General features: G+C 42.0%; 1 protein-coding gene and 1 non-coding gene across 3 annotated transcripts; one reads left to right on the top strand and one right to left on the bottom strand.

Moving 5' to 3' along the window:
* Window positions 1–34,935: 34,935 nt before the first annotated feature.
* On the bottom strand, window positions 34,936–61,124 carry VGLL1 (vestigial like family member 1). 2 transcript variants are annotated; one of them, XM_004457501.5, is made up of 5 exons: window positions 60,978–61,124; window positions 58,218–58,452; window positions 47,470–47,889; window positions 45,621–45,680; window positions 34,936–38,905 (listed from the first exon to the last, which is right to left on the bottom strand). In XM_004457501.5, the coding sequence occupies exons 2-5, from the start codon at window positions 58,429–58,431 to the stop codon at window positions 38,862–38,864; spliced, it is 738 nt and encodes a 245-aa protein (XP_004457558.1). In that variant the 5' UTR covers window positions 58,432–58,452; window positions 60,978–61,124; the 3' UTR covers window positions 34,936–38,861. The 2 variants fall into 2 exon arrangements, with proteins under 2 accessions (XP_004457558.1, XP_023444241.1); XM_023588473.3 differs by having other exon boundaries at window positions 47,722–47,889.
* Window positions 35,490–35,592, top strand: LOC111763901 (U6 spliceosomal RNA). The gene has a single exon (XR_002796636.1). It is a non-coding gene; the product is annotated as a U6 spliceosomal RNA (small nuclear RNA).
* Window positions 61,125–72,089: the final 10,965 nt, after the last annotated feature.

The raw sequence follows: 72,089 nt of genomic DNA, 5'->3' as shown, positions 1-72,089 counted from the left end.
TTGGCCTGCAATTTGGGTCAGAAGAGGGAAAACACAGTTGAGAATCCTAATTCAGGAAGGAAAATCTTTTTCATGCTAATCAACTACTAATTATAAAATAGGAGATAGCTGGCATTGTGAGGAACTAAAAAGAAGGGGTGGGGGCTATGCTACTTTGTAATTTAGTCATCCTTGATTGGTAAGTGGGTGTTATAAGAATTGGCACCAAACACTAGCAAATCACTCTGCAACATGGGTTTCTTTCGCTTTGGCACTTGGTTTGGATAAAGAAAGAAAAATCCAAAAATTAAAACTAGAAAGAGTGATTTTAAAAGGCCAAAATGTAGAGGAGAGACAGGGGATGTCAGGTTCCTTAGCAAATTGGGGTGGAAGAAAGGGAATAAATTCTCAATGAAAGCCCTGAGGGGAAGGAAACAGGTGGAGGTTGGTCAACCTTGCCTACATATTAAAGTGACCTGGAGAGTTTTAAAAAATCTTGATATTGGGCAACATGGATGAACCATGAAGATATCGTGTTGAGTAAAATAAGTCAGACACAAAAGGACAAATATTGTGTGATTTCACTGACATGAAATAATTAGAATAAGCAAATTCATAGAGTCAGAATCTAGAAAACATGTTACCAAGGGCCAGGGTGGGGGTAGAGAATAGGGAGTTAAGGCTTAAATTGTACAGAGTTTATATTTGGGATGATGGAAAAGTTTTGGTAATGGATGGTGGTGATGGTAGCACAACATTGTGAATATAATGAACAGCACTGAATTGCATTTTTGAATGGGGTTAAAAGGGAAAATTTTAGGTTGCATATATGCTACCAGAATAAAATTTTTTAAAAGTCAATGGGAATGTACAACACCAACAGTGAGCTCTAATGCAAACCATTGATGTTAGTACTACAATTATTAAAATGTGCTTTTATCAATTGTAACAAATGTATCACACCAATGCAAGGTGTTAATAATAGGGTGTTATTATAGGGGAACCCTGCACATTATGCATGATTTTTCTGTAAACCCACAATGTCTCTAATAAAAAAATATTAAATAGGAGGGGACTGAGGAAGGGAGGGAGGAAGGAAGGCAGCATTTGGAAGTTACTTGTAGTATTTTAACAGCATCATGTTAAAACCAATATTTGGAAAATGGATGGGGGCAGTGGATGTAACTCAAGTGCTTGAGGACCTGCTTCCCATGTTGGGAGTTCAATCCCCAGTACCTCCTAAAAAAAAAGGATGGTAGTGATGGTGGCGCAATATTGGGAACGTAATTAACAGCACTGAACCATATATTTGAATGTGGTTAAAGGGGAAATTTAAGTTGTGTATATGTTACCAGAATACAATTTTTTAAAAATATAGGGAACTGAATATTAAAAACTGACTATAATCAATAGCACAATGGTAATAATATTCTTTCATCAATCATAACAAATGTACCACATTAATGCAAGGTGCTAATAATAGGGGAAAGTATATGGGGACTCTGTATTTTCTGCATGATTTTTTATTAGAGAACCTACAACTTCTCTAATAAAAAAAGAAAATCTAAGGAATAAAGAATAGTATTTCATGACTATAATTTCATGTGAAAATTATATGAAAATCAAATTTCAGTGTCCATAAATAAAATTGTATTAAAACACAGTCACACAAAAAATACCTTGATGTCTGGGCTGCACCCCAGATGAATTAGATTAGAATCTCTGGGGGTGAGATCCAGGAATCAGTATTTTTATTTAATTTTTTCTGTCTATGTCTCTCTCTCTCTCTCTCTCTCTCTCTCTCTCTCTCTCTCTCTCTCTCTCTCTCTCTCTCTCTCTCTCTCTATCTTTCTATCTATCTCTCTATCTCTCTATCTATCCATCTATCTATCATGTACCAACTTACTTACTTTCTTACTTCTGGGAAGCAGTATTTTTTTATACTCCCTAGGTCATTCCAATGTTGCAGCCAAGATTGACAACCACAAGTTAAGTAGCAATGGTCTACTTAACTTGTGGTTGAAATTATTTCAGACTAGCTGAAATAATAAAGGACTCTAATGTGTGTATTTTCATATTTTTCTTCAAATGGTGCTTTCTTTTATAGCTGGCATGCAATATGGGCAATTGGTGTTAGTGTTGGTGTGCCATCTTGTAGTATTGAGATGTAAGTCAAAAGAATACCTAATCAAGAAGCCAAGTCTGAGGCCTGATGTTGGGCAAGTAATATGCCGGCAAGGCTGATGCCTTTCTCAGAGAGATGGGTTCCTCAGAGTTGATGGGTTTGGCGCTTTGTGTGGTTGGCCAGCCAGTTGTTACTAGGTGCTCAAGGTGGAGCTAGTATGAGAGCTAGGTAGGCAGATGGAGATTGGTTAGAGCAGACAGGGAATATAGAGGATTCAAAGTTGAGACAGAGCAGGGAGGCATAAATCATGGAAGCCCAGAGGTGGGATAGAGCACTGGAACAAGCTCAGGGAGGGCAGATGCATCAACCTGTCCCACACTTGGGTCCTTTATTCAGGTGCAGGCAGTGGCTCTTCTCCCCTTTGGCAGGAGTTTTGGAGTCTTAGAGGAAGTATTCATAACACATCTGCTTCATGGCAGGACCTAGTTTGTTTCATGTTCACTGTGTTCTCGAGAGCCACTTTCTCTGGTTAAAGACAAAGTTTTGTGATGTCAAAGATTCCCCTGGCTAGGGGAGCTGTATGCTGGTGTGCTGGGGCCACTCCTCAGTGGTTGAAGTCCTTGTGTACCCTGACCCAGTCACCTTTAAGATCTGGTTGTTAAGATGACACATAACAAAATATTGAATTGCAACTCTTTTGGGGACATTCATTCATTCACCCAACAACTCTTCATAGAGTGCATGATAAATTCCAGGGGCCAGGAGAGATGAATGAATCCAAGGGAGGTGGGAGGCCCTCAGTCTGCTAGGGAGGGCAAATAATTCCAATAGGGCTAAAGGAGCACACAGGACAAGAGTGACATGTTAAGGGAAGGGTTCCTAGAGGTGCAGACTCTTAAAGGGTGAGCAGGAGCTCCCATGGTAAAGGGAGCTGGAAAGGACATTCCAGGCAGATGAGACAGTAAGGGAGCAAAAACATTTTTTTTTTGTTGGAGACCAGGTACCTATCAGTGTGGCTGGAGTATTAAGAGTGAGTCAGGGAAGGGTGAAAGATGCAGACAGAGAGGTTGGCAGGGGTCATATGTTCAGGATGTAAAATTGGCTGGTGATTGGTTAACTGTGAGGGCTGAGGAAGAAGAAGGAATCAAGGATGACTCTCAAAGAAATTTGAACCATCATATATTGCTGGTGGGATGGTAAAATGGTGCAGCCACTTTAGAAAACAATTTGGTGTTTCTTCAAAATGTTAAATGTAGAGTCACCGTATGACCCAGACATTCTATTCTTAGGTATATATCCATGAGAATTGAAAACATATGTCCACACAAAAACTTGTACTTTAATGTTCACTGCCGCATTATTCATAATAGCCAAAAAAGTGGAAACAACTTAAATGCCCATCAACTGATGCATGGATTTAAAAAAAGTGGAATATTCCTAGAATGGAATATTATTTGACCATAAAAAGGAATGGAGTACCCATACATGTGGATGTACCTTGAGAACATTCTGCTAAGTTAAAGAAGCCAGTCACAATAGAATCACATTGTATGATATGACATACATATCATATGTATCATATTGTATGATATGACATTTTATAAAATGTCCATGATAGGCAAATCTATAGAGACAGAAAGTGGATTAAAGTAGTTGCCAAGAGCTAGGGGTAAGGGGGAATAGGGAGTGACTGCTAATGGGTACAAGGGACTTTTTGGTGGTAAAACTAGATTGTGGGACTGGTTGCACAACTCTGTTGTTTTACTTAAAAAGCATTGAATCATAAAAGAGTTATCATTGTGGTATGAGAATTATATCTCAAAAGAAAAAAAAAGAATGACTTCTGAGTTCTTACTTTGGCTGGCCAGGTTAATGGTGGTGTTATAAAATGATGCGGACAGCACAGGTGGAAGAACATATATGGAAAGGACTGATGTCCATAAGACCATTCGATGATGAGTCTGGAGCTCAGAAAAGGTCTTGGCATGAGATAAAAATTTGGGAGTAATCAATTTGGTCATTGATAGTATGAGATTGGATGCGATCGCTTTTGTACGAGGGCTTCAGACTAAGGAAAGTTTCCCGAGTAACTCTAACATGTAGGGGGTGATAGAGAAAGAGGAGCCCACGAAGAAGCCAAATGAGGAGCAGTCAGAGAGATTTGAAGAGAAGAAACAAAGCGAGAGGAAGAGATTGCCTTGGGATTCCAGAGAGTCCAAGTAGAGGGATGATCCTATTCAAATACCATTATATCATTAAATCTCTTCCCACATTCCCAAGTACCACAGCCCATACTGACACTGGTGTGACAATATGGATAAGTTGAATTATCTTCAAAGATAAATCCTCTCCAATGGACTCTTTTACAAGTTCTGGTCCCTCTGCCTGCCACCAGAGCTGGGCTAATGTCACTTCTCTTTGGTGAAATTAGTTTCTCCACTCTTGGTAGCCTCGCTATTTCTATAGTTAGTCATTTTTTTTTTTACATTTTTTTAATTGATTTTGTAATAATATTACATTAAAAATATATATGTGAGGTCCCATTCAACCCCACCCCCCCACCCCACCTCTCCCCCCCCCCCCCCCAGCAACACTCATTCCCATCATCATGACACATCCATTGCATTTGGTAAGTACATCTTTGGTCATCTCTGCACCTCATAGTCAATGGTCCACATCATGGCCCATACTCTCCTCCATTCCATCCAGTGGGCCCTGTGAGGATTTACAATGTCCGGTGATTGCCTCTGAAGCACCATCCAGGGCAGCTCCATGTCCCAAAGACGCCTCCACCTCTCATCTCTTCCTGCCTTTCCCCATACCCATCAGCCACCATGTCCACTTTTCCCAATCCAATGCCACCTCTTCTATGTGGACATTGGATTGGTTGTGTCCATTGCACCTCTATGTCAAGAGGAGGCTCAGATTCCACATGGATGTTGGATGCAATCCTCCCACTTTCAGTTGTAATCACTCTAGGCTCCATGGTGTGGTGTTAGTCATTTTTTTTGGATTTCAATTATATTTAATGCAACATCACATTCAAGCAAATCATAACTTGAACACAAAGGCCAGGAGAAAACAATCCTTAATAAAATGTTACTAATTCATCCCCTCTTTATGAAAACTAATAATGGATTATTACTGTGGTGTTAGAAAGGTTTTTTTTCCCCAAATTCTACTCAATTTATTCATTTTAAAAAAATATATTACATTCAAAAAAATGAGGTCCCCATTCACCCCCACCGCCTCCACCCCACCGCTCCTCCCACAGTAACACTCTCCCCCATCATCACGACACATCCATTGCATCTGGTGAGTACATTTCTGGGCATCGCTGCACCCCATGGCCTGTGGAGGAAGAGTTGTCGTCCCTGGTGGACTGAAAACATGAGCAGTCAGAGTGGACTCTCAGAATCAATGAACAGTGAGCCTAAAGGATTTTTCCTGTTAATCAAGGTAGAGTAGCCAATCAGGTGTTGCTTCCATAGCACTTAGCACCTTCCATGAATTTCCGACACACCTCCTCTCCCTGCTTGAGCAAAACATGTTCTGCGTCACATCTGGACAATATTATTAAAAGCTGACTTTTATTGTGTACTATATGACTGGCATGAGTCTTGACTCATTTAGTCTTCAAAATAACCTTACAAGTTAAGACCATTATTCTTCCCATTGAAAAGGTGTGGAAAATGAGGCACACACAGAGAAGTTAAGTAATTTGCCTGAAGCTATATAGTTAAGGGAGTAATAGAGCCAGGGACTGAACCCAGGCAGCCCGACTCTGTGAGCATTTGGCCCAACATTACCTCCCAGGAAACAGCACAAAGGATGGCGGTGGAGCAGTAAAAGGAAGAGATTCGAAGTCAGATGGTCAAGTCCAAGCTCTGTCACCTAACAGCTAGCTGTGTTACATTTGGTAACTTTTTTTTTTTTAATATTTATTTATTATTATTATTTTTTTTTAATTACATTAAAAAAATATATGAGGTACATTTGGTAACTTTTGCAACCTCTCTTTGCCTCAGTTTCCTAATCTACATGATGGGGATATTAATATCTGCATTGTCTACCTCACAGGTTTGTTGAAATGATCAAATGAGTGTACTACTAAGTGGACAACTAAAACTATAAAGCTTTGTGCAAATGAGAACAAGTGGCGTTTTTATATTTCCAGAATCTCGCTTGGCAGTTGACTCAGGGTAGGAACTCAGTACAGATGACTGAGTGAACACAGGGAGCCTGTTCCATTCTGTCTTGTGGTACTTTATAACAAATCTCTATTTGGGAATGTGTCCCCCATCAGGCTGAGCTTGCCAAGATCAACAACCAGGACTTATCTGTCTCCACAGCACCTAGCTCAGTCAATACCTGGCACCGAGCCGGCACTCAGTAAATGGTACTAGTTAGGAGTGGTAATAGTGGTGGTGGCAATAGTAGGAGAAGCCCCAGCCCCAGCACTTGGAATGAGTCACTTTCTCATTGATGACAGCAATGGCAGGTGGCCAGCAGAGAGCAGCAGAGACCCCAAAGCAAGACCTACCTTCTTGCAAGATGCTGCTCCCCAGGCCAGGTCTCCTTTCTTCTCTAATCTTGCCCAGCAATTCACCCATCTCTAAAGGAATAGAAATCGTCTTTAAAGGAATAGAAATTGTATCTAAAGGGGTGGAAATCATGCCCGGTTTGACTAAAATGTGCTTTCCCAATACCTAAGCAGTTTGCAAATTTTGGCCTGAAACTGGGGCAACGGGAACAGTTTTAGTCACCAAGGCCATTCCCAGTGTTAATTAAGCCACAGCATCCATGAGGTCTGAAACTCTCCGGGGAAAGGCTGGGTAAGTCCTGCTTACCACTTCCTTCACGCAGAGCTAAGTGCATTTGACAAAATGTCTTATCGAATTTGGAAAGAGTTCCTGGCTTTTAGAAGATTGAGAACGGGTGACTTCTGCTTAAAAAAGTAACATATTTTTAAAAACCCACAAAAACAAACAAACAAAAAAAACTGCTTGCAAAGGTCCTTAGTTACCTATTATTTTTATGTTCTATAGCTAACAGAGAGACAAATGAAAGCCCCTAAACTCCGGGTTTGGAATTATTAAAGTGGTTGAATAATCACAATGACTTTAGCTAGCAATGGGAAAAGGGCCCAGAATACTAGTGAAGTGGCCTGTCTACTTCTACTAACTGATGGGCCAACCTTATTATTTTTTCCATTTGACACCAAGAGGCTCTGGGACTAATGGATTTTTAAGAGACGGCAAAAGCTTTCTATTTATTTACTTCCTTCTTAGGCTTTTACAGGCTTCCATTTTAATATCCCTTAATTGCTCCACAGTGGTCAAGTGCAGAGGTTAAGAGTATGGAGCTTTGGAGTCAGACAAAACCAGCCTTGAAGCCCTGCCCCCACAACTTACAAGCTGCATGATCTGAGCCCCTTCCTTAATGTCTCCAAGCTTCAGTTTCCTTATCTGTAAAAGGCAGCACTAATTCTTGCCTCATAGGGTTATTGTTAAGATTCATGGAGTTGATGCATCTAAAGCACTTAGGACAGAGCCTGGAACATAGTGAATGCTCAGGAAATCATAGCCATGGTCAGAATTCTAAACACAAACCAACACACACAAAATCATGAATTTACCTTGAGGATAGTCAATGACAATGATAAGATGTTCCAAACAAGCCCTGAGGAAGAAAGAAGACTCAGAGAGATGAGGTTATTGCCCAAAAGTTAGAGACTGCTGGAGATGGGCCTTAATCCCTGGTTTCCTAAATGCTAAAGGCCCTGCTCCTAAATGCTAGAAGATCAAACTTCCCCCTGTCAACTTTGTCCAGGAGAGGCCAAACTGCTCTTCCCTCCAGCCTCAGGTCTTTTTCAGAGGCCTGGTGTCAGGGAATGTCCTGTGCCCCCTTGAAGATCTATCCCAGAGCCCACCACCCCTGGCTCTCCGAAAGCCAAGTTATTTGTCTAAGGTAACACAGCTGGTTGAACATGGAGACCTAGAGAAAGAGTGGTGAATCCATTATTTCTTAGCCTTTAACTTCTGCTTCTGGAACATGCCTTCAGTCATTCACAAACATGGCACTGGAGATGCAGTAGTGATCAAGGCAGACGTGGTCCCTGCCTTCACAAGGCTCACAGTCCTCTGAGGAAAATAGGCAGGGAAATAGTCAATGGGATGAACATGGTGTGACCAGTATTGTGCTAGGAGAACCCCAAGGAGTTGTGGGAGCCCAGAGGCATCTGATCTGGCCTTGGGTGGAGGTGGGGGTTGTGGTCATGTGTCAACTTAGCTAGGTCATGGTGTTCAGTTTTTGGTCAAGCAAACAATGGCCTGATTGCTACTGTGAGGGTTTTTCGTAGATGGAATTATATCATTTGCCAGTTGATCGCATCCACAACTGACTGCATCTACAATCAACAAGGGAGATTTCCCTCAACAATGGTGAATTTCTTCATCTATCAGTTGGAGATCTTAAAACCAGAAATGAGAATTTCAGAAGTCAGAAAGAAGAAGGTCTGTGTTTACTTCAGCTAGCTTGCTTCTCCTGGGGAATTACATGCCACCTTCACTGCAGTTACCAACTTGTGGCCTCCTTATGGAATTAGGACTTGCCAATCCTTGTGGTTGCCTGAGCCAATTCCTATGATAAAACTCTTAATATTTACATACCACACACACCTATGTCTTGTTAGTCTTGTTTCTCTGGAGAACCATGACTAATACAGATGTCCAGGAAGGACCTGCAAAGTTCATTTGTTTTCTTTGTTAATATCAGTAATTTAATTATTGAACAAAAATCTACTGAATGAGATCCCTGGGCCAGGCATGATAAAATACAGAAATGGCCCAGATATGGGCATTGCCCTTCTGAAAGGTGGTTTCTTTAGGAGCTGGATGGCAATGATACTCTTCATTTTATTCAGAATTAGAAACTCCATTGGTCTTTGGGTAACAATTGGTTGTATTTCTGCCTGATTAAAACAGGAGTTGGTCATTTATTATTTTTGTGTTGCAAAGTATATTGGCTGATGGGCAGGAAAGCGTGCTTGAATTTCTGGAACCTTGTGACACAATGTGTATATGTACATTTACAGGATTAGTTGGTGGTGTCTTGAAGACTGACCATCCTTCAACAATTTGAAGGTGAAATCAAACTTAATGTTAGTCATATGAGTGGACATGTTAATACTCAGGTTTGTTCCACCTTCCATGATGTGGAGCATACTTAAGAAATCCCAAATTGTTTTGTCAGAGAGGTGAAACATTCCTAGTTGTGCTTCTGGGGAAATAATGGGAAAATGTTCACTGTGCTCATTATTTATTCCAGGATGTCCCACAATTACATGTCTTGAATATACAATTTCCTCTACTCTTTCTGTGGTGTGGGAAGGCATTGCTGCTTATTTCTGATATGTCTTTTATTTGTTCTCATGTTCATCTTTGGCAATTTCTGTCCATGTGCTTCCTAAAAACTCCATCCTGGAATTTCTAACCCTGCATTTCCTCCTGAGTCTTTGAGTCTATGATAGCAATCTGGGCTTATACACTTTAAAGATGAGAAAGCAGTAATGGGGAAGCAGATTTGGCCCAATGGATAGGGTGTCCGCCTACCACATCAGAGGCCCAAGGTTCAAACCCAGGGCCTCCTGACCCGTGTGGAGCTGGCCCATGTGCAGTGCTGATGTGCACAAGGAGTGCTCTGCCATGCAGGGGTGTCCCCCCCACGTGTAAGGAGCACACCCCGTAAGGAGAGCCACCCAGCACGAGAAAAGTGCAGCCTGCCCAGGAATGGCGCTGCACACACAGAGAGCTGAAGCAGCAAGGTGATGCAACAACAACAAAAAATGAGACACAGATCCTGGGTGCCACTGACAAAAATACAAGTGGACACAGAAGATCACAAAGTGACGACACAGAGAACAGACAACTGGGAGGGAGTGGGGAATGGGAGAGAAATGAAAAAAAAAAAAAAGAGAAAGCAGTAATGATTCTGATTTTCCAATGAAATGCATCAGTGCTCCCTGCAAGTCTTTGTGGGTCATTTGGAAAAAGCCAACAACAATTACCTCAAACTGTGACAATGATTCTGAATTTCCACTCTGGGTGGAATTTGGCCATCTTGCTTTGTAGATTATCTAGAAACTGTGCTCAGAGGAAATGCTCTGAGCCTTCTGGTAATTTAGCCCTTTGATAATGATTTTAATGGGTCCTCAGGATTAGCTCCTTTACCTAGGAAGAACTCTGCAAAGATTATCCTCATTGGAAGGCTTTAATGAACACCTTGCCCAGATCGACTGCAGGAAACCACAGCTTTCAGCTCTGGGCCAAGGGCCTTATCCCAATTTGTACTTCTCCCAGCTGGTCTTGAATTTTCCTTGTCAGTCTTTGGGCAAGTTGAAGAATATCCTTCCTGACAGGAGGACATCAGTAATTCAGTCCCCAGTGACTGAGGTCACCTGTCTATTTTGGCTCTCTGCAGCTGCAGTAGAGTGGAAAGAATGTTGACTTTGGAGTCAGTCCAAACAGGGCTACAGTGGAGACTCCACTAATTCCTTGCTGCATGAACTTTGGCAAGTGACTTAGCCCCTCTGAACCTCCATTTTCTCTTCAGTCAAATGAGAATAATAAGAGTGCCTCCCAGATACAGTTACTGAGAGCATTAATGAGATAATGCATGTAAAGCAATATAGGGTCATCAGCTGTCTTGATTTGCCTGGGATTGAGGGGCTGCCTGGAACACGGGATGTTCAGTGCTAAAACCAGGGCAGTCTTAGGCAAACCAGGATGGTTAGTCACCCCAGGTTATTATGAATACAATGTTTCCCTTTCTCATTATTATTATCATATAATAGATACAATTTCCAGGTTTGGAAACTACCCCTCCTCACTGTACATCTGATCTATATCCCTTGCCTGATCCAAGCAACAAATGTCCCATACGGAAAGTCAAGGATTATTTTTATTCTTCTATTTGTAATTGGCATAGTTATTCAGGGCCAAGAAGTTTCCTGTGACCACTGCTTGAAATGTATACCATAGATTTTGATATGTAGGGTTTTCATTACCTCTATTTTCAGGAAATCTATGATTTCTGATTTCTTCCTCTTTAACCCAAGAGTTGTTTAATATAACGTTTTTTAAACTTCCAAGGGGAAGGAGCCTTGGAGTTTTGAAAAATTGTGTTTCATTTTTAAATTTTAGTTTTATTGAAGTTAGACCTTGACGTCTAATACCATAGCTTAATTCTGCCAGTTTGATTTTGAACTGTTTAGAAACAGAATGCTGCTGTGGTCTTTTTTGAAACTCCCAAACATTTCCCTTTTCAAAAAGGAGACAATATACTCTCAAGGTATCAAGTTATTCTAACCTACACTTGGAGATATTTCTATCACAATTTCCAAGATTCTAGAAGTTACTGAAGTGAAGCCAGTTAGAGTGCACATATCACCATTTCAATTAGATTTTGTGACACAAAATCACAGCGAAAGGGTTAGGAAATTTTGAGAATGTACCCTGATTATCTTTCTGAATGTCTTTTTGTCATTAGCAACCTGGAACCAAACTAACAGAAAATGAGAACGGAACATATTTTTTCCAGATGTTATTTCAACGTGTTTCACTTTCTAACTTCACAAAGAACATCTTCAGAGTATTTCAAATAAAATTCTCTGCCATTACCTTCACAACATGAGCAAACCATTACCAGAAAACTAGGTTTTTGTACCATCTAGTGGTGCGTTCAAATATAGGCACGTAAGTTTTTTTAAGTTAATGGCTCTTTAAGAGAATCTTTGAGGGCTCAGGTCATTGTTGATTGTTTCATATATAGATTATAGACGCAAGGGAACTTTCAGCTCCCTCACTCTTTGCTATTATTGTGAGTTCTTTGGCTTGATTCCTCACCTTGTCATGAATATGATGGATTCAGTCCTGCTCTCTGAAGCCGGCACTGATTATAAGGGCAAGGGCAAGCAATATACTTACATTGTTAGAGCTATGAAAGAAATATCCCCTCCCTCTCTCTCTATGCCCCCCTCCTCCTTCCCATTCCCCCTCTCCTTTCTTGGACACTGTTTAAAAGTTCCCAATACTCACTAATAGGATTTATCAAGGGACCAATCATAGACATTCTTGTATGGGGCAGTGTTTTTACCAAAAGCAACAAATGCCATGAAAATAAACTGTGCTCTCCTTTTCCCCGCCCACTATCTTAGGAACAAAAGAATGATTCTGAAATAGCTATGCTCCTACCTTGAGTTAACTAAATCGCAGAGCTGAGTTCATGTTTGCCACCATTGTTTCTCACAAGGGCTGGGAGAAATTTTGAGCCACTCAAATGTGGGGTGCTGTGTTCCATAAAAATAAAAAGTTAAAATCCTTTTTTTTTTTTTAAAGCTGGAAGGGTATATCAAAAGAATTCAAGGTCCACCCGAGAAAAGTTGCAGAGAACTTCTAGCGGGCTATTGGAGAGAGCACTTCCCTTCGAAGGGGAAGAGGTGGTTTGGAATGATGGCCCTGCCAAGTTTTGAGCTGGGTCACATTGGGGGAAATTCCTGAACCTCTCACAGTTTCAGTTTCCTTATCTGCAAAATGGGAATATAACCCCTATATGTTGTGAAAATAAAATGAGATAACTTATGTACTGTAACTAGCACATAGTATTAATAGGTACTCATTAAATTTTAGTTCTGCATTTTGGCAATACGTATATATCTCCCTGAGCTCAGTTTCTTCATCTGTCATTTGCACAGGTTTACTGTGAGGTTTAAAACGAGACAATGTGTGTGAAAGTAACTTCATAATAGACGTTCAACAATTTTCAAAATTTGTTTTTATTTTGACAGAAGTTGTAACTAATCAAGAAAGGAAATAATCACTGAATACAGGTAATTAGTATTTCCCAAAGAGATTCTTAACATTTTCCTGGTAGGCAATGAATTGTCCTGGATCATTTAAATAATTTAGCTTTCTGATGGCAGGGGTCTGGTCTCGGTAAATTTTGAGGCTGCACGTGCCCCCCACCACAGTGTATGATTCTCTCCCAGTCTTATGAAAGGAACAGTATGGAAAATAGAAGTGGCCTGGGTTCTCCGAGAAACTTCAAAAGAACAGAGTACATTTTGCTTCACAATTATCACAACCACTCAGCGATAACTACTGTTTGTATTTATGAATAGTTTATACATAAATATACACTAAAATTATTTTCTTATAAAAACAATAAAACTTTGTAAACAAATTAAAACACACAGAAGGTTATAAAGTGAAAAGTAAAATTTCCGTGATCAATATCATCACACACATACACATTCATACCCTCTCCAATCCCACTCCCTAAAAAAACCACTGTTTACAGATTGTTTGGGATCATTTCCATCACTATCTATGTATTTCCTATGCATTAATAAATATGCATATATTGTACACACATACTGTGCGTATATATATATGCAAAACACACACATGAATACATACATACCTACTTCCATGTGTACATATATATATATATATTTATATATATAAACTCTGTGGTTCTGGAAGCCTTAGTCCAATAAAATATCATGTGATATAATGTGAATGATAGCCCCTGGATTTGTACAACATTGTGCAAAGCAACAGCCATGCACACACACATTGCCTTTGGGGAGAAACCTGTGTATCACCTGGGTCGGTGATTTTCAAAACCGGTGTGGTAGTCAGAATAACAGCCCCTCCCCCAAAGTTGTCCATGTCCTGGTTCTCGAAATCTGTGACTATGTTATGTTGCATGGCAAAGGAGAATTAAAGTTGCAAATAGAATTAAGGTTGCTAATCATCTGACCTTAAAACAGGGAGATTATCCTGGCTTTTCCGGATGGACACAATGTAATCACAAAGGTCCTTAAAAGTGGAAGAAGAGAGTTAGAGAGAGATGTTCTGGCTTTGAAAATGGAGGCAGGGGGCCACAAATCAAGGAGTGTGGGCAGCCTCATTCTTCGGCAAGAAAGGGCAAGGAAGTGGATCCTCCCCAAGAGCCTCCAGAAGGAACACAGCCATACCTACACCTTTATTTTAGTCCAGTTGGACAGATGTCAGACTTCTAACTTCCAAGAGTAAAAAATAAAAAATTGGTGTTGTTTTAAGTTCCTAAATTTATGGTAATTTGTTTCAGCAGCAATAGGAGATTACACACGTGAGACTAATAGTGGAGGGGGCTATTCTTTACCTCCAGAGACTCTGATTCAGTAAGTCTATGGCAGAGCCCAAGAGTATTTATTTTCAACAAGCTCTGCAAGTGATACTGAGGCATCCAGTGGGGCTTTGGGGAACCGTTCACACAGACCACACAGGTCTACAGAAGTAGCCATCTCCTGTTATGTAGACAGTCACCTGGCCACCTAGAGGATAGTCTAGGTGGGTGATTGAAGATGTGGCTGGGGATGATCTGAGGAACCAATCTGGCACCAATCTTTATGCTACCTACCTCCCACGTGACTGTCAAGCCCTCTTCAATCTGATCCCAATACACTTTTCCAGCTCTGTTTTCAACAGCTCATCAACCCTAATGCTCCATGCCAGCCAGACTGGTCTCATCACCATCTATTCAGTAGATCCTGAAATTTATTTTTGTGTCTTTGTTCTTAAAATTCTGCTCTATTGTATATGCTTGTTTCAGTTGGGTCCTCCATGAAGCAATTGCTAAGAAGGAGTTAGGTGTAAGAGAGCTTTTTGGGGGGAGTGGGTGGGTAATACCTATGAAGGATAAGGGGGAGAAAGCAGGATTACTTAGGGAGACTCTGACCATGAGGCAGATCTGGCAAAGTCTCAGCCAACTCCACAGGAGGTTGAGAACAAATTTTTTTAGTTAGAGGAGTCCCTTGGGGAAAAATGGCCAGACCTAACTATCCCTGTAATGCTCAGTCATTGGTTGGACCACAAGAGCATAGCTGAAACAGATTCTAAGGTACAGTAGGTGAAAGCTCTCAGCTAACTGCACTCCTTGCAGAAAAATCGAATTTTTTTTCTAGAATTTCTGGCAGCACACCTCAATGGCTGCCACAGTTCTCCCTTCTTTTCTTCACTTATCCAGACCCTGCCCTCTTCTTTGACACACATCCTGAGAACCGTTGATAGGTCCTTACATAACTACAATATTCATTTCAAAATATTTATCAGCACTGGAAATGACCTTAGAGATCATCTCATTTTACATTTAGAGAAATTGAGTCATGGGGAGGGGGTGAGAGTGACTTGCTCAAGATGGCACAGCTAGCTAGTGGCAGAGCCAGGAATGGAACCCAGGTGTCCTACCTCTCAGTCCCAGTTTGCAGTGGCATTAAGAAAGTCTTCCCATTTTGAAAGATTAGCAGGTCATAGTTTTTGCTAAAGAGTAACTGTGACCACAGTAAATAAAGTCTCACTAACGTGCTTGTAACTAAGCAGAATCATTAAAATGAAGAATAAAATAACCAAACTTATATTTGAGATCATTAAGACTTAATTTGATTCCATCTTAATTAAATTTATAAGGAAATAGTGACAAGCTATAATCATTATGAAACTACTATAGCCCAGTTCATTTCTATAAGAATCACTAATCATAAAAATTCACAGTACTAGAACTATGTTAAAATCTTGGACAATGGAGGAGAAGGCAAGATGGCAGCAGAGTAGGGAGCTCCAAGTGTCAGCTTATCCTACAGTGTAGTTAGTAATCACCCAGAGCTATCTACAGAACCTGTTTGGAGGGCCCAGGAGACCAGAAGAGCATCCCGCAGCATCCTTGAAAGAATGGAAGGAGCAGATTGCCCATCTGTAGTGAAGATTTCTGAGTAGAGCACTCCACATTGCAGAGGCTGGTGATCATCCTACTCTGGCAGCAGAAGCCACCTCAGGAGCTATTCTGTGGCTGGACTTGGAAGTGCCATTTTCCAAAAACAGGGGAAGAAGAGACAGTTGGGCACTGACTTCAGCTACTGATCAGTAAACTTGGATGGCTAAAATATAATTTTAAGAGCAGCTAAAGTTTGAGTCTGTTCAAGTCAGAAAGTGACCAGTAGTCCCTCGCATGAGGGGAAGTGAGGCAGACTGAAAATCATATCACAGTAAGGGTAGGGACTGGCTTCTTTTCACCCAGATTGGATTGCAGGTCTTGCCTAGGCTCTAGCCCCTTTTTTGACAGGGAGGAAGCTGGATAAACCCATACCAGCCTCTCAAGGCAACTGCAGGTGCTTTTGGCTGGTACAGACTGGATAGTCAGACATTTGGGTCTCCTTCCCTACCCCCCCCCCCATAAGACAGGAGGGCAGTGGTGTATTGTTGGCTTCTGTGGGCAACTGCAGGTGCTTTTGGCCGGCACGAACTGGTTCACTGAGCACCTTCTATTCTATTCCCATCTCCCTCCATGGGATAGAAGTGTACTAGTGTTTCTTCAGTCTTTGTGGGCAAGTGTAGGTGCTTTCAGCCCACAAAGATTGAATATTCAGACAACTGTAGCTCCATCCCCACCCCCCAGTAGGATAGGAGGAGAGCTGTGTCCCCTCAGACTCTCTGAGCAACTGCAGATGTTTTCAGCCCACAGAGACTGGATACTCAGTAACCTGAACCAGCTTCTCTGCACCCGCATAGGATAGGAGGGGAGCTCTGTTCCCTCAGCCTCTCTGGGCAACCGTAGGTACTTTTGGCCTGCACAGACTGGTTTGTTGAGCACCTGGATCTCCTTCCCATGCCACTCCCTAGGATAGGAGGGGGCTAGTGTTTCTGCAGCCTCTCTGGGCAAATGCAGGTGCTTTTGGTGGGCACAAACTGGACTGTTGAGCACCTGCGGCTTCATCCCCATCTCCAATAGAACAAGAGAGGGGTGGTGTCTCCCTGGCCTCTCTGGGCAACTGCAGGTGCTTTTGGACCACACAGACTGAATAGTCAGACACCAATAATTCCATCCCTGCCCCACAACAGGATAGGAGGGGAGTTGTGCTTCTTCAGACTCTCTGGGCAACTGCAGGTGATTTGGGCTCACAAGGATTGCTCTGTTGGATGCCTGTGGTTCCATCCTCACCCCTTAAAACCTTCTGCCCATACAGAGTAGATTGTTGGGCACTCTGGAAGGTCCATCACCACCCCTGTGAGGGAAGGAGGGGGACTGGTGTTACGTCAGTCTACCTGGGCAACTGCTGTCATTTTAGACCCACATGGCATAGATTGCCACCCATACCTGCAGCTCTATCCATGCCCCAGGCAGGGGAAGAAGGGGCATGAAGTTCTTTCAGTCTCTTCAGGCAACTACATACAGTCTAAGCCTACATGACTTTGATTACTACACATAGCTGTGGATCTGTCCCTACCCCTGGCAAAGAAGAAAGGTGCAAGAAGCTTCATTGGTCCCTGGGGCAATGCAGGCAGCTTCAGCCTCCATAGCTTACAGTATCAACTACATCCTTGGCTCCTACTACACAACCTGCAAGGGAGAAAGGGGAAGAAGGCCCTAAACTAAAGTGAGAAACTGCATCCAGAATAAATATATCTAGTAAGTTAGATGCCAAGACACCAACAAAAAATTATAATCCATACCAAAAAACAGAAATACATGGCCTAGTCAAAGGAACAAGATAAGCCTCCAATGACATAAAGGCATTGAAACAACTAATCATAGATATTCAAACAAATCTTAATAAATTCAATGCAATGGCTAAAGAGATGAAGGATATTAAGAAGACCCTTGGTGAGCACAAAGAAGAATATAGAAAAATAGCAGATCTTATGAGAATGAAAAGCCCAATGAAATAAAAAATATACTGGAGGCATATAATTGCAGATTTGAGGAGTCATAAGAAAGGATCAGTGAGATTGAAGACATGTCCACTGAAAGTGACATGCAAAAGACAAGATAAAGAAAAGAATGGAAAAAATTGAATAGGGTGTCAGGGAACTAAATGACAGCAAGAGATGTGCAAAGATATGTGTGTCATGGGTGTCTCAGAAGGAGAAGAGAAGGGAAAAGGGCCAGAAGGAATATTTGAAGAAATAATGGTTAAAAATTACCCAATCTTATTGAAGGGCATAGATATCCATGTCCAAAAAGCACAATGTACTCCCAGCTGAATAACCAAATAGACTACACCCAGACACATACTAATCAAAATGTCAAATGCCAAAGACAAAGAGAGAATTCTGAGAGCAGCAAGAAAAAAACAGTGCATCACATACAAGAGATACCAAATAAAATTAAGTATTGATTTCTCATCAGAAATTATGGAGACAAGAAGACAGTGGTATGATATATTTAAGATACAGCAAGAGAAAAACTTCCAGCCAAGAATCTTATATCTGGCAAGATTGTCTTTCAAAAATAAAGGTGAGTTTAGACTATTCACAAATAAACAGAAACCAAGAGAGTCTGTAACTAAGAGACCAACTTTGCAGGAAATATTAAAGTAGTGCTACTACCTGAAAAGATGAGAGAGAGGCTTGGAAGAGAGTTGAGAAATGAAGATTATATCAGTAAAAGTAACTAAAGTGTAAAAAGAGTGGTGAAAATAAAATACATCTGATAAAACCTAAAGGTCAAAATGGGTGAATTAAGACCTGTCTTTACACTCTCATCACAGGGAGGTCTGCTGTGTTTCAAACGGAGGGACAGGAGCCACTTGAGAGCATTGGCAGTGCCTAATAGGGGAGGACAGATCAGTGTGTCAAGCCCTCAGTGAATATGCAAGTAACTATGAATCCTGTCCTTCAAGGAGTGAAGCCTGGTGGTCCCCATGGGCCCAAAGGGTAAGGAGGGGGAGGAATAGAATAGATAAAGCAGGGTGAATTTGGGGGGTGATGGAAGTGTTCTGCATGATCTTGCAATGATGGATACAGGTCATGTTAAATTTTATCAGATCTTATCAAAGTATATGGTCCAAAATGTAAACCATAACAAGAACCATTGAAGATGGTTAGTAGCTATGTTTCAATATTTATGCATCAATTGTAACAAATGTACCATCAACATATAAAATGTTATTGATGGGGGAAAGAGGAAAAAGGGTAGGATGCTGGGTATATGGGAATTCCTTGTATTCTGTACATGAATCTATTGTGATCTAAAACTTCTTTGAAGGAAAAATGAAAAAAAAAAGTAAGACACTGGGGGAATAAATGGAAGAAAATGTCACTGTACATACAGGACAACAAATTTACAGCGATGAAAGGCAAAATGTAAAAAGCAAAGTTATTTTTCCTTCAAATATTTTTTCATTTTTTTCCATTTAAAAAAATTTATTGAAGTATATCACTCATAGATAACATACATAAAAATAAGTGCATAATAATAGTTATGAACTTAAAAAACAAACATATTTAACATACAGGACTCTCATACTTTGCCCTACCACCAATACCTTGCATTGTTGTAAAACATTTTTAACTAATGATTAAAGAGCACTGCCAAAATATTACTGCCAACCAAAGTTTTCTCCCCCCAACCCACCCTATTATTATTTTTCATCTTTATATCATTTATATACGAACATAAGTTGTGAACTTACAAAGCAAACATGCATAACATCATACAGGGGTCCTATACATCAACCCTCCACCAACACCTTGCATTGTTGTAAGATGTTTGTTACAAATTATGAAAGAATATTGTCAAAATCTTGCTACTAATTACAGTCCTTATCTTACATCTGGTGTATTTTCCCCAACCCACCCTATTATTATTTTTTAAGTATATTTTTATAACAGAAGTTGTAAACTTATAAAGCAATCATGCACATGTGCAGAGTTCCCACACAACACCCATCTATCAACACACCACAGAATATTATATCATTACTCTTAACCACAGTCCATAGGTCTTTCCAGTTGTATTTTTCCCATGTTTCTCCATATTACCATCACTCATAGTAATGTAAATTTACTCTAGCTAACAAAGAACACTCTTGCATCTGTACCATCAACCACAATTCTCATCCACCTCTGGGTTTACTATGCTACTCAATTCCTAGATTATTCTCTAGCATTCTGTCAATTGACATTTACATACCTAGACTACCATTTTCAGCCACATACCCATTTATAAACTAGCTGTTACTATGTGTTACCATCCACTCTATACATTTCCATACTTCTACAGTAATGCTAATCTAAATTTCTACATAGAGTAAACATCAGTAGTCCATCTCAGACCTCCTCTTATGTCCTTTAAGAATCTATCACCTACCGCCAGATCATGAAGATATTTTCCTACAATTTATTCCAGAAACTTTATGGTTCTTGCTTTTATTTTTAGGTTTTTGATCCATTTTGGGTTAATTTTTGGATAAGGTGTGGGATAGGGGTCCTCTTTCCTTCCTTCGGCTATGGATATGCAGTTCTTTCAGCACCATTTGTTGAATGGACTGTTCTGCCTGAGCTGTGTGAGTTTGACAGACTAGACAAAAATCACTTGACCATATATGTGAGGGTCTGTTTCTGAACCATAAATTTGATTGCATTGGTCTATGTGTCTGTCTTTACGCCAGTACCATGCTGTTTTTACCACTGTCGCCAGGTAATATGATTTAAAGTCTGGAGATGAGAGTTTGCTTTTCTTTTTTAAGATGTTTCTGGCTATTCAGGACCCCTTACCCTTCATAAATTTGATAACCATGTTTTCAATTTTAAAAAATTCTGGTGGAATTTTTATCAGGATTGCATTGAATCTATATATCAATTTGAGTAGAATTGACATCTTTATGATATTTAGTCTTCCAATGAGTGAGCATGGAATGTTCTTCACGTTATTTAGGCCTTTTTTTTGGTCTTCTTTTAACATTTGATTTGCAGTTTTCTGAATATAAGTTTATTCCTAACTATTTGGGCTTTATCTGTCATCTTTTATTTTCATCATTCTTTTGACACTTTTAGTTACTTTTATTGATATAACCTTCATTTCTAGACTCTCTTCCAGGCCTCTCTCTCCTGTCTTTTCTTTTCAGACTCTAGCACACCCTTTAGTATTTCCTGAAAATCTTGTCTCTTAGTTAGAAATTCACTCACTTTCTGTTTATCTCTGAATATTCTAAACTTGCCCTCAATTTTGAAAGACAGTCTTGCTGGATATAAGATTCTTGGCTGGAAGTTTATCTCTTGTAGTTTCTTAAATATATCATACTGTTGCCTTCTTCCCTCCATGGTTTCTGATGAGAAATCAGCACTTAATCTTATTGGGCATCTTTTAGATGTTTTGCTTTGTTTTTCTCTTTCTGTTCTCAGAATTCTCTCTTTGTCTTTGGCATTTAACATTCTGATTAGTATGTGTCTCAGAGTTGGTCTATTCAGATTTTTTCAGATAGGAGTATGTTGTGCTTTTTGGATATGGATATCTATGCCCTTCAATAGGGTTGGGGAATTTTCTACCATTATTTCTTCAATTATTCCTTCTGGCCCTTTTCTCTTCTCTTCTCCTTCTGGGACATACATTACATGTATGTTTGCACATCTTTTGTTGTCATTTAGTTCTCTGAGACCTTGTTCAATTTTTTCTATTCTTTTCTTTATCTGTTCTTCTGTATGTTCACTTTCAGAGGCCATTTCTTCAAGCTCACCAATCTTTTCTTCTGACTCCTCAAATCTGCAATTGTATGATTCCAATGTTTTTTTAAATTTCATTGATTGCAACTTTCATTCCCATATGATCTGCTATTTTTATATGTATGCTTTCAAATTCTTCTTTGTGCTCATCCAATGTCTTCTTAATATCCTTAATTTCTTTAGCCATCTCATTGAATTTATTAAAGAGATTTGTTTGAACATCTATGATTAGTTGTCTCAACTCCTTTATGTCATTTGAAGGCTTATCTTGTTCCTTTAACTGGGCCATATCTTCCTGTTTCTTTGTGTGGATTGTAATTTTTTTTGTTGGTGTCTTGGCATCTGGCTTACTAGAGTATTTATTCTGGGTGAAGTTTCTCACTTTAGTTTAGGGTCTTCTTCCCCTTTCTCCCTTGCTGGTTGTGCAGTTGGAGCCAAGGATGTAGTTGGTGTTATAACGTTTGCCCTCATTGCCCCAGGGACTGATGAAGCGTCTCCCAACTTTTTCCTTTGCCAGGTGTAGGGACAAAGTCACAACTATGTGGAATAATCCAAGTCCTAGCCTTTAGTTGCCCAGAGAGACTGATGAAGCTTCACGCCCCTTTCTCCCCTGCCTGGGGCATGGATGGAGCTGCAGGTGTGGGCAGCAATCTACGCAATGCGTGTCGAAGATGACCACAGTTGCCTTGAAGACTTCTGTTTATTCATTCTGTGCCAGCCAAAGGTACCTGCAGTTTCTGGATAGATTGGTGCAGGGCATGCCTGCTTTCTCCCTGCCAGCAGTGTGGCTGAAGCCTAGACTAGGGCTGCAGGCTGATCTGGGCGAAAGAATCCATCTCTACCCTCAACATGATTTTCAGTCAGCCTGGCTTCCCCTCCTGCTGGGGGTGGAATTAGAATGGCAGCTACTGGCTTCTTTCTGACTTGGACAGGTTCTAACTTCAGCTGTTCTTAGGGTTATACTTTAATCCACTGAATTTACTCATCAGTAGCTGAAGTTGGCGCCCAACCACATCTTCCTCCCCTATTTTTGGGAAGTGGAGTTTTCAATTCCAGCTATGGAACAGCTCCCGAGGCAGCTTATGCCTCCAGTGGAGGATGGGCACCAGCGTCCAGGACGTGGAGAGCTCTACATATGAGTCTTCTCTGCAGATGGGCTGTCTCCTTCTTCCATTCCTTCAAGAATGTGGCAGGATGCTCTTCTTGTCTCCTGGATCCCTCAAACAGGTGCTTCAGCTAGCTCCAGATAGGTCTGGGTGTTTACTAACTGCCCTGTAGCAGGAGCTGATTCTAGGAGCCCCTTACTCCACCACCATCTTGCTGGTTGTTCCTTTTCATTGGTTTTTAATATTCCAATTTTTAAAAACATTATTTTATTTTTGCTTTTTATTAATTTTTTCTGTATTTTACTTCTTATGTATAAAACTATCATTACTATTTCATTTTCTTATTAATTGTATGTGGGTATTTTATTGGCTTCATTTTTGAAGAGGTTTTAGATCACAGAAGGGTTACAAATATGGTAGGGGAGGATCACTGGTGTGGAGTGTCAGTGAGGGTGGATTCATGGGAGGAAGTTTGCCTGAGGCACACCTATAAGGCATATAAATGTGTTCAAATGTTCGTGGGGTATTGTCACAGTTGGTGGAGATTCACACATTAACCAAAAAAACTTTAAATTCCCATCTGGGGGAGCTCTGCCACATTCTCTAAGGGAACAAGAATGCCCCAAGTACAGGGACAATGACTTTTGAAGGAGGATAGCCCATTGAAGGATCCTTGATATTGATGACTATGCTTATGAGCCTTTGCTCTGGAAATTGAAACAGCCTAGTGATATAGGATGCCTAAGAGTTACCTACAGGGAACCTCCTTGTTGCTCAAATGTGGCCTCTCTCTAAGCTGAACTCAGCCTATAAAAGCAATAACTTCCCCCCAGTGTGGGACAAGACTCCCAGGGATGAGTCTCCCTGGCACCAAGGGATTGCTACCAAGTACCAACAAGCAATGTATCTTGAAAAAAAAAGACCTTGACCAAAAGGGGGAAAAGCTAAAGACAAATGAGTTTATATGGCTAAGAGACTTCGAAGTGAGTTGGGAGGCCTTCCCAGAGGTAGCACTTTTGCACATCTAAACAGGATCTCATTGAGAGCCAAAGAAGATGAAGCTCAAATAATGAAGCTCCTCAGGGATATGGAGACATCTGGACACTACAGTCAGGGCAGATAGCTCAGGAATTTGGCCCCTTGCCAGTGGGCCTTAATCTGGTATTTATGCTCCCCAGTGTGACTGAGTTAGACTCAGCAGTGGTTTCCCTATGCATGATTCTTCTGTCCTTCTATTTGAACTTATAATTATTATTAGAGTTGGTAGCTATACAACCAAGAGACTTAAATCTTTGGGTTGTCCATGTTCCAGCTGAGCCCTGAATCTCAACAGAGTTGCAATACCTACTCTCCAGTTCAATGGACTCACCCAGGACAATTAATGGGGAGGAGATGATGGACAAACAACATACCAAGGAACTAAGAGTGCCTACAACTGCATGCAAGAGAGTTTCATCCATTGGATGTATGGGATAGAAGCCCCCCCTTGATTAATGGTGGAGTGGGCATCACCATTCTGGAGTCCTCAAGAAAGGAGAAAAGAACTATGGACAAAAAAAGAAAAAAAATCTTACTAGTATTCTACTATAGACTTATTGCAATTCCAGCCATGGAAGAAATACCATTGTTGTGGAGGCAGTGACCCCTGGATGTTCTGAGGTTAGGGAGTGGGAAGAACAGGAATAAGAAAGGGGCATTTTCAGGACTTGGGAACCATCCTGAATAACATTACAATGACAGATACAGGCCATTATATATCCGACCATAACCTACAAAGTCAAAAGGGAGAGAGTGTAAGCTACAATGTAAATTATAGTCCATGCTTAGTGGCAATGCTCCAAAATGTGTTTATTTTTTTATTTTTATTTTTTTTGGTTGTTATGTTTTTGTTTTTTTTTTTAATTTTTTTATTTTTTATTGACTTTGTAATAATATTACATTAAAAATATATATGTGAGGTCCCATTCAACCCCACCCCCCCCACCCCCCCTCTCCCCCCCCCCCCCCAACAACACTCGTTCCCATCATCATGACACATCCATTGGATTTGGTAAGTACATCTTTGGGCACCTCTGCACCTCATATACATTGGTTCACATCATGGCCCATACTCTCCTCTATTCCATCATGTAGGCCCTGTGAGGATTTACAATGTCCGGTGATTACCTCTGAAGCACCATCCAGGGCAGCTCCATGTCCCGAAGATGCCTCCACCTCTCATCTCTTCCTGCCTTTCCCCATACCCTTTGTCCATTATGTCCACTTTTCCCAATCCAATGCCACCTCTTCTATGTGGACACTGGATTGGTTGTGTCCATTGCACCTTTATGTCAAGAGGCGGCTCAGATTCCACCTGGATGCTGGATGCAATCCTCCCATTTTCAGTTGTAATCACTCTAGGCTCCATGGTGTGGTGGTTGTCCTTCTTCACCTCCATCTTAGCTGAGTGTGGTAAGTCCAATAAATCAGATTGTAGGTGCTGGAGTCTACCAGGGCAGATGGCCCCTCTTTGGAAATGGTGTTTATGTGTGATGAATCTGGACTCAGATGGGATCTCCCTTCATAAGACTTTCATGCTAATGTGCTGGAGGTGCAGTTAATGTTGGGGTTTAAGATATATTTAGGGGATTTGAATCTCTGGACTGACAATGACAAAATGTGTTTATTAATTGCAGTAAATGTACTACACTGATGAAAGATGTTGCTAATGTCAGAAAACGTGGGAGTTGTGGGGAGTGGGGAATCCTACATAATTGAAGTATCTTTTAAAACATTAAAAAGTGAAAAAAAAGAACTGTCTTTACAGTAATAACATTGAATGTTAATGGATTAAACTCCCCAATCAAAAGACACAGACTGGCAAAATGGATAAGAAAATATGAGCCATTTACATGCTGTGTACAAATGACTCACCTTACACCCAAAGTTATCAGTAAGTTGAAAGTGAAATGCTGGAGAAAGATATTCCATGCAGGCACTAAGGAAAAAAAAAAGCTGGTGTAGCTATACTTATATTGGATGAAATAAACTTTAAAAGCAAAATTGTTGTTAGAGACAAGGAAGGACATTATATATTAATAAAAGGTGCAATTCACCAGAAAGAAATAAAAGTTGTAAATGTGTATGCACCTAACCAGGATGCCCCAAATTACATGAGGCAAACACTGGCAAAACTAAAGGGAGAAATAGATGTCTTCACAATAATAGTTGGAAGCTTCAATACCTCATTCTCAGCTTTGGATAAAACATCCGGGCAGAGGATCAATAAAGAAACAGAGAGCTTGAATAATATGATAAATGGGCTAAACCTAATAGAAATATACAGAAATTGCACCCAAAAACAGCAAGATATACATGCAAGATATACATTCTTCTCAACTGCTCATGAATCTTTCTCCAGGATAGGCCATATGTTAGGTCACAAAGCATATCTCAATAAATACAATGAGATTGAAATTACACAAAGCACTTTCTCTGGGCATAATAGAATAAAGCTGGAAATCAACAATAGGCAAAAAATGGAATATTCACAAATATATGGAGATTAAACAACACACTCATATAATCAGTGAGGTAAAGATGAAATTGTGAGAGAAATAAATAGATATATTGAGCTGAATGAAAATGAGAACACAATGTATCAGAACATGTTGGATGCATTGAAGGAATTGATGTTTACATTAAAAAAATAAAGACTTAAAATCAATGACCTAACTACAGAGCTGGAAGAACTAAAAAAAGAACAGCAAACTCTTCCCAAAGCAAGCAGAAGTATGAAATAATAAAGATCAGAGCAGAAATAAATGAAATTGATAACAAAAAAAATGGAGAGAATTAACAAAACCAAAAATTGGTTCTTCGAGAAGGTTAACAAAATTGACATACCCTTAGCTAGACTGACAAAGAAAAAGAAAGAAGATACAAATAATTAAAATAAAAAATGAAAATGGAAACATTACTACCGACCCCACAGAAATATTAATTCAAAAATTCTTAAGAGGATACTATGAACAACTGTAACCCAACAAACTAGACAATTTAGATGAAATGGAGAAATTCCTAGAAACGTACAAACAACCTACACTGACCCTAAAAGAAATAGAATACCTTAACAAACCAGTGACAACTAAAGAGATTGAAATAGTCATCATGCAACTCCCCAAAATGTAAAGCCCAGGGCCAGATGGTTTCACAGGTGCATTCTACCAAGCATTTGAAGAAGAGTTAATACCAATCTTACTCAGGCTCTTCCAAAAAATTGAACAAGAATGAATGCTGCTAAACTTATTCTATGAAGCCAAAATCACCATAATACCAAAGCCGCATAAAGATATTATGATAAAAGAAAATTAGAGACCAATTTCCCTAATGCATATGGATGCAAAAATTCTCAACAAAATGTTTATTAATCAAATCCAACAACACATTCATAGAATTATTCATCGTGATCAAGTGGGTTTTTTTAAACAAATCAATTTTTAAAGACTTATTTATTTCTCTCCCCTTTCCCCTCCCCCGTTGTCTGCTCTCTTGTGTCCATTTGCTGTGTCTTCTTCTGTGTCCGCTTGCATTCTTGGTGGCAGCAGGAATCTGTGTGTCTTTTTGTTGTGTCATCTTACTGCGTCAGCTTTCCATGTGTGCAGCACCACTCTTAGGTAGTCTGCACTTTTTGCATGAGGAAGCGCTCCTTGCGGGGCTCACTCCTTGCACGTGGGGCTCCCCTACACGGGGGACACCCCTGCATGGCACCACACTCCTTGCATGCAGCAGCACTGCATGTGGGCCAGCTCACCACATGGGTCAGGAGGCCCTGGATTTGAACCCTAGATCTCCTATATGGTAGGCAGACGCTCTATCATTTGAGCCACATCCACTTCCTGATTAAGTGGGTTTTATACCAGGCATGGAAGAGTGGTTTATCACAAGAAAATCAATCAGCATAATATGCCACATTAATAAACCAAAGAAGAAAAAGCACATGATCCTATCAATTGATACAGAAAAGGCATTTGACAAAATCCAGCATCCTTTTTTCAACAAAAATACAAAAAAAGATAGGAATTGAAGGGAGCTATCACAACATGATAAAGGTCATATATAAAAACCCACAGCTAACATTGTACTCAGACTGAAAGCTTTCCCACTGAGATTGAAAAGAAGACAACAATGGCCACTGTCACCACTGTTGTTCAATACAGCATCAGGGGTTCTAGTTAAAGCAATCAGTCAAGAAAATAAATAAATAAAAGGCATCCAAATTGGAAAGGAAGAAGTAAAATTTTGCTATTCACAGATGATATAATCTTATACCTAGAAAGTCCTTAAAAATCTTCAACAAAGCTTCTAGAGCTAATAAATGATTTCAGCAGAGTGGCAGGATACAAGATTAATATGCAAAAATCAGTAGTGTTTCTATGCACTAGCAATGTGCAATCTGAGGAGGAAGTCAGGAAAAATTCCATTTACATTAGTGACTAAAAGAATCAACTATTCAGGAATAAACTTAACCAAGGATGTTGAGCACTCGTATTCAGAAAACTACAAAGCATAGCTAAAAGAAATTTTAAAAATTTATTTTAAAAGAAATGAAAAAACATTCCATGCTCATAGATTGGAAGACTAAATATCATTAAGATGTCAATTCTATCCAAACTGATATACAGATTCAATGCAATCCCAATAAAAATTCCACCAGCATTTTTTAAAGAAATGGAAAATCCAATTATCAAATTTATTTGTAAGGGTAAGGGCACTGAATAGCCAGAAACATCTTAAAAAGGAAAAGCAAAGTTGGAGGATTCTCACTTTTGGACTTTAAATCATATTGCCTCGCAAAAGTGATAAAAACAGCCTGGTATTAGCATAAAGATAGACACATAGCCAATGGAACTGAATTCATGTTTCAGAAACAGACCATCACATCTCTGGTCAAGTTTTTTTTTTTTTTGCTATTGTATATACTATTTATTTATTTATTTTTATTTATTTATTTTTAAAAAATATTACATTCAAAACATATGAGGTCCCATTCAACCCCACCGCCCCCACCCCCCACTCCCCCCACAGCAACACTCTCTCCCATCATCATGACACATCCATTGCACCTGGTAAGTACATCTCTGGGCATTGCTGCACCCCATAGTCAATGGTCCATGTCATAGCCCACACTCTCCCACATTCCATCCAGTGGGCTCTGGGGGGATCTACAATGTCCCGTAGTTGTCTGTGAAGTACCACCCAGGACAACTCCAAGTCCTGAAAACACCTCCCCATCTCATCTCTTCCTCCCATTCCCCACACCCAGAAGCCACCATGGCCACCCTTCCCACACCAATGCCACATTTTCTCTGTGAACATTGGATTGGTTGTGTCCATTGCACTTCTATGTCAAGTGGGGGCTTAGATTCCACATGGATACTGGATGCAATCCTCCTGCTTTCAGTTGTAGGCACTCTAGGCTTCATGGTGTGGTGGTTGACCTTCTTCAACTCCGTGTTAGCTGAGTGGGGTAAGTCCAATAAATCAGAGTGTAGGAGCTGAAGTCTGTTGAGGCTCAGGGCCTGGCTATCATATTGTCAGTCCAGAGATTCAAATCCCCTAAATATATCTTAAACCCAAACACCAACTACAATTCCAGTAAAGTAGCATGAATGTCCTGTGAAAAGAGATCCCATCTGAGTCCAGTTCCATCACGCAGAAACATCAGCTCCAAAGAAGGGCCATCTGACATGGCAATGAACCCCATCTGCCATGACCATAGAACCCGTGGGTCTCTTTAGCCCTCAAAAGAACCAATACCTGGGGTTGTATCTACTTTATCTGTCTCTTAGACTCTGCTCAGTTGTGCATAAGGGCAATCCTTCTGACAACCTCCAGACTCTTTTTTAGAGACTCGTAGCCATATAAACTCCTTTCTCCTTTCCATTTCCCCCTTACATTAGGTCAAGCAGCATTTTAAAGTCATGTTATTTTTGACAAGTCTTTCAAACCCACTGAGCTGGGGCAGAACAGTCTATTCAACAAATGGTGCTTGGAGAAGTGGATATCCATATCCCCCCAAATAAAAGAAGACCAGTATCTTACACCTTATACAAAACCTAACTCAAAATGGATCAAAGACCTAATATAAAACCTAGAGCCATAAAACTCCTAGAAGTAAATGTAGGGAAACATCTTCAAGACCTGGAGGTAGGTGGTGGATTCTTAAACCTTACCCCCAAAGCATGAGCAATGATTTTTAAAAAATGGATAAATGGTACTTCCTCAAACTTAAACACTTTTGTGCTGCAAAGGACTTTGTCAAGAGGGTAAAAATGTAGCCTACTCAATGGGAGAAAATACTTGGAAGCCACATATCTGATAAGGGTTTGTTTTCCATGCTTTATAAAGAGACCATACAATTCAACAATAAAAGTGGAAGCAACACAATTAAAAATAGACATTTCTCCAAAGAGGAGATACAAATGCCAATAAGCACATGGAAAATGTTCAATATCACTAGCCAATAGAGAAATAGAAATCAAAACTACAATGATATATCATCTCACAACTTATAGAATGACAATTTTTTTTTAAAGTAGAAAACTACAAGTGTTGGAGGGGCTGTGGAGAAATTGGAACACTCCTTCACTGTGGGTAGGAATGTAGAATGGTGCAGCCTCTGTGGAAGAGTTTGGCAGCTACTCAGGATGCTAAGTATAGACCTGCCATATTATCAGGCAAGTTTTCTACTAGGAATATATCCAGAAAATCTGAAAAGAGGGACACCAATAATTTGCATACTGATTTTCATAGCAGCCTTATTCACAATTGCCAAGGGATGGAAACAATCCACGTGACCACAAACTGATGAAAGGCTATTCAAAATGTGGTATATGTATATGATGGAATACTCTGCTGCTGTAAGAAGAAATGAAATAATGACACATATGAAAACATGGATGAACGCTGAGGACATAATGCTGAGTGAAATAAGCCAGACACAAAAGGGCAAATATTGCATGGTCTCACTAATATGAACTAAGTACGAAGAACAAACACATGGAGTTAAATCTAGAGTATCGGTTATTAGGAGATAAGAGGAGGGCTGTGACAGTGTACTGATATTTAATGTATGTAGAAATTTTAATTAACTTTGACTGCAAAAGTGTGGAAATGTATAGAGTTGATGGTAACACATTATAGTGAGTAGCAGCTGGTTTATAAATGGGATTGTGGCTGAAAGGGATGTAAATGTCAATTGAAAGAAAGCTAGAAAATAATTTAGGGACTGAATAACACAGTGAACCCAGAAGTAGATGAGAATTGTGGTTAATAATACAAATGCAAGAATGTCTTTTTGTGAACCAGAATGGATGTACATCTTTATTGCAGGGTGGTGGGAATGTGGAGAAGCATGGGAAAAATATAATTAATGTATGCTATGGACTGTAGTTAACAGCAATACTGTAGTATTCTTACATCAATGCCAAAGATGTACTGTGTTTATAATAGGGGGTATGGAAAAATATGCCAAATGTGTACTATGGACCATAGTTAGTGGTAGTGGTCTTATGATATTATCTCATAATCTGTAATGAATTTTTCCACAACAGTGTGGTGTGTTGGTGAAGGGTTGTTGTATGGTAATTCTACACATGTGCATGATTGTTTTGTAAGTTCAAAACTTCTGTAATAAAATATATATTTAAAAATATAGAGTATTGATTACTAGGAGATATGATGAGGGTTGAGAAGGCATACTGATGCTTAATATATGTAGAAGTTTTAATCGTTGAGTATAAAAGTGGGGAAGTGGATAGAGTTGATAGTAACACATTATAATGAGTAGAACTAACATGGCTGGTTTATAAATGTGATTGTGGCTGAAAGAAGTAGTCTAAGGCACTAAATGTCAATTGGAAAAAGGTAGACAATAATCTAGGGACTGAATAACATAGTGAACCCATCGGTAGGTGAGGATTGTGGTTAATAATAGAAATACAAGAATGTTCTTCTATGAACTAGATCAAATGTACATCACTATTTAAAGGTAGTAAGTATATGGTTATACATGGTAAAATACAGTTAATTTAACTTACAGAATATAGTTAATAGCAATATTGTAATATTCTTGCATCAAAGTCAAAGAAGGTACTATAGCAATGCTAAGGATCAATAATAGGGGGATATGGGATTTTTTTCTTTTGGACTAAGGAAAACATCCACAAATTTACTGAGATGATGACTGCACAACTCTGATGAAACTGAGTCACTGAGTGTACACTTTGGATGGACTGTACAAGGCACAGGACTGTATAACATAGTGAACCATGTGGTGGGTGATGGACTGTTGTTAATAGTACAAATATGAGAGTGTTCTCTCATGAACTATAACAAATGTAAAATACTAATACATGGTGTTAATAATAGGGTGTGTATGGAAAAACATACCAAATATAAGCCCTGGACCATAGTTAGTGATGTTCTTTCATAGTCTGTAACAAATGTTCCACAACAATGCATGGTGGTTGGTGGAGGGGTGATGTATGGGAATTCTGCACATTATGCATGATTGTTTTGTAAGCTCACAACTTCTCTAATAAAAAGTATACATTAATACTCAAATGTGGCCAGTCTCGAAGCCAAACTCAGCATGTAAATGCAATGCCTTCCCCCCAGCGTGGGACATGACACCCGGGGATGAGCCTCCCTGGCAACGAGGGACCACTATCAACTACCAACTGATGATGCAACTGGAAAATGACCTTATACGGAAGGTTCAATGCGGATCAGCAGAATATCCATGTCTACATAAAATACCATGACTTTAAAATGCTGTTTGACCTAAAGTAAGGGGGAAATGGAAAGGAGAAATGAGTTTATATGGCTACGAGTTTCTAAAAAAGAGTCTGGAGGCTGGCAGAAGGTTTGCCCTCATGCACAACTGAGCAGAGTCAGAGAGACAGATAAAGCAGATACAACCCTCAGATATTGGTTCCTTTGAGGGCTAAAGAGACCCATGGGAGTTATGGTCATGGCCGATGGGGTTAACTACCAGGGCAGATGGCCCCTCTTTGGAAATGGTGTTTATGTGTGATGAATCTGGACTCAGATGGGATCTCCCTTCATAAGACTTTCATGCTAATGTGCTGGAGGTGCAGTTAATGTTGGGGTTTAAGATATATTTAGGGGATTTGAATCTCTGGACTGACAATGTGATAGCCAGATCCTGAGCCTCAACAGACTCCAGCACCTACAATCTGATTTATTGGACTTACCACACTCAGCTAAGATGGAGGTGAAGAAGGACAACCACCACACCATGGAGCCTAGAGTGATTACAACTGAAAATGGGAGGATTGCATCCAGCATCCAGGTGGAATCTGAGCCTCCTCTTGACATAAAGGTGCAATGGACACAACCAATCCAGTGTCCACATAGAAGAGGTGGCATTGGATTGGGAAAAGTGGACATAATGGACAAAGGGTATGGGGAAAGGCAGGAAGAGATGAGAGGTGGAGGCGTCTTCGGGACATGGAGCTGCCCTGGATGGTGCTTCAGAGGTAATCACCGGACATTGTAAATCCTCACAGGGCCTACATGATGGAATAGAGGAGAGTATGGGCCATGATGTGAACCAATGTATATGAGGTGCAGAGGTGCCCAAAGATGTACTTACCAAATCCAATGGATGTGTCATGATGATGGGAACGAGTGTTGTTGGGGGGGCGGAGAGGGGGGGTGGGGGAGTGGGGTTGAATGGGACCTCACATATATATTTTTAATGTAATATTATTACAAAGTCAATAAAAAATAAAAAAATTAATAAAAAAAAAGTATACATTAAAACAAAATCTTGCACATTAAAGGAATTGAAATGGACCATCGCACTATTATATCACACTTTCAAAGTACAAATTGTTTACAAAATTATTTCACATGAAATATGTCAAGATAGGGAAATGATTAGGGAAAGGACATAGTTTATTGTTTATAGGGAGAAAAGCAAATGTTATATTCCAGTTAGCATCTATTTGTGGAGGAGTGGTTGTATTTTCAGCATTATACATGATAATGATTTTTAAAATGGAAAAGTGCTTAAGCAAAAGTGACAATTGGATCTGTAAACTACTTTCTTACTTGGGATTCTTAAAAGATAGACTTTGCTGCCAGAAAAGGGAAATTTTCTCTTTTGCGTTTTTAGAGAGAGGCATCGTCCAAGTATATGAGAGTTTCCAGCCTGTTTGAAGCAATTTCCATTCTTCCAGATTATAAAGGCCAATAATGGGTGTGTATTTGGGGGGTAAGGGGGGCAGGAGGGAGGAGTGGCAGCTGATGAGTCAGAAATGACCAGGCTACTTGTCAGTTTCTCAAAACCATAGAGAAAGACGATGTAAATGAAGTTCTCGAGCCCCACTGGGCCCCGGCTTTCCATAATTGCAAGACCTTCATCTACATGCTAATTCCTCCTCTGCCCTCCAAACTATCATCTCACAAGATTATAAGCTAAGAGTATAGGTGAAGCCATACAGACAACCTAAAGGGGCCATCTACCCTATCTTTGTGTGTGAAGGACGGCACGCACTGTATGTGTTTATTTATTTATTTTTGCAAGACTAAAATGTCATAGTGAGTAAAAGGAATACTTTTCAAATTAGCTCTTTGGAAGTAAGGTGGGCAAGGAAAAACCGTGTGGATATAGAAAGCTAGAAATCTAAGTTTGGGGTTAAGCAGGAGTCGATCTGGACGCAGATTTACCTGGGCCTGTCAGGGGAACAAGGGTCTCTGGGTGGCAAGAGGCCCTTTTTCCCTCTTTATGGAAATGGGAAGATTGATTCCTGCTTTCCACTTTACTCAAGGGAGGTCTTCCAGGATAAGGGATTTGCAGGAAAGTACTATCAGATCACCCAGGCTACGGAAGATGTCAGTCCTGTTGAAATAATTTCTGCTTTTCCCTAAAGAGCACAGCAAAATTCTCTTTTGATAATATAGGTTACCTGTTAACATAGATGAATCCTTCTAGAACAAGCAAAGATGAACACATACTTGTATGATTTTACATCATAAGTGCTAGAGCAAGGGTGTGAGGAATCAGCCCCTGAACCTGACTTTTCCCAACCATCTCCTAACAAAAGAGAAAATGTACTAAGTTTTTTCTCTCTTATTAAATCTAAGAAACACATGTAACACACTGGAAAAACTGTTCCTGAGACAGGAGAATTATATATTATTGCCAATGCCACCAATTCACTCACACAAGAACTGTGGTCCTTATTTACATAGCGGATGTGAGGGCAAAAAAAGACCTAAAAGTCATCATGATATTAACTCTTTTTTTTTAAGGAGGTACTGGGAATTGACATACGTGGGAGGCAGGCGCTCATACCACTGAGCTACACCCACTCCCCTAAATATTAACTCTTTTTGTTCTCTTGTTTGTCTGTTTTATTTTTTTTAAGATTCATTTAAAAAATTTCCTGTTTTCTTTTTTTTTGTAGCAAATTTTCTTTAAGTGTCGTTTTAAAAAAAAGATACATAGATCACACAAAATATTACATTAAAAATATAAGAGGACACACAACATCCAGCATCCGTTCCTGCAAAATTTTGTGCACTAAAGAACATTATCAAGAAAGATGAAACACAGCCTCCAGAGTGGGGGAAATATTAGCAAATCATATATTTGATAAGGGATTACTGGAACACCTACACCCAACAACTAAAAGATAAAGTACCCAATTAAAAATGGGCAGAGCAGTGCTCACTTTGGAGTACATATACTAAAATTGGGAAGATATAGAGATTAACATGGCCCCTGTGCAAGGATGACCCTCAAATATGTAATGCAGTCCATATTTTTAAGCTATGGGCCATAGTTAGTAGTAATATTTTGATGATATTCTTTCATAAACTATAACTTATGTTCCACAACAATGCAAAGTGTTGGTGGAGGGATGATGTGTGGGAATTCAACACATTATGCATGATTGTTTTGTAAGCCCACAATTTCTCTAATAACAATAATACATATAACAATGCAAAGTGCTGGTGGAAGGGTGATGTATGGGAATTCTACATATTATTCAGGATTGTTTTGTAAGCACACAACTTTTATAATAAAAAACATTTAAAAAATAAAACAAAAACAAAAAAACAACAACAAAAAATGAGGTTCCCATACACCCCATCCCCCACCCTCCCAATCCTCCCACATCAACAACCTCTTTGATCACTGTGGCACATTCATTGCATTTGGTGAATGCATTTTGGAGCACTGCTGCACTGCATGGATTATAGTTTACATTGTAGTTCACACTCTCCCCCAGTCCATTCAGTGAGTTATGGCGGGATATATAACGTCCTGCATCTGTCCCTGCAATATCATTCAGGACAACTCCAAGTCCTGAAAGTGCCCCCACATCACATTTCTTCTCCCCTCGCCCTGCCCTCAGCAACTACCATGGTCACTGTCTCCACATCGATGATACAATTTCTTCCATTGCTAGAGTCATAATAGTTCCACAGTAGAATACCAGTAAGTCCACTTTAATCCATATTTTATTCCTTCATTCTGTGAACCTAGGATTGTGATGTCCACTCCACCTCTAAATTGAGAGGGGGCCTAGATCCCACATGGCTGTTGGATGGGATTCTCCTGCTTGCAGGTGTAGGCAGTCTCAGTTCCCTGGTGTGGTGGTTGACCATCTTCACCTCCCTGTTAGCTGACCTTGGTAAGTCCAATGAACTAGAGTAGGTGTTGCTTCTCTGCTGAGGCTCAGGGCCCAGCTGGCACATGGGCAGTCCTGAGATTCAAGTCTCCTGAGTATACACCAAGCCCAGAACCAAGCACAGGTTCAATAAAAGTGACAGAAGAGTACTATGGTGGAGAGAAAAGAGCTCTGAGCTCTAAGATCTGGGTTTGAGTCTCAGCTCTGCTACTGGCTATGTGAACTTTGGTAGGTTGTTACCTTTTCTGAGTCTCAGGGTCCACATATGTCAAATGAAAATAATAATATCAGTCCCAAGGCTGCTGGGAAGTTTGAAGGAGAGAATGGATGTGAAAGAATTTAGAATGCCGAATAGTGCTGTGGCAGTTTGAATTTGGTGAATCCCAAAAAGAAAAGGTTGTGTTTATGAACTAATTTATTCCTGTGGATGTCGGGCCCTTTTGATTGGACTATTTCAGTGAGGCATGAGCCAGCTTGCCTCTTGCTGGGTCTGATGTAAATGGAGACACAGAAAGAGACAGAGACACAGAGAGCAAGGAATCTGCCATATTTGATCCTGCCATGTGAAAGAGAGGAATGCAGGAAAACAGAGAAGCACTGAAAGACTGAGAGAGATCCCAGAGTCTGGAAATAGCAGAACACAGAGGCACAGAAAGAGGCTCCCAAGGGGCTAGGCCCACGGAGCAGCTCAAGGCTGAAGAGAGAGCCACATAACCAGATAGCCCAGAGCTAAGTGGAGCAGCCAAGACTGAGAGAGGAGGCCTGGTAAGGCACAAGCCCTGTGCTTGGTTGCCCACAGCTGAGCTCCGGGAGCTGGGCTCCAGGAGATGGTGAGCCCAGAGGGGAAGGCAGAGACCTAGGTAGAGATCGCCTGCGGTCTTGTTTCACCTCGCTGCAGCTGACTCTGGTGAGGAATCATCTCTGATGGTGCCTTGATCTGGACATTTCATGGCCTTGAAACAGATTTCACCCTAAATAAAATTCCCATTTTAAAATCCAGCCTATTTCCAGGACTTTACATTGGCAGCCCTGTGGCAAACTAAGACAAGCACTATCCCAAAAAAGTACAGGTTTATTATGATTCACCCTCTGAGCTGTTGCACTGGAGCAAATGGGGTGTAGATGGAGCTGGTAGGGTTGTCACAGCATAAGCACCAAGCTCACACTGGATGCAAGACTGTCTATCAGAATAGGGAGTTGAATGAATTTGGAGAAATCATCACTTTATCTGGAACAATCTTCAGGGAGGGCCCTGCTGCCATGTCTGGGACTAAGCCTTGCCTTTCTCCTCCAACTCAACTACTATGGGTGGCGCCAAGAGTTCTGTGCTAAAAATAAAGAATATTTCCCTGACATCACTAACAGGGAAAGTGCTAAGGGAGAAGTTACATTGTTTATGGATGCCACGTGGGACCCTCTAGAAGGCTACAAGGTGCTGCCAAGGTCCAGAAAAACACCTACAGAGTGTCAGATGCCAGACTCCTCACTGTCAGAGTGAGAGCAGACAGAAACTGCACCCAAGAAATGCTCTGGATAAAGTAGGTTCCAGTCACAGGCCCACCTTGGAATGGGGGCAGTTTGCTCAACTTCTATTAAGTAGGTTCTCAGAGCTCAAAGATCCCTCAGCAATTCTATTTGGAATCACTTTTTTTTGTTAAAAGGACTGAGGTACCAAATTTTCCAATCAAAAGTATTTCTTTCATGGAGAGTGAGTGTAGCTCAGTGGTTGAGCACCTGCTTCACATTGTATGAGGTCCCAGGTTCAATCCCTGGTACCTTCTCGAAAATAAAAAAAAAAGATTTCATTCCTCAGGGGCAGCCTGAGATTTTTCAGCTTCCTTCCGAACTTTGAAGATGCAGAGAACCCACAGCCCCAACCCATTCTCAAGGGGTCTTTCCCGTCTTGTTTTTATTTTGCTTTTAGTAGAGGCAGAAATGAAGTTAGCCAATTTGGTTAAGTCTGGAAAGCTTCAGGCTGTTCCTAGATATCTCTCTTCAATTTGAAAAGTGGGGCACCCCAAAGGATACCACATGGTCAGTGATGGTTTGAAGGGCTCAGGCTGGTGGGGGTGAGGGGCCATGATTTCTAAGAAATAGAGTGATGGGTACAGTAGGAGGTGGGGAGCAAACAGGTGGGCCTCTATCTTCCAGGAAAACTTCTTTTCACCATTTTATACACTGGAAATTCACTTAAGAAGTTTGAAAATCCCTGCCCTAGGGCACAGGTGCCACGGAAGAGAAGTGCATGATTCTGGGGACTCAGCTTGCTCCTGCTTCAATGCTTTTTAGTGGCAAAAACAGAAAATGATGGTGATGTCTCTAGACCCTCTGGATTCACAGTGGAAAATCATGAGCAGTGTTGCAAAGAAAAAAAAAAGAATTCTCTTCTTCAAACCAAAGTTCAATAAAAGAACAGATCTTGTCTTCTTTCTGGAGACCAGCTTCCTGAAAAACAAAATATGTATGATGAGTAAGAAGCTGGTTCTAGGGTTAGATGAGAGTAGGTTTGAATCCTGGCCTTACCACACTCTAGTTGTATGACCTTGGGAAGTTACCTAACCTCTCTGAGCTCCAGCTTCCTCTTCTGTTAGATGGAGATAATAATGATACCTACCTCTTAAGATTATGGTGAGGTTTAATTGAGTTAAAACACATGTAAAGCCCCAAGAACAGTGCCTGACACATAAACACTCAACAAATGTTAACTATTATTGTGTTAAAGAGGCAGTGACTCTATATGCAATAGAATGACGTTGAATTATTGTGTGGCCAAGATGCAGCTTGGCTTATTGAGTCAGATCCAAGACTTTAAATCAAAGAAACCTGACACTGGCACTTACTCATTTTACGACTTTGGGCCAGTGACTTAACCTTAAACTTCAATTTTCTCACCTGCAAAATGAGGATAAAAATAGCACCTACATTGTAGGGAACTACTAGCTCTTATTTTTCCTCACTTCCAAGATTCTTGTCATTCTCCTCATCACTAATGACCTTGTCCTTCACTCTACCATAGGCACTCATTCCCATGGCTTCACTCTAGGCTTTGCCATCACCCACACAAGTGGCACCTTTGCAATGCCAATTTCAAACATCCACTCTTCAACCACCACCTCCTAAGTCATGGCTTAAGTAAAGTCTTACCAATGCATTTTTTACATCATCTCATCCTCCAATCCGTCAAATTCCATCTGCTTCTACTTCCCTCCTTGTGCAGCTTAGATTCCATGGCCCCTTATTATAATCACTCATTTACAATATTCTCAACAATTTCCCCCTCTCTGAATCCATCATGTTCACCTGCTAGAACCACAACCCTGGATGAACCTCACCATTTGCTGTCTCTGTTCATTGCATTAACATCACATTGCTGGTGAAAATTGCATAACTCAGCTGACACCTACTTGAAATTCACGGTCTCAAGTTTCAGATAGGCACTCAGAAATCCTACTTATGTTCGTCTTCTAGCAGGCTTTCTTTCCCAATGCCCAAGAAGACTCTTTCATACTTTTCTACTCCCTTTAAATATGCCACACACTCACTCTCAGCTGATGATCTTGTCCCAGAGTCAAAGGCAAAAATTACTCAAGGATTAATTAGTTAAGGATTAATACTCTTTAATCTTCCCACAAGCAAGCCTGCAAATCTTTTTGCACCTTTGTCCTCCATTTCCTTCAATGGCAGAATGGCCCCTCCTCCTATCAAATGTCAATGCCTCCACCTGTCCCCTCTATCTTCTCAATGACTTCACCCATGAAGTTATCCTCACCCTCCTATATCATCAGTCTCTTTATCTTTTCCATCACCATACAAATAGGATCTAATAATTTCTTTCTTACAAAAGGCCTTCCCAACACACCACTAGTGTGTTTAGCTACTGCCTCACTTCTCTTCACCCCTCAATGCTAGGCTTCTCTAAGAAGCTACTGGCAACAGCTGTCTCCACTTTATCATCTCCCATTCACTCTTCAGCCCACTCCAACCTGGCTTCTGTCCACACCACATACCAAGGTTACCTCTTATCAAGGTTAACAACATATCTGATGCCACATTCAGTGGAAATTTCTTTATCCTTTGATTCCTTGGTGGCTCTTGACACAGTTGACTACTCCATCTCTTTTGAAACATCTTCCTCTTTTAGTTTCTATACCACCACTCTCTCCTGTTCTCTTCTTACCACACTGACCACTTCTTCTCAATCTCCTCTGCTGCTTCCACATGTCCCCAATCTCTAAATGTTGGCACATCCCAGGGCTCTGTCCTCTGCCCTCCTCTGTTCTCTGTTGACACCCTCTCCCAAGGTGTTTCTATCCAGTGACCTTAAATGTCATTTATATACTGATCAATCTCAAATACTTATCTCTAACCCAGATTTCTCTTGTGAATTTCACCCTCACATATACAACTGTCTGAAAGGTAGATCCTCTTGGATGTTTTATAAGCACCTCAGATTTAACATGTCCAAGAGTTATGTTCTTCTACAGTCTTCCTTATCTCGATATGTATACCATGACCCACCCACCTAACAGCTAACCTGGATTCTTCCCATTTCCTCACCACTCCCAACCAACCCATTAACACATCTTAAGAGCTAAACTTCCTAAATAGATCTCAAATATCTATTTATCTCCACCTCTGCCATCTAATCTAGGTTATCATCTCCTCTTGCTTCTTGCATCCTAACTGGTTTCTCAACTTTCATTCCTGTCTTTCTCCAGTCCATTCTCTCCATAGCAGCTTACAAGACCTTATCAAATGCAAATTGGAATCACTTTACTTTCCCAATTAAAATCTTTCAAGGGAGGCAGATGTGGCTCAAGCCCTTGGGTGTCTGCCTACTACATGCGAAGTCCCGGATTCGGTTCCCAGTTCCTCCTAAAGAAGACGTGCAAGACAGTGAGCTGACACAAGAGGCTGATATGGTGAGTTGATGCAAAAGGATGATGGCACAACAAGACGATAACATCAGCAGGATGATGACACAACAAGATAACACAATGAGAGACACAACAAGCAGGGAGCAGAAGTGGCTCAAGTGATTGAGTGCCTCCCTCCCATATGGGAGGTCCCAGGTTTGGTTCCTAGTACCTCCTAAAAAGAAACGAAAATGAGCAGACAGCAAGTGCAAGACAACAGGTGGGCGGAAGGGAGAGAAATAAATAAATAAAATAAATCTTTTAAAAAATTCTTCCATGGCTCATCAAGTCACTTAGAATATAAGACCCAAACTCCCAACCATGACCCATAAGGCCCTGCATCATCTGGCCCCTGCCTACCTCTCCAGGCTCATCTTGTGTCACCCTCTCCCTTTCTAAGTACTCTCCCATATACTGTGTTTTTTTTTTTTTCATTCCTTACACACACCTCAGGGCCTTTGTAGAGGTGGATTCCTTCACCTTCAATGTTTGACACTAGGGTTGAGTACTTCATCAGGTTCCTGTTTAAATGTCACTTCCTCATGGAGGCCTCCTTTGACCACTGTAGCTGTTTGATATTATTGATGAGTTCCAAAAAGAAATATTGGATTAAGTTTGTAATCTGATCTGTACCTGGGCATGATTGAGTTATGATTAGGGTGTTGAGTCCCCACCCTTTGGTGGGTGGGAACTCACAAATAAAAGGCATGGCAAAGAACAGATTTGAGGGTTTTCTGATATTAGAGTTTTGATGCTGGAGTTTGATGCTGAAGACTTAAGCTGGGGCCCTGGGAAGTCAGCACGTAGAGGAAAGAGAAGCCAGCCCCAGGAAAAAAGGAACCTTGAACCCAGAGAAAAAGCAAGCTCCAGGAACGTAGGAACCCAGGAAGCCTGAACCTCACAGACATCAACAGCCATCTTGCTCCAAATAGACTTTAGTGAAGGAAGTAACTTATGCCTTATGGCCTGGTATCTGTAACCTCCTATCCCAAATAAATACTCTTTATAAAAACCAACCAATTTCTGGTAATTTGCATCAGCACCCCTTTGGATGACTAATACAACCACTTTATATAAAGTGTTCCCCATCATTCCTAATTCCAATACATTGTGTATTTCCTTCACAGCACTTATTACAACTTGGAAATATTTTGCCCTTTTTTTCTTTTGTTCTTTTTTTTCACTGGGATGGGGGAGGTCTGTCTCCCCCACTATACTATTAACCTTCTGAAGACAGGAACCAAGACTGTTTTATTCACTGTTTTATCCCCAATGTCCCAGTATAGTGCCTGGGAACATAGTAGAAGTTCAATATTTAGACTAAAAAAGTGAAATGAAATTTTGATGCATGCCGCTAAATGGATGAAACTTGAAGACATCGTGTTGAGTGAAATAAGCCAGACACAGAAGGACAAATATTGTATGATCTCACTTTTATGAAATACCTAGAAGAAGCAAACTTCATAGAGACAGATGTTGGTTTGTAGGTTATCAGGAATCGATATGGGAAAAGGGGCAGGGGGCAGAAGAGGGAGTTATTGCTTAATGGGTGCAGAGTTTCTGTTTGAGGTGATGAAAAAGTAAGGGTAATGGTTATCGGTGATGATAGCACAGTATCGTGAACCTAATTAATACTACCAAATTGTATACTTGAATGTGGTTAAAATGGGAAATTTTGAATTGTGTATTTGTTACTACACTAAAAAGGTTTTCAGAAAGTGAAATAATGCACAGGAAGTACTTGGCACTGTGTTTGTCAAATAGTAACATTATCTGTTATCATCTGCATGTTTATTTTGAAGCAATGCATAACCAGTGTCCATTTCTACAGATGAGAAAAAAAACATCAAATTTACTAAAAACTTTGGCACCAAAGTTTGTGGGACTCACCTACAGAATGTCTTCCACCAAGGTCTTTCTAACTGCCCTTCCCACTCCACTTGGCCTCTGTCCCACGGATGGGTGATGGCTGCAGAAGGGGACTAGGCCCATTTTGGAGGAACGGGAAGAGGATCTGCCTAAATTCCTACTGAAAGGCTCATTCAGTTCACTTTGAAAGGAGGTTAATGTAAAATTTAGAAAAAATAAAATGGGGGCAAAGGTGAGCAAGTCCCATGCCAACCCTACTGAACCATGAAGTGGGGTGTGGAGTCTGCCTTTAACAAGCTTTCCAGGTGGTTCTTATCAGGCAAGACTGGGAGATTGGGATAGTATTTTAAGAGCATGGGCTTTGCTGAGTATTTTGGTCCTTTGACTTGGGGCCCTAAGAAGTTTCCTGCTTCCTATACCCCCATCCCCACTGCCTCCCTCTGCCTGAAGCCATGGTCATAGGAGGGCTGACTTGCCACAGCTGACATAGCCAGGTACAATTCCCCACCTCTCTCAATTCCTTTCCTCATGGAAGTCTGATCCCCTGACCCCTTTCACAAGGTAACATTTTTCTTCTGCATGCGTTCTGAGCCTCTGTAATCGCCCCTCCACACTTATTCTAGGATAGTGTCCTGGCCACAGATAGACAGTGACCCCATGTGCAGTGCAATAATCTTACCAGTAGCTGATTTTAACTGTTATACACTTGATTTAAGTTTGAATTGTTTTTTGATGATTTTATGATGCTCTGCAAGAAAAGAGACAATACTAGCTCTGCCACTTGTTGCTGTGTTATCGTAAGGCAAGTCTCAGTTTCCTCATCTAGAAAATGGACATTTATTCATTTATTCACTTACTGTTTACTGCATACGTGTTGTGTAAGGCACTTAGGATATACTCATACACAGATCACAAAGTCATTGTGGGGCCTGAGCAGGATGAGCCTGTGTGTTATCCAGCTCATTAGTCAGCCCCCAATAAACGTGGCAATTTTTGGCCTATGGACAACTTCAAGTGTCAAGTTATCAGCAATTCCAAGGCTTACAATTTTTTTTTTTAAGTATAAACTGTTAACGAGTCCTTAGGAGACTGATGAGCTTGACTTTCCTACTTTGGAAGGCCTGCAGAGCACGTTCCCTTGACAGGGGCTTGATGGCAGAATCAGCCATGTTACAGCCTTCAAACCTCAGCCCTGAGGATAGTTTATGCTTTGTTTCTTTTACAACAAAACTATTGTTACTATATTAGCAGATATTTTCTTACCATTTCCTTTTTTATTATTATTTATTTATTTTTAAAGAAGCTTTAGATTACACAAATGATATATCGAAAATATAGGGGGATTCCCATACACCCCACCCACTCCCCTCTTACTATTTCCTTTTAAATGCTCTTTTATTGTTGCCAGCATTTGTTTGTCCATGCGTTCATTCATTCAACAATAAGTACTGACCTTTGAGCCAGGTGGTGTTGCAGGTGCTGGGGATACAGTGGTACACCCTGCAAAATCTCAGCCCTCACGGAGCTGACATTCTAGTGGGGAGCTATGTTTTGCCCCCACCCCCACTTTGCTTGATCGTAAAATGCCTGTGATTAGGGGCCATTGTGGCAGCTCTACTTTTCACTCTTCTCTTAAACACGTGACACAGAACACAGTGTGGGGCATGCAGGTGCCCTCCAAAATGGCTTACACTTTTTGATGACTTACTGTGTGCCAGGCATTGTTCTAAGCATTTATGTATATTATTTCACTTAATTCTCACCAAAACCCTATGAGGAGGGCATTATTTTATGCTCATTTTACAAATGAGAAAACTGAGGCACAGAGAGGTTAAGAAACATGACCAAGTTTCTGAAGCTAGCAAATAATGAAGCTGGATTCAAACCCAGTCTGTTGTAGCTCCTGCTGTCACTCTACCCAGATTATCTTCATTTGGTTTGTCCTCCTGACACCACTTTCAGATTGAGTGTGGAGCCCAGAACCCTGGCCTTTGGCCTCAGTCAGCATTTTCCCGGATTTCGGCGTCCTTGGGTGGCCCTGTGTGCTAAGCTGAAAACCTGGGACAGAGCAAGCTAATCCTCATGAATTTGTTCATTTTTTGAGTCACCTTAGTTGCCTTGGTTAAGTCAGGTTCAGGTAAAGGTACTCAGTTGCGTTGCCTCTACATCAAAATATGAACATGCTCAAGAACATGTTCAAGTGCATGGGATCTTTGAGAGTAAGATAAAACAAATTCTAAATATGAAAATATGAACTAAGAAAACTGAAGGTCGCTTTAGCTGCTGGAGATCCTGGTTTTTACACTACAGGCTTATCCTCAAATTTGTTCTCAGAATTTCAAGACACACTGTCAAAGACAGAATCAGATACCTACCTTCATTGGCAAGGCCGGTACTGGCAGGTCCACGATTTGGGGAGAAATAAATTTTCTTATCTAGAAAGGAAGAAGAAGAAAACATGATTGGAAATGAACTCTTTGGGGCTGGGTTAGAAATTGCATGCTAGCACTTCAGAGGACCCAAGTTACCTTCCCCTGTTTACGGAGTTCTGGCATATTTTCTCATATTAGATGCTACAAAAACAAAGACGCTTCTGTTTTTAAGGTCCCTTGGATCTCATTCCCACCTTATAGGCAGCATTGCTGATTAAGGATTGCTGACTTTCTCAACAGATCCTGACCGTCAGTTACCAATTAATATAACTGATGTCAACATTAGCAGGAGAGTCCACAGCAGTTGAGACTTTAATGATAAACATCGTTGTGAATGTGTCTAGAAATTCCAGGAACAGGATAATGGCTGAATTATACTTTTACCATGGTGTGCCTGGCATATAGTAGATGCTCACTAAATATTTGCTGAATTGAATTTGAACTGTGTAGAGTTGTTATGTTTGGGAGGCAATGATTTGAGCCATCTGAGATCTAACCAACTGTTGAAACAGGGTTCCACTGTGTGTATGCACAAGCATATATACAACCCAGTTGGCCTAAATTTCCTTCTGAATCCACTAGGAGTGGAGTTTGGAAAAATAGTAGAGGGATGGAGATTTTCTCAGGTTTCCCAAGCATGACATTTTTATGATTTTTCTCTTGAAGTACATTCCTAATCAAACTTTGGAAATGATGGAGTGGTGTTTTGATGGGAACTTTCCTTTCAGCATTAGGATGGAACACAGTGCCTGACTTTGGTAGCCTATATTCAACAGGCTCTTTGTGTGCTATATGTTTAGTTCAGCATACAGCGGCTTCCAGTAATTTATTCCAGGCATGGAGAACTAGAATTACAACTATGCCATGGACCAGGGAGCTGCAAAAGAAAATTGATCCAGAGTACAGAAAGCCAGAGGATGCAGACTTGGCCTCGTGAAACAGTAAAACATATCTTATCACTAACATTTCATATGAAAGATAAGTCTCAGAGTGGGTTGCTTTTTTTTTTTTTTTTTTTGGTGAAATTATAGTCCAGGCCAATTCTTCCCTGGCCTTTTTCACAAAGAAAGAAGACTTGTTTTTGATGGGTGTTTTGCATCTAGGAGGTGCTAATTAAATATCTGTTGGGTAAGTGAGTGAATGAAGGAGCAAGGGAACCTCAAGGGTGTTTTTGGTTCAAGGGGAAGGGAATGGTTAGGGAGCAGGAACCCAAGGGAAAAAGAGAAGGAGGAGACCAGTGCACAGGAGCAAGGCACAGGCAGCCAGGCACTGTGATGGTCCCCAGGCAGCAATGGGCCGCCTCTCCAGTCACCTGGAATTTTAATATGTGGAGCAGATGGTTGATATAGATTGCCCTTGTTTTTGCCCAGGAGCCTGGCATCATCACAAGTCACCAACCTGTTTGGAAAATAGAGTTTGAGCCTGTAGGTATGTCACAGTTCTGCTTTGCACATGGATTATTTAGTGACTCACCATGAGCTGAATACAGGACCCTACAATTTTAGGCAACAGACCATCATTTGCCTAGGGTAAGGCCAAGTCAACAGACTGGGGCAAATATTCAGGGCCAAGTCTGTCTGTCTGGCTATCTATGTAGCCCTTTAGCCAATAAACTGTGAATGTCGATGAAGCCTAGTGAAGATATATGGAAAGTTTAATCAGAACATTCCGTCCCTTAGGAGCCCCATGTCTGGAGTGGCAGCAATTAGTCTTGGCACCCCATCGCATGCCAACTAACTCAACGTCAACCAATCAGAAGCAATCCTCCAAGTGTTTAAAGGCATTTCCTTACAGTGGGTTGAGCTGGGAGGCAGGCTGAAGAACACTCCCTGGCTTCCGGCTGTCTGGGTGGAGTTGTAGTTCTCCCTCATGGCAGATTCTTGAGGATAGGCTAGGCATCTTTCTTGATGGAAGAGGCTTAGAAAGGACTCACATTTCCCATTAGGTTCAGGCCCTGGACCCATGTGCCCATCAGGGAAGTCCTGATGGTAACCAGGCTCTGGGGAGCTGGGGCTGGCTAGGGAGGAAAATTGCCACAGCTCACCAGGCTGAGTGGAGGGGCTGCCAGCCAGGTGCAGTGGGTACTGATCCATAGCCATGGGACCAGATACATCCAAGCTGCAGTTGGCTGCACCATGTGCAAGAGACACTTCTGGCTGTGGCTTTGTCCATGGAGAAGAGAGACGCCACAGATTTGGAGGGACGTCATCATCTGGAAAGGCAAAATTTAGAATACATATTAGAGAGCCAAAGCAAGTGTTGCTGTATTGATTGTTTTCAAAGTAGAAGTGGCTTAATTTTTCCTGATTACTATATTGCTATTTTGTTAAATATGAAGAAAATGTAAGCAGGTGAAAAGAAAATTAAATATTCAGAGACCACCACTGCTCACCTTCAGATGTACTTCGTTTTAGGACTTTTTCTATTCACGTATGCATTGTCTTCCCAATAAACATTGTTATTTAAGCTGATTTTTTCATCATTAAAATATTATAATTATCTTTCTACAGCAATGAAGAAAGCCAAACAGTAGCTTTTAAATGACTTCACAATATTCCACCATAAGGCAGTGATGTGACTAATATTAATAAATGTCATATTTGTGACCAGTTCAGTTACATTCACTTTTCAACTATATTAGCAACATTGCAAGGAGCATCTTAGAATATACAGCTTTGCACTCTTGTCCAATTAGCTCCTCAAGGTAAATTTTTTGAAAAGTAGAATTTCTTGATCAAAGGTATTTGGCATTTGGTTGTTGCTGTTATTTTGCTTCATTTTATAGCTGGTGTTTTGAATCCACTGAATACGAGGAAGCCACAGAACATTATAAAGGGTTTAATGCCTGCCTAATGTTGGTCCCCCACTCCATTTTCAAGAGGAATCTTGGGCACAGTGGTGTTAAAAGACTAGACCAAGGTAGCAAAGTAAATTAGCCAAGTAGGGATCTAAGCTGTAGCCATAAATGATGTACAGGGAAGTAGCTGTTTGGACCTCATTCTACAAAAGCAAAATGCTCAGGGTTAAGAGGTGACTATTTTTTCTTGCAAAGTTCATGTGGACTGGCTAATGGTGACGGGATCTCTTTTGGTCCCACAGTCATTATACTAATTGTACCCATAATAATGGCTGAATCTTAGGTTTCAAAAAGTCTAGAATAGCTCATGACATGGATGGGTGTTTTCCCCATTCTTAATACCAACTCAGCCAAGAGGGGAGGCGGGAAGAGCTCTGCCAGATGGTGCTTAAAACCTGAATATACCCGCATAGGGGAGCCCCACGTGCAAGGAGTGCGCCCGGTAAGGAGAGCCGCCCAGCGCGAGAGAAAGTGCAGCCTGCCCAGGAATGGCGCCGCCCACGTGGAGAGCTGACACAGCAAGATGACGCAACAAAAAGAAACACAGATTCCCATGCCGCTGACAACAACAGAAGTGGACATAAACAAGAACACGCAGCAAATTGACACAGAGAACAGACAACCGGGGTGGGGGAGGGGAAGGGGAGAGAAATAAATAAATAAATCTTTAAAAAAACAAAAAACAAAAAACCTGGATGCAAGCTAATGAAGGGGGTGGTGGCGAGCATGGACATGGAAGGTTGGAGGGCTGGAGAGGCTGACTGGTGCCCTGGTCTTCCCCTCCCTGTGCATCTCTCCCGGCTCTCCTGAATGAGAGGCCTGCAAAGTGGTCTCGGGGCACTGCCACCTAGTGCAATAGTTTTGTTTGTGATATTGATGATCAGAGCACATGAGCCCTAACCCACGTGGCAGAAGCATTGTGTCCAACATCTCACAGCCGTCACAATAAGCGATGGGCAAGAGTTGGCCTCTTATAATGAAACCGAGGGCAAGCAAGCACATTAGGATTTGTTCCCCATGGTGGGAGGGGGAGTTGTGCCAGCAGGAGGTGAATGCTACTTTAGAAAATTGATATCTGCAAACCAGCAGCAATTCAGGGTACTGCCTGGCACAAGTACAGTGATTAAGCTTATTTGGTATAATCACTGTCTGTGTGCTTCATGTTGAATGACGGTACTGGATGTCCAAAGCCCAAATTGGAAACAATGTGTAGCCTTTGACAACCAGGCAGTTTCCATGTGATGTGGCCTTACAGATCTTATACATACGACCCAGGAACTTAATCCTTGAAATCTGGAAAGCAGGGTTCCAGCGTGTTCTCTGCCTCCCTTCTGGGATTCTCTCACTGAATTGCTAGGAGGTGTGGGCGCTGTGTCACTCTCCAAGGTCCCATTTGCTCACTGCCATCAATCACCTAGTGCCAGAGAAGGGAGGGGAGGAGAGAACCCAGCCCAGAAGCCGGCAGCAGCTGTGGCACAGCAGAGCAGAGTAGAGTTTGAATGGAAAGATGTGGGGAGGGACAGGATGTCTCAATTCCAAGCTCACAACAATCCAGTGGAGAAAAGTTGCCTTTCCAGATCAGGTTTAGGTGTTGTGTCCCATGGAGTAAAGACCCTGAATTTTCTCAGGCTTCTTGAGCCAACTGCTTTCGCAACCACACTCATCTACCCTGTGGACGGGTGAAGACTTCCTAGACCACAGCCCGGACCTGCTCAAGCTACTACTGCTACTACAAGTGGCCCCAATGGTACTTTCTTACTCAAGTGCCTCCCCTTGGTTACCAGTGGAGGTGAGGGAAGGAACTGCAGGGGAGACTTTGATGCTTTCTCAAATTCCCAAACTCTTGTTAACAAATGGAGAGAGGAACCTTTTGATTTGGGGACACTTGGGATAGGATTTTTCTTTCAATGGGAATACAAAAAGCTTCCATCCTATGTCCAACCCCAGGCCTCTGGACCCTACCTCTTATTCCCATCCATGTCTCTAGAATTCCTGAGGCCTCTGGTCCTAAGACCAGGTCCTGGGAGTGCTAGTCTCCATGGTTCACTCTGCCTCATTAGGCGAAACTGGTAAGCCATTCCTCTGTCTCCTGGGCGAACCTTCCCACGCTCACATGCATGCATTTCTGGGAGCCCCAGAACCCTCCAGGAAGCATCTCCAGGCCCTGAAGAGTTTGCCTTCACCCAGGAAACCCCTCCACTCTATCCCCTGCATGGTGGCCCTACCTCTCTATTCTAGACTAGTCTCTGGACACACGGGTTAAATGTCACTTCCCGGGAAATGCCTTCCCCTGATCCTCCAATCCAAAGTTGGTTGTCCTACAAAGTTGGTTGTGACTACAGTCTGTTAATTTCTTTCATAGCAGTAATCATAATCTGAAATTAATTTGTTTGTATGTTTGTTCATTCACTCATTCACTGTTGGTCTTCCCCACTAGCCAGTATCTCTGAGAGGATGGAGATCATTTCTCTTTTGTTCAGCATCATATTCCCAGGAACTTGCACTGTGTTGGGCACATAGTAAGCTCTGAGTAAATACTATTCTAATGAACACATTCACACACGCACACGCGCACACACATGCTTGTACACACACACTCCCACTCCCAAACGTGTATAGTCACACACGAACACATGCACATACATGCACGCACACACCTCCCTCTCCACTGAATCGTGCATTTATTTGTACAAATCATTACAAAACCCAGTATGGGGCAGTTGCTGGCGCCCTCGCCCCACCCCAATGTGCAATGGTCCGCTGCGAACCTTCACTTCTACCTAACCCTTCCCACTCCACAGCCTCCTCCAGGAAGCCCTCTGAGTCCCTTCCAGATTCTGGAGGAGCAGGGAGCAAACTCAACCCATTGAAACCCCGCAATAAAGTGCCTGATCTAGAGCAAGGGGACATGTTCCCAGCCCCCTGGAGTCATCCAAGGTCCAGCTGGGTGGAGACCCTTGGAGCCCTGACTGGCTCCAGACAAAGAGCTCCACATGAAATCTACCTGGGATGGGGTCCCTACGCCCACCCCCACCCCCATACTTTTTCAGTCCCAAGGGCCCAGGCCAGGCTTTTCCAACAAGTGGAAAAGCCTCACTGCTGGATGGTAGAAAAGGAGTCCTGGCTCTTTAAGAGCCAAGCTAATGGCACGTGGGCCAAGGGGACTAAGAAAATAGTTTAAGATTTGTCACATTCCTGTCAAGTCCCCCAAATCCTGGGGGAGTTTGCACAAAAATACCCTAAAGTGTTTCAGAAGGAGATGGGGAAGGGAATCCCAGGCCCCTAGGGGCATGAGCTCCCCAGCAGGGATGGGGCGGCAGGATCTGGTCTTCGGGAGGACAGACACAGGGTGGTAGGTGAGAGAGGTGGGGAGGGGTCTCCAGCGCCACATTAGAACCCAACACAGGCAGAAGGGCCACTCTGAGCAGAGCCAAGACCTGGACCTGGGCCCCCATCCTCAGGGATCTCCCCACAGCCTCCACTATCCCACAGTTCTCTGGCTCAGGCTCCAGAAAGCTCCCCACCCGCGAACAACCTCTTTCTGGTGCTGGGAAGAGCACAGACTTTTGTTGGGAAAATAAAAAGCTGAAAAACAAAATAAATGGTTGATTGTTTGGGGGGAAAAAAAGCACAGACTTTGAAGTTAGGCAGACTTGGAGTTGATTTCCAGCTCTGCCACTTCCTAGCTCTGTGACCCGGAGCAAGTCCCCTCTCGGAGCTTCTTGCATAGTTGTGAGATTGAATGGGGCAATCCAGGCCAAGGGTTTAGCCCAGTGCCTGGTATACAATAGGCACTCAATAACTGGCAGTGGTTGCTGTTATTATTGTTAATCATTATTTGGGTTTATAAACCAAATTGGGGCTCGTGTTTCACAGAATTTCTTCCTGGTTTGCAACACTCAGTGTAACCAGTCACAAACAAAACATAATGGCAATGTGTGGGAGCTAAGAGTCCTCCCTGCCATCAATCACTTAGTGCTGGAGAAGGGAGGGGGGGAAAGTACCAAGCTGAGAAGCAGCAGCAATGGCACTTCAAGGCTGATGTGGAGGACAGAGCAGCTATTGGCTACAAAAGAGAGATTCCAGGAGCTTTTGATCAGTGTGTGTTCATTCCCAGAGAATAATACATCAGAGGGGGAGAAACAATTGTAAATATCTAATAGCTTTTGTTTATTGAGCCCTTACTGTGGACCAGGCACTTTGCTTAACCCTCCCCATGTATGATCTCATGTGATCCTCACAGCAACCCAGATGAAAAAAATAGAGACTCAGAGTAGTTAAGTAACTTGCCTAAGGTTACACAGTTAGCAAGTGGTAGAACTGTCTGATTCCAAACCTCATGCTCTTAGCTGCTATGCCTCTGCAATATTGCAAAGAATGCAATGAGCTGAGGACTTCCCCACACTACTTGAGTTGTGCGGGAGTGTCAGATTGGCATAGTATTTCTGGGGAGCAGTTGGTCAGTATATGTCAAAAACCTAAAATTGTACATTCTATTTGATCCAGTCATTCCAAATACAGCAACTTATTCTGAGGATATTATCACTGATGTGTGCAAAAATTTACCTCCAAGGATGTTCAAAAGAATGTTTATAATATAGCAAAAGATTCACAACAAACTAAATGTCCCAAATCTATAATAAATTTAGTAATCTATAAAAGGATGCTCTTGAGCCATTAAAATTATGCTGTAGCAGGACATGTAATGACTTGAAGAGATGAACATGACTTATTGTCAAGTTAAAAAAGAAACAGGTTACAACCCATTATGCACAAAATGGTGCTATGTTGTAAAAATTAGTATGTGTGCATAGACACACATGTGGGTTTTGTTTCCTGAATGTTTGTCTGTGTTTTCCAAACTTTCAAAAATTACCACATACTATTTTTGTGATTAGAAAATGTTATTTTTAAGGCAAAACTTAAGAAACCACTTGACCAGGGAATCTCCCAAAAGATGAGAAACAGCTGTGAAAGGCCCATTTGAACTCCCTAATGTCCTTTTAAAAAGGAGATCATTCAAAGATCCCTTCAAGTTGTGTTTTCTTTTCCGAAGTATAGCCAGTCTAAATTATATCTAAGTAAGTAAATAAATAAATAAAAGCCTTTGACTTGGTAAAAAGTGAAACCAGGAAATGCCATTGCATTTCCTAGTCACTCGGGTCTCAGTGCTTGGGCTGCGCATATTTGGCTTCACAGAACGTCCTTAGAATGTAGGCGGGCTGGGGCTGCGAAAGCCTATGAATGGGAGCCTGTTCTCCACAGCATGGCTTCGCTGTGCTGCGTGGCTTGGTGCTGGCCTGCTGGGATTGAGGGGCTGCTAACGGTCAGGAATGAAAGGTCACTTCATGGATTTCCCACCGTTTTTCGAAGCTGCGCTTATCTCATGTAACACTTCCAGTGAACACCGGCTGGGGAACTGGCCTTCTTTCACCACCACCCCCACCCCAGGCAGCAGGGCGTTTGAGAAACTTGATCCTAGCTGCGATAAGAGAGACCTTTTTGAGGGAGACAATCTTTCCTTCATATGCATAATCAGTGGACAAACATTTATCTAGCCCTTACTGAGCTCTGAGAGGGAGAAGATGTCTTCACAGTTGGGGGATTTGTGAGGTTCTCATGGGGAAAAGGCAACGATCAAGAAGGCCCATGGAGAAGAAAGCCGCCCCCTCCGTTTGGCCTGGGAAGGGTAGAGTGTACAAGGCTCCCCTAAGGCTGCCTTGGGCAAGAACTAGGGCCCAGTCCGAGTTCCCCTGGTGGGTTGGGGCTTCACGGAATGCTAGGGGGGGGGGGGGTGGGCAGGTCAGATTGCATAGGAAACAGTGCAGCTGCCACACAGAAGAACACCCTGGAAAGCCGGCAGTCCAGTGGAGCCGCTCACTGCTCTGTGATCCTAATGTTGTGAATTTAAACATTTATTTCTACCTCAGCCATGGCAAAACACGTCAGGGTATGGCAACACCACCATCACAACCCCCCGAATAACTCATGCATGTATTATGTGTCGCTTACCATGCTTTGTCTCATTAACCCCTCCCAAGCAGGCTTCTATAGTTAAAAAATATTTCATTTTAGAGACAAGGAACTGAGGCACAGAGAGGTAAAGGGAGATGTCACACCGTTAGCAAGAAGTGGAGTTGGCCTGGCCCCATGTGCCTGGTTCTAAAGCTGTATGCTCCACCGCACTCCCTCTCAGACATCAAAACCCTGTGATCCAAATCACAATTTCTTTCATTCATTCATCCAACCAAAAGCTATTGAGTGCCTTCCATGTTCCAGGCACTTTGCTAGGTACTTGGAAAGTAGCAGTTAACAGACCAAAATCCCCGTTCCCATGAAATTCACAGTCTTGAGAGAAGGAAGAGACAAGAAAGAAATACATGAACAGAAAATATGTCCAGTGGTGACAAATGTTAAGAAGAAATATAAAATAGGTTAAGATAACAGAGAGTGACAGGGTGAGAGCTTCTTTTTTTTTTTTTAATGCTGTTCAGGAGCAGATGTGGCTCAAGCAGTTGAGCTCCTGCCTCCCATGTGGGAGGTCCCAAATTTGGGTTCTGGTGCTTCCTGAAAAAACAAGAATAAAACAACAAGCAAAACAAATGATAAAACCAACTCAGGGAAGCCGATGTGGCTTACTGGTTGAGCTCTGGCTTCTTGCATTTGAGGTCTCGGGATCAATCCCTGGTCCCTGGTCCCTAAAAAAAAAGGGAGGGAGCTGTTCAGAGAATGCCTATTTAAAAGGTGACATTTGGATGGAGGCTTGAATGAAGAAAGGGTCAGCCATGTAGGTATCTGAGGAAAGAGCATTCTCAAAAGAGGTGAGACCAAGTGCAAAGGGCTTGACGCAGGATTGTACTTGGCATATTGGACAAATAGTGAGGAAGCTGGAGTGGAATGAGTGAGGGGGAAATGGAAGAATATGGGATGAGAAAGATAACAGGAGCCCAGATGAGGCAGGGCTCTGTTTAAAAAGTTTGGTAGGGAGAGGGAAGAAGAGATATGATGTGGGGACATTTTCAGGATTTGGAGTTGTCCTGGGTGGTGCTGCAGGGACAGATGCTAGACCTTCTGTGTCCTGGCATGGCCCACTGGGTGGAATGGGGTACAGTGTAGACTACAATGTAGACCATTATCCATGTGGTGCAGCAGTGCTCCAAAATGTATTCACCAAACGCAATGAATGTCCCACAACGATGAAAGAGGTTGTTGATGTGTGAGGAGTGAGGTGAGGGGGGTGGGAGGTATATGGGGACCTCTTATATTTTTTAATGTAACATTTAAAAGAAAATAAAGAAGAAGAAAAAATTTTTAAAAAGTTTGGTTTTGATTTCGAGTGACACGGGAAGTTGTTGGAGAGTTTGAATAGAAAAATGACATGATCTCCTTTTCATTTTAATGGCATCATTCTTACCGCTGGGTTGAGAATAGACCAAAGGGGAGTTAGGGCAGAAACAATGAGACCAATTAGGAGGCTATAGCAATAATTCAGGGACGAGATGATGGCTGCTTGGACCAAGAGAGACAAAAAGAAGCATTCAGCTCTTGGATATACTTTGAAGGTAGACTGGGGGTGTGAGATAAAGAGAGGAGTTAAGCATGACACCAAGTAATTGGAAAGATGCATACTGGCCATTTACTGAGATGGAGAGACTGCAGGAAGAGACTGGGAGGAATATAGAGCTCAGTTTGGATCTATTTGGTCTGAGGTTTCTATTAGACATGTGAAGTGAAGGTGTCAAGTAGGCAAATGGATGTACAGGTCTGGAATCCAGTTTGGGCTGGGAACAGACATTTGGAATTGATCAAAAGATAGATGGTATTTAAGACCAAGTGACTGGAAGAAATCACCTAGGAAGTAAGTGTAGATAGAGAAAAAGTGTCTGAGGCCTGAGTCTTGGGGCCTTCAAACATTTAGATGTAGTAGAGAGAGGAGGGGGATCCAGCAAAGGATCTGAGGAGTAGTAACCAGGGAGGCAGAAGGAAATCCAAGAGAGTATGATGTTATGGAATCCAAGTGAAGGAAGCATTTCCAAGAGGAGGGAGCAATCAATTGTAGCAAATGGTGCTGGAAGGGCAAATAAGACAAAGACAGACAAGGACCATTGGACTTGGAAAATAGAGGTCACTGGCTAACCTATACAAGAGTGGTTTCATGGAGTGATGAGGATGGAAGGCTGAGTGGAGGGCATTCAAGAGAGTATGGAAGGGTGGGCTGCAAAACGAAGCAGAGAAATGGAGCCATAGACCAAGAGTTGCTTTTATTCCAGGTTTGGGGTTCTGCTGGGTGAAGTGGGCAGAGGAGGCAAGGGACATGAATTGATGGTGCTTACAAGGTAGGAATTGTAATGAACGCAAAGCAATGTGTTCAGAACCTAAAAATCCAAGAGTCAGTCAAAGCTAACTGACTTTGACTCTTCCGAGGAAGAAGTCAGATCAAGTCAGATCTGAATCCCACATGCCCATTTCTCAGCTCTTGATACATGTCAATCCCTAGAATGTCAAAAGATCACAGTCTTTCATGCTCCTGCTCTGATTATTCAACACATGTTTGGACATCCTTTCCCCACTCTCCACCTAACCTCTCTTGCCCACTTTCACAACAGGCTCTACATCATTTCCATTTGTATCTGTGGCTACCGCCCACCCTTTCACAGGTTTACTTAATCCAAAATACTCTGAGTAAAGCATATCACCTGACTAGAAATGTAATTTCTAGGAAAGAAGTAAATTCTGCAAGGGTGAGTATATCAGACACACACCAACTCCCTGTTGTGATACAAAGAGCAAAGTCAAAGTGATGTTGTCTGGAAATAGGTGAGCTCTTTCCCTGCAGGCAGAGTCCCCTTGTCCACTTTACACAAAGCACCCCACTGGGAAGTATGCACACCCTCCAATGGGAACAAAGCATTCAAAATGTGTGCTTGGGAACTGTAATAGAGAGTCCTTAAAATCAACCAGACCCTGGTCTAGTTGCCCATTTCAAAAGAGTGGCGAGGAGTCAGACTGATTCACATCTAACTGTCAGGGGGCAAGTTCCCCATTAGATACCAGAGGCATAGTACCTGGGGCCCACAAATACTTTGAGGGACCATGAAAATGTTTTAACAGTTTTTTAAAACAGGAGAAAAAAATGAGCAACCTACAGAGCATGAATATAAAAAATGAATCCAGCCTGGGTTAAATTCATTCTGATACCAATGCAATTCCAAAATATGCTTTGTAATAATCTTTCATGGAGGAAGGTGCCCATGAAGGTAAAAATGTCTAGTGAAAGTCATATCGCAGCCCTGCCACCTTAATTTTTATGACTTCCTCCAAACCTGAATATTTTGATGTACACATTTTGACGCAACACTCTTGAATTAATTTATTTGAGATGTAAAAAAATTACCAATTAATGAATGCAATGGACACCCCAAACCCTCCAGCCTCTGCCCTTGCTCACCAGATCAGCCACCATCATCTGAGAGGAGGCTGGGAACACCTACATGTGACATGCTTTTTCTTATCATGAATTCTTTGGTATTTTAGCCCCACTAGGCAAATAGTATTGATAATAATGATAAGAGTGAACAGTTTTAGAGCTCACATGTTGAGCACTTCCAAGCATGTCAATGAACTGGTTTTTCAGTTAAAGCCGTGACAAGGAACTGCAGCCTCCTCCTGCCTGGCATGCTTACCATTCCTTAGGATCACATCTTCACCCTGGCTCGAGGGGCTCAATTCCCGGGGGCTCTTGACATTGCCCAGAGCTCTGGAAAAGTGCTCATCTACCACGCTGCTGATGTCCCCTTGGAAATAGGTGAAAAGGATACACCTGGAATTCCACTCCGTCTTTATAGGCCTTTGCCTACCCCTGGGCAGTAGGAAAGCAGTCTTCTTCATTTCTTCCATTGTGGGTGACACGAGTGACCGCTGCAGGCAAAATGCAAAATGTCACTGGCACTATTTTGCAAGTGGCCCGGTTATGGCTTGAATGAACAACCTTAGGGGCAAGTGGTTTGCTCCCTAGCAAGTACAGGCCCTCGTGGAGGTTCCAGGGAACTACCAAGCTCCTGAGCTGCTCCATGATGCTCGGACAACAATGTTCTTCTGATCTGAGGACCAGTAAGGAGCCTCATTAAGTCAGTGTCCAGGGAACAACAAGACAGAGCTCTACAAAGTACTATAAGGGACCTTTTCTTACAAATGAGAAGAATTATGTGACTACATGACTGGAGTAGCACGATGAAACGAAACAAACAAGGACCATAAAGGCCAAATACAAGAGTAACTTGCCTTCTGGGGAAGAGCCTTCCTTCAAAACAAATGAGCCAAGTCCAGCTCAGAACTGCGCGTAGATTCCCCTGGACAAAGACATGGGCTTCCCTCAAGAGCATGCCTCGGCAATTGGGTGGGTACTTGAAAATGTCAGTTTTCATAACAAGAATTGCTCTCGATCTTGACCACTTGCATTGCAAGAGAATAAAACACATCAAATTCTCCTGCTCCCCCTGATGCTCTAATCTATGTATGATACTGTCGGGCTCCCACCCATCCCACCCCATCCTGCAAACTAACAATTATAAACAACACACAGTTCTAAGGCATCCAGACAGATATATTCTGAATCAAAAATAGATAGCAAAAAAAGTTTTCTAAACACTAATATATTGTGGCAATATTGGAGGAGAGTTCCTGAAACATTGTAAGATTGTAACCTTTGTTCACCACTGTGTCCTCAGCACTTACAGTGTCTGGAATAAAGCAGATGCTCAATAGCTGTTTGCCAAATTGTCTTAAACTTGGCCTCCATCAGTGGCATCATCGTATCCTAACTTTTGAGCCCCTTGAAGACAGAGCCTGTCATTTTGCACCTGGCACACAGTGGCACTCAAGACATGCTGTGGCCTTCCTTTACTTGGAAAGTAGCCTGTCTGAATGATTCTTTACCTTTGACTACCCAATCTGACCTCCAATGCGCTCTGGCTAAAGACTTATTTAATCTATTCCTTGTTGTGAATATAACGAAAATGACTAGAGGTTAATAGACTGTCTCCCTCTCTAGCCTATGAGATCCTTGAGGACAGGAACTTCTTTATCATTTCTTTATCCTTGGCATCTAGCACAAAGTAGGCTTTCAGTAAATGATGGCTGAATGTCACTTCACGGAGAGAAAGCACAACACAGGGAAAACTTATCAGATGATTCCAGAAGAGAAGACCTGTAATTTTTTGCTTGACTCCAAAACAAACCAGTTGTGTAGCTTTGGGGGAACTAAATAGTCTCTCAGCTTCAGATTCTTCTTGGATAAAATGATGGAGCCAGAGTATATGAATTCTGCAGCCTAGTCTTTTATGATTCTACTAGAAGTCTCAACAGATTATGATGGAGACATTAGACTTCAAAAAATTGTTTTTAAAATTAAAAAAAATCAGTACAGTGTTTGGCAGTTCCTTATAAAGTTAAACATATGCTTACCATATGATCCGGCAATCTTACTTTTAGATCCATTTAGCCAAGAAAAACTAATCATATGTTCACACAAAGACTTGCACAAGAATGTTCATCACAGCTTTACTCGTAATAGCTGAAAACTGGAAACAATCTGAATATCAGTCTCTAGGAAAATAAGGAAACTAGCTGTGATGTATTTATACAGTGGAATACTACTCAGCAATAAAAGAGGACTAAGCTACCAATTCATACAGCATGGATGAATCTCAGAAACAGTATGTTGAAAGAAGCCAGGCACAAAAAAACACATATTGCGTGATTTCACTTAAATGGAACAGGCATGAATAATCTATGATGATAGAAATCAGAACAGTAGTTGCCTGTGGGGTGGAGATTGACTGGTAAGGGGCACAAAGACACTCCCTAGCTGAGGGGCCCCTTTATTCAGTGAATCAGCAGGGTGGGTCTGGCATAAGAGAAAGAGATGCTTCAAAGCTGGATCAAAGGGAAGTGAGTGAGGAAGAAGGAAGGGTGAGACTCTCCTGGAGAAGATGCTTCTATGTCAGTGCCTGGCTTGTAGCAAAAGCCTTTTGCAGACAAAGCCCTGGGGCCAAACTTTGCCAGCTGTGCAGTCAGAATAGTATAATTTATTAACAGTCCACACAACTCATAACATTCCCAACTCACAAACTATAAAGATACCGAGTACTTCAAGTGGGTCTCAAAACGGTGTCCAAGCTTTTGCAAAAATCTTTTTAACACAGAATCTCACATCAGCAATTTAGCCTCAACTCTACCACATGGACCCATTTATCACATTTCTGCAAAATGGTACCTAGTGTCCCAGGAGGCTGGGGTGAGTCAGAGGTGTTGCAATGTCACTTGAACCAAAAGCCCAAAGGGGCCAGATGGTACCTCTCATTGAGCAAAGCTTGTGATGCCCTTGAGTCCTTCCCACATGAATTTCCATACCACCATCCCCCGAATGTCCCATCTTCTCCTACCTTAATTTCCAATTATCAGTTGAGGCAGAACAAGATTCTATGGCTGCAGGAAGGTGTGTTATGATGGCCAGAGATGCCTGGCCTACTTTAGAGCAGTTCTGCGCTTGTGAAGCAGTAGCTGGGGATTTTGTACCCTCCCCTTCCTACTTTTTCCCTTCTAGCTGGGGCTGTACAAGGCGTTTCCTGCTAGGTATCTATTAAGAATGCAGAAAATGCACTCCAACAAGTCAACCAGGTTGGGTACCTGCAGGAATGAGGAAAATGGCTAGCTGTTTTTCTTTCTTCCTTTTTGCCTTAAAAAAAAGTTCTTTGTGATATTTTCTCTTGAGCTCAGAGGCCAGTTGTTTCCCTGGAAACAATAAAGAGTCAATAACATCTAACACATCAGTTACTGGGCTAGATCAAACTGATATCATGTTGGGGCTCAGGGAGAGGCAGTTCCCATCCACCATTCCCCATATCTAGTTTCTCCCTTTCTCCTTGTGGAAAGAGGAGGAGAGCCCAGAGCCCTCTGATTCTGAACCTGTCACAGGCTTATGTGAGACCCAGAGAAGGTTTATGTGGGTCCCATAATAGATGAAACAATGTACGGATTCCAGCAGGTGCTCTGGAGCAGGGAGTCCCAATCCTCATTTTGAAAAATCCTCAATATATCACCTTGGAAAGTAACACCATCACTCAGGCCCAGAACCCTGGAGTCCTACTTGGTCCCCCTCTGTCTTTATGTTAAACAATGTTAATTCAACAAGTACTAATAGAGCATTTACTATATGCCAGGCACTGTTCTGGGAGTTCTGTTCTATAGAGAACCAAACAGACAAAATCCCCGACTTCATGGAAAAAGCATACAGCCACGTTCTGTGTTTGTGTGTACAAAGTCACATGTCCATTATATGTCCAAGGTCAAATGGTGATAAATGCTATGAGAAGAAATTAAGCAAGGAAGTGGAATAGAAAGTGCCAGGGTGGGGAGTGCTAATTTGTAAAGGACAATCAAAAAGGACTCTCTGAGAGAAGTGGTTGTGGCTCAACTGATAGAGCATCTGCCTGCCATATGGTGGGTCCAGGGTTCTATACCCAGGGCCTCCTGACCCGTGTGGTGAGCTGGCCCATGTGCAGTACTGCCACGCACAAGGAGTGCTGTGCCATGCAGGGGTGTCCCCCATGTAGCGGTGCCCCATGCTCAAGGAGTGCACTCCACAAGGAGAGTCACCCCGTGCGAAAAAAGTGCAGCCCACCCAGGAGTGGCGCTGCACACACAGAGGGCTGATGCAGCAAAATGACACAACAAAAAAGCGACAGTTTCCCAGTGCCGCCTGACAAGAATGCATGCGGACACAGAAGAACACACAGTGAATGGACACAGAGAGCATACAATGGGGGGAAAGGGGAGAGAAAGAGAAAAAGAAATAAAATAAATCTTAAAAAGGAAAAAAGAGAGGACTCTCTGACAAGATGGCATTTGAGCAGAACCCTGAGGGAGAAAACCTCGTGGATACCTGCACAGGCAACATCCAGTGCAAAAGGTAGGATCATGCTGTGTCTGTGGACAGAAGAGCAAGGGAGGCCAGTGTGGCTGGAGAGGAGAGAGTGAAGGAAAATGGGCAGGCAGAGAGAGGCCCAGATCACATAGGGCCTCTCTCTTCCACCAGGCTGGGTCTTTTGACTTCCACTCAAAGTGAGAAGGGGACCCAGAAGAGGGTTTAAAGGAACACATCAACAAATCCTAGAAGCTCTCCCTTGAAAATGCATTCCATGCAGCATTGTAAGTATGCTTACCACCACCAAATTGTATATTTGAATATGGTTAAATGGGAGCGTTTAGGTGGTAAATGTTACCAGAATAAAAATTTTTTAAACAACCACGATAGACCTGTCCAACACAGTGAACTCTCACGTAAATTATGAACTATAGTGAGTAGTATAATAATATTGTTTCATCACTTGTAACAAAGATAACACATGAATGCAAAGCGTTGATAATAAGGAAAACTGTACTTTCCGAACTTTCTGCATGATTTTTCTATAAACCTACAACTGCTCTAATAAAAAAAATTAAAATACATTCCAATCTGCCCCTTCTCACCGCTTCCCCCATGCTTACCCTTCTCCAAGTCCACATCATTTCTCCCCTGGATCATAGTCACAGGCACCTCACTAGACTCTTGACTTCCACTCTTACCCCTTTCCAATCCATTCACCCCAAGAGAGCCACAGTGGTCATTGTAGAACACAAATAGAATCAAGTCACTTACTTGTTTATAAGCTTTTGCTAGCCCAGCCCCTGCCTTCTTCTCTGTCATTATCTCTTACCACTCTCCCCTTCATACCACTCCAGCCACACTGACAAGCTGACTTTTTCTCAAACAGGCTAAACCATTGAGTCTTTACCCTCGCTATTTCCTCTTCCCAGAATTCTCACCCTCCAGACATCCTCATGGCGTCCTCCCTTGCTTCATTCAGGTTTCTGCTCAGTTTCCTCCTCCAAGATGCCTTCTTTAATTACCCTATCCAAAATGGCAGCCTCTCACATTCTCTGCCTTATTATCTCACTTTCTACTTTTTCATAGCACTTTTCACCTCTTCATATCTTATTGTATATTGATTTATTTACAGTCTGCCTTCCTTTGGTAGGTTCAATAATGTCCCCCAACAGACACATGTTCTTAATCTTAACCTGCATCCCTGTGAGTGTGGACACGTGGTAAACAGAACCTTTTGGAGATGTTATTTTCAGTTGATGTGTGGCTAGAAGTGAATCAGGGTGGGTCTTAATCCATATGACTGGAAATCTTACCAAAAGAATCCTGAAGTCACAGCATCCAGAAAGGAGAGGACATTACCATGTGATGGGAGGCAGAGATAAAAGCCAAGGAACCCCAAGTATATCAGAAGCCAGCACCGGAATGCTGCAGTCTCCAGGAGAAAACAAGTCTGCCCAATATCTTGATTTTGGACTTCTTCTAGCCTCATAACCATAAGACAATAAATCCATGTTGTTAAGCCAATCCATTGTGTGGGATTTGTCGTAGTAGACTGGCAAATGAAGATGTTCCCATCCTAAAATAATGCCTGGTGGACAGTGAGGGCTCAATAAATATTTGTTGAATAAATGAATGAGTAGTGGGGGAAATAGAAATTATTCAAATATTCTCACAAATGCATGTACAAATGCAATGGTGATTAATCAATACCTGGTACTAGGAAAGCCCCTGACAGGGAACTCTGACTTAATGAGGGAAGTCAGGGAAGACTTCCCTGTAGAAATAGTACTCAAGCTGAGATCTGCTAGAACAAGAAGGAGGTAACCAAGCAAAGAGGGGAATATAATGTGGGAGAGTATTCCAAGCAGAGGAATCATGGGCAAAAGCCCTGTGGTGGGAAGAGTCTTGCAAATATGAGTGATGGGGGAAACGGACTTGGCCCAGTGGTTAGGGCGTCCGTCTACCACATGGGAGGTCCGTGGTTCAAACCCCGGGCCTCCTGGTGTGGAGCTGGCCCATGCGCAGTGCTGATGCGCGCAAGGAGTGCTGCGCCACGCAGGGGTGTCCCCTGCGTAGGGGAGCCCCACGCGCAAGGAGTGCACCCGTAAGGAGAGCCGCCCAGCATGAAAGAAAGTGCAGCCTGCCCAGGAATGGCGCCGCACACACTTCCCGTGCCGCTGACGACAACAGAAGCGGACAAAGAAACAAGATGCAGCAAATAGACACAGAGAACAGACAACCGGGGTGGGAGCGGGGGGGAGGGCGGAATTAAGTAAATAAATCTTTAAAAAAATATATGAGTGATGAGACGAAAGGAAGCAGTGTGCTTGGAGTGAGACAGTGGGAGAGAGCACAGCGAGAGAAGAACTGGAGAGGAGGCATAGGCCAAAGCAAGCAGGGTTTTGTAGGCCATATTGAAGAATGTTGTCTTTTCTCTAATACTAGTAAGATGCTATTAAATAAAATATGTAGTAAAGGGAGTAGAGAATGGGAAGGGGAGGGAAGTGACATAATCAGATGTACATTTTTAAAAGGTCAGCATGGCTACAGTATGGAGAAAGGACTGAAGGGAGTAAGTGGATGTGAATTGGTTAGTGAAAAGGCTGTTGTCATAGTCCAGGGAAGAAAGGAAATGGAAGTGGAGAGAAGCAGACAGACTCAAGAGGTTCTTCGAAAATAAAATTGACAGATCTGGTATTGATTTGGATATAGGGGATGACAGTATCAAGGATAATTCCAAGGTTTATGGTTTGTATAGCTTGATCAATAAGTGTACCTTTCACTAAAATATGAAACATCAGTAGAGTGTCGTGTTCAAGAAAGAAAATAAAGAATCCGATTTTGAACATGTTGATTTTGAGGAATCTTTGAGTCTTCTGAGAAGACAAGTAGGCAGTTAGTTGAAAGAGAGATCTAAGTTAGAGATATAAATTGAGGAGCCAAAGCCTATTGAAGCCTTAGGTTCTAACTTGCTTAGGGAGTGTAGAAAGTGAGACATAGAGGGATAGAACTAAGACTATGTAACTTCAACACTTACTAGCCTATCAGAAGTAGATGAGACAACAAACATTACTGAGAAGGAATGGTAAGGAGGTAGGACGAAAATCAGGAGGATGTTAGTATCCTAAAGCCCAAAGAAGAACATGCTTTAAGAAGGTGAACCTGGTCACCTGTGCCAAATGTCACTGATAAGAGAGAGTATGAGCTCTGAAAAATTTCTGTTGGATTTAATAGTGTGGAGGTCATAAGCTATTGGTGGAGTGATGGGAAAAAAGGAAATGGGGAGTGGGTACTGACAATGTAGAGAATATTTCTCAGGAGCTTGGAGGTGAAAGAGACTGGAGAGATCAAGCAGAATCTCATGTAGGGAGTATGAAGGGTAGAGTGAGGTTGTTTCTTTTGCTTAAAGGGATAGCTGTGGGTGTGTTTAAAGGACAATGGAAAGGTTTCAGTTGAACACTGAGGATGAATATACTACAGAAAGAAGATGTGGTAGGCTGAATTATGGACCCAAGTAAAACAAGTTCTTCATCTTAATCCCATACCTGTGGGTGTGAACCCATTGTAAATAGGGCCTTTTGAAGATATTATTTTTAGTTAAGATGAGTCTCAACTGAATGAGGGTGAGACTTAATCCAGATAACTGGAGGCCTTATAAAGAGAGAGCCACAGGGAAGAGCCAGAAGCCAGTCCTCGGTGGGAACCATGAAGAGAAAGGACAGGGCATCACCATGTGATAGGAAGGACAAGAAAGCAAAGATTGCTTGCTGGCCAGTAAGAATGCTACCAACCCCGGGGGGTGGGGATTGGGGAAGCAAGCCTTCCAAACCTTGAAACTGTCAGCTAACAAATTCCTGTTGTTTAGGCAATCCACTGTGTAGCATTTGTCTTAGCAGCCCAAAAACTAAAACAGAAAGTATTATTAATAATATAAAATTCAGGAGAAAGCAGAAGGTGATGTTAGGATCAAAGTCCAGGTGGAGGGATTGACTTTGAATAGGAAAAGGGACTGTTCTTCTCTTGTAAGGGGAGGAGGGGAGCTTAGGATGGGAACAGACATCATTATGTTTATAATCTTGGCACATATGGTAGATATTATTTACTTATTTTTAGTGGTAGATAAATTGAATTAGAAAGCAGGAAACCTTGATTCTAGTCTGGGATCTACATCTAAATAGATTCACAACGTTGGGAAATTTATTTCTCATTTCTTAACTCATTTGTTAAGTGAGGGTGCTCTATAAGATGATCTAAGTTTAAGTAAATCATGAGAATGTGGTGCAAAATGGTAGAAACTTCAGCATAGAATGTTCATTTTTATTATTTTCAAATGTAAGGACTCACTCCCAGTTAAAGGTGATAGAATGGGCCAATGTACCTAATCTCATCTTCCTTCCAAAATCCTATAAAAATACCAAAAGAAATATAAAAGAAAAAAAGAAAAAAATCTAGAGCATTGCTAAAAGCCAGAAAAGGTATTGCCAGCAGACCAGAAGAATATAAAGTGTAATATTTATTCAGTATTTTTAATGGGCCAGGTATTATTCTAAACAAATTACAATGTATTAAACCATTTAAATACCTCTATAAGACTGGTTATGATATTATCCCATTTCTAAAATGAGTAAATAGAGGCACAGAGAGGTTAAGTAGCTTGTCCAAGCCAAGCAGTCTGGCTCTAGAGTTTTCACACTAAATCATTATGTTACATAAGCTCTCAGAAACAATAAGAAATGTATGGAAAGTATAATGTGGACCATACACCCAACACAGGATTAAGAAAAGGCTATTGGAGAAATGTTTATCAGTCTTCCAAACACAGCCCCAGAAAATTCTCAAAGTTAGCGAGGGCTAGGAGCTACAGTGAGTCATGGAGCTGAAAGCAGAGAAGTGAGTTAAGGTCTGTCAGAGAAAGTGGGCCACTCTCCAACTCTGTGCACAGTGTCTTGATGTAGTGTTCACCCCTGACTATATCCAGTGAGAATAGCTTTCTAAATAAAGCTCTCCATGTGCATGGAGAGGGAGCCTATCACAGACTTGGTGTTGGAGAGAGAAGTGGGAAGGGCCTAGGTAATTTGGGGGCCTCCATAAAGATATGGAGACATAAAAGGGAGAAAGGCATCTTGGCACAGCAGTTAAATCCTCTAAAACACAATACATCCAGTAAGATACCCTCCCAACCTCTGAGCTCCTAGCTACCCAGATTGCATGCTTGTTCTCTAGCCATATTTCATAAACAGAGCCTTTCTGTAGGCATACCCTCACCCATTTACCTGCACGGCTCTGTCACATTAGGAGAGGACAACTCTAAGGTGAATAGTGACCTTCACAACTGCTGAGAACCCTAAACCAATAACCAAAATGGATCAGTTTAGTCTTTCATATGAACAGACAATCACCAGACATTTAAGGAAAACCAGCAGCATGATAAACACTAAGGTGAATGTATTAGTCAACCAAAGGGGTGCTGGTGCAAAATACCAGAAATTAGTTGGTTTTTATAAAGGGTATTTATTTGGGGTAGGAGCTTACAGATACCAGGCCATAAAGCATAAGTTACTTCCCTCACCAAAGTCTATTTCCGCATGTTGGAGCAAGAAGGCTGCTGACATCTGTGAGGGTTCAGGCTTCCTGAGTTCCTCTGGGTTCAGCTCCTCTAGTTTCTCCACAAGGTCAGCTGTAGACTATGAGGCTCTTGAGGCTTTGCCTCGCCACAAGGTAAGCTGTAGACTATCAGGCAAATGGCCCTGGAGCTCCAGTTTAAGACTTCAGCATCAAACTCCAACATTAAAAGCCCGCAACTGTGTCCTTTACCATGCCTTTTCTCTGCGAGTCCCCACCCACCAAGGGGTGAGGACTCAGTGCTGTACTGACACAAGAGGTTTACTTGGTTACTTAATCCAGTATAATCTCATATGCCCAGAGGAAAAGACCAGTTTACAAACATAATCCAATATTTCTTTTTGGAATTCATCGATAATATCAAACTGCTACAGTGAACAAGCAAAATGACTGTTTCTGAGAGCGAAGTTAATGCAGAAAACAGAAGAGATATTTAAAAAGTTCTAATTAGTATTTTGAGAGCTATCCAAGAGAATATTGCATCCATAGAATAAGATTAATCTGCTATGAAAAAGAAGTAATCAGAAAATAAGGCAGTTCTTACAAATTGAAAACAAAACTGCTGAAATAAAACAAACCAATAAAGGGGATAATGGAAAATGGACATTACTTAAAAACAGTCTTAGTGGTTTGGAAGCCCAAGTCATGGGATATTGGTGGAGCAGACTATAAAGTACATATATATTTGGGAATTTCTTATTTTGAAAGGTTGTATTTCAAAACAGGTGGATTATTCAGTTGATGATATTGAGACAATTGGCTATTCATTTGGAAAAGTTAGAGGTTTATCGTAAACCTGTTATCCTCTTTTTCTCCTGCTTCAATTTCTCCATCGCTACTGTATTATTCCCAACACCATTCTAAATATGCCCAGATATATCCCATTTAACAACCACCTACCCACCTACATTTCCATTCCTCTGATTCGCTTCACAGCAAAACTTCTTGGATTTGTCCATTGTTGATCACCATCTCTACTTATCACCTTTCTATTCACTTCTAAGCCCACTCCAGTGAGGCTTCCATTTTTTCCACTCCAAAGCATCTGTTTTTGTCACAATCCACCAATCACCTCACTGTTACTAAAGCCAATGACATGCTCTGTCCTCATCTTATTCAAACTCTCAGAGGCATTTAGTAGTACTGATCACTCTTTTTTATTCTTCGTTCTCTTTTTCTAAAGATTTATTTATTTATTTCTCTCCCCTCCCCCACCCCACCCCAGTTGTCTGTTCTCTGTGTCTATTTGCTGCATCGTCTTTGTCCGTTTCTGTTGTTGTCAGTGGCATGGGAATCTGTGTTTCTTTTGGTTGCGTCATCTTGTTGTGTCAGTTCTCCATGTGTGCGGCACCATTCCTGGGCAGGCTGCGCTTTCTTTCGCGTTGGGCGGCTCTCCTTACGGGGTGCACTCCTTGCACGTGGGGCTCCTCTACACGGGGGACACCCCTGTGTGGCAGGGCACTCCTTGCGTGCATCAGCACTGTGCATGGGCCAGCTCCACACAGGTCAAAGAGGCCCGGGGTTTGAACCGCGGACCTCCCATGTGGTAGATGGACGCCCTAACCACTGGGCCAAGTCCGCTGCCTTCATTCTCTTTTTTTTCAAGATTTTCTTTTTTATTTATTTCTCTCCCCGTCCCCGCCCCCCCCCTCCGTCTGCTCTCTGTGTCCATTCACTGTGTCCGCTTGTATTCTTGTCAGGAGCACTGGGAATCTGTGTCTCTTTTTGTTGCATCATCTTGCTTCATCAGCTCTCCATGTGTGTGCCGCCACTCCTGTGTAGGCTGCACTTTTTTTTCATGCAGGGCAGCTCTCCATGCAGGGCACACTCCTTGTGTGTGGGGCTTCCCTATGTGGGGGACACCCCTGTGTGGCACGGCACTCCTTGTGTCAACACTGCGTGTGGGCCAGCTCACCACACTAATCAGGAGACCCTGGGTTTGAACCCTGGACCCCCCGTATGGTAGGTTGATGCTCTATCAGTTGAGTCACATCCGCTTCCCTATTCTTCTCTTATACCGGTTTTCATGGCACCACACTTTCCGGTATTTTCTGACTCCCCTTGCTCATTTTCCTCCTTTGCCCATCCTCTAAATCATGGATTACCTAAGAGATTGATTGGTTCTGAGCTCTCTCCTCTGATTTTATAATTTCTCCTTCTATGATCCTAGCCCCATGCTTCTAAGTATCTTCTATATAACAATGACTCATAAATTTACATCTCCACTCCAGGCTTCTCCTCTACTTGGATATTTGATAGATCTAAAATGGAGCTCTTAATTCTCCTATGTCAACTTATTTCTCATATGATATACAAAACTAAATACCATGAAGGTTAAAAATGTAAACATAAAAACTAAGCTACTGCATGATGGGGGCAAGATGGTGGCTGAATAATGTGTTCCAAGAGTCAGCTCTTTTGATAGGCAGTTAGTAATCACCCAGAGCTATCTAAAGAACCTGTTTGGGGGGACCAGGAGATGAGAAGGGCATCCTGCAACATTCTTGGAAGAATGGAAGGAGGAGACTGCCCATCTACAGTGAAGATTCATGAATAGAACACTCCATGCCCTGGAGGCCAGTGCATGTCCTCCACTGGCAACCCAAGCCACCTTGGGAGCTGTTCCATGGCTGGAGTTGGAAGCTCCATTTCCCTAAAATGGGGGAGGAAGAGATGGTTGGGCACTGACTTCAGCTAATGATTAGTAAATTATGCTGGCTAAAGTATAATCCAAAGAACAGCTAAAGTTTGAAACTATCCAAGTCAGAAAGAGGCTGGAAACTGCCATTTTAATTCTGCCCCTGACATGAGGTAAAGCAGAGTGGACTGAAAATCACAGTGCTGATAGGAACTGGCTTCTTTCCACCCAGATCAGATAGCAGCCCCAGCCCAGGCTCCAGCTGCAACTCCAGCAGGGATGAAGCTGAGGGGATCTGCACTACCCTTCCAGGCAACTGCAGGCACTATTGACTGGCACAGACTGGATAATCGGATACATGGGGCTCCATCTATGTACCCCAAGAGGATACAAGGGAAGCTCCATCTATGCACACCAAAAGGATACAAGGGAAGCCCAGAAGTGACCTCTCTGGGCAACTGCAGGCACATTTGGCCCACAAAAACTGGTTTGCTGAGTGCCTTTGATTCCATCTCCACCCCTGTCCTTCCCCCATAGGAGAGGAGGGGGCTGGGGTTTCCTCAGCCAATCTGGGAAACTGCAGGTACTTTTGACCTAAATGAAATTGGCTATTGGGCACCTATGGCTCCACCCCCACCCCCAATAGGACAAGAGGGGGACAGTGTTTCCCCAGCCTCTCTGGGTAATTACAGGTGCTTTTGGCTCACACAGACTGAATAGTCAGACATTTGTAGCTCCATCCCCCCAAGTAGGATAGGAGGGGAGCTGCATTTCCTCAACCTTTCCCAGCAATGTCAGGCACTTTCTGCTGGCACAGACTGAGATGTTGGGACCTGTGGATTCACCCCCATCCCCAAAAGGATAGGAGGGACTGGTGTTGCCAGATAGGGTAACAGCAAGCACTTTTGGCCTACAGGGACAGAACTGTTGGATGCCTGTTAGGAAGTGGGGGGTTCTATCCCCACTTCCTAAAGGGCAGGAGGGACAATATTGCCTCAGCCTCTCCAGGCAACTGAGGGCACATTAGACCTACACAGATTAGATTGCTGGGCTCACCAGAGGGTATATCTTCACCCCTGGCAGGGAATAGGGGAGCCAGTACTATGTCAGTCTACCCGGCAATTGTGGTCATTTTGCATTCAGATGAAATAGATTGCTGTGCACATCTGCAGCTGCATTCCTGCCCTAGGCAGAGGAGGAAGGGCCATGAAGCTTCATCAGTCTCTCTGGACAACTACATACAGTCTTGGCCTACACAGCTTGGATTACTCCATGTCTCTACCCATGACAAAGGAGAGAGGTGGGAGAAGCTTCATTGGTTCCTGGGGCAATAAGGGCAGCTTGATCCTCCACAACTTAGAGTACCAA

Source organism: Dasypus novemcinctus, chromosome X, assembly GCF_030445035.2.
Source record: "Dasypus novemcinctus isolate mDasNov1 chromosome X, mDasNov1.1.hap2, whole genome shotgun sequence".
NCBI lineage: Eukaryota > Metazoa > Chordata > Mammalia > Cingulata > Dasypodidae > Dasypus > Dasypus novemcinctus.
This window is presented reverse-complemented; position numbering and strand designations above follow the sequence as displayed.

Coding starts and splice junctions, on each gene's coding strand:
- VGLL1 (XM_004457501.5), bottom strand. CDS start 58,431: ATGGAAGAAATGAAGAAGACTGCTTTCCTACTGCCCAGGGGTAGGCAA. Junction 47,890..58,217: donor AGATGTGATCCTAAGGAATG/GTAAGCATGCCA, acceptor TTGCCTTTCCAG/ATGATGACGTCCCTCCAAAT. Junction 45,681..47,469: donor GCCTCCCAGCTCAACCCACT/GTAAGGAAATGC, acceptor CTTCCTTTCTAG/ATAAGAAAATTTATTTCTCC.